We start from the raw sequence: 72,089 nt of genomic DNA, 5'->3' as shown, positions 1-72,089 counted from the left end.
TGGACCGTCACGTAGCTTTAATAAAAGCCATCAAGAAATCTTCTCAAAATACTTGGCGCGTAATAAACGTTAGATGGCAGCTTCGTTAAGCACCATTTCCTGGAAGAAATGTCTAAGTCTTTTTAAAACATAAAAGTAAATAAAAAATAATATATTCAGAAAGCTTTCTACTCGTATCTTGGAGCTTATAAGTGCTTTGAGTTTCACTGAAAGACCATCGACATTATTCAGTGAACATAGACACGAATGTTATCATAGCAGCAAAGAATAGTAAAAATAAAACCGTTATGACTGTACTATCTTCTTTTAGTTCAATAATTATTTTCTTTGTTTCTGCTAATCCTGTTCATTAGGACAATAGCCATCGTCTCAGCTGTCATAACTGCAACGTGAAATCATTACTATCTTCTGTAGGCTTACATCATACAAATAACAAATCTTTAGAATGTTTGGTACCTTACATTGGACATTGCAGCCACTAGCAACGTAAGAGAATAATTTTATTATTGTTTCTTTCTTTCAAAAGACGTCAGGGTCTGTTTCAGGAATGTAAAGTTTAATTAACTATACCTACAGTGTTAAGAAAGATTTTTTTAACTCTAGAACAATTTTTTTATTAATGATTTTTACTTTTACTTTAAATAAAATGCACAAACTATAAGTAGAATGTGAGATGTGTCAATTGAGTCCCATGTGAGAAATCATCTTTAATTAGGCATTGGCTGGAAAACGATTTACATCTTTACGAAGTCACAGAAAAAGCTAGCTTAAAATATATTACAAATATATTTATTTCAACATTTTATGTTGACTTTAGATAGCGGCACTTACACGTTACGCCAGCAAAATCGACTATTTCACTTAGCGCAACAACACACACGTGCCAGTACAGAGTTGAGACTCTTGTATTTAGATACTTTTATGTATAGTTTTACTTTCATAATGCAGATGGCACTTCAAGCTTAACACCAATGTACCTTGTGCAGTTGTAATTAGTGTTATTTTGTTATAAAAATGTTGGAGTCTGATGACCTTCATAATAATTTCTGGGGCAAATATCTAACAACTGCTGAGTTGTATGAAAATTATTAATTAAAAGGAAAATTTACTTACAGCAATTCGTCATGGTGTCATTTATTATAAAAAGATAACGTGAGGGGTTTTCTTAAGTAAGTAGGTTACTGCTCAATGGAGATTTTCTCTCTTGATAGCTTTTGATAAATTGCCATAAATTATTATCTCATTTACATAGCAAGGATTTTTTTAAAATGTTTTCATGTAAGTAGGTAAGTAGGTATACTCGTATGATAATAATATTAATGCTTGTAAGGATACCGCGCTTATAAAGACATATAAATCATATACCTACATACTTATATGTATTGGTAGGCATAATTATTTTTTAATTAATAATTTGCTCCAATAAAACAAGTACCTAATAGAAAAATTCGATTGCAACTACGTATAGTTATAACTTTAAACGTTTTGCTAATACCACTTTTTAATATTTTCCCACATTATTGCAATCTGGTAGCAAAACACCCCATAATAGAAGAGACTGGAAATAATAATAAAAATATTGCTTAGTTCAACAAATTCAATCAAGGTGTTTGTAATAAACAGGGTTGTTTTGTTGTCTTACTAAGAACTCGAATCATCTTAGAAACCAAAATCATTGTATGCTCGAAAACACCTTTTCACGACTATCCAATTTCACAGAGTTAACCAAGTTGGTTAACCAACAGTAGAAAGCAATCAACAAGAATTAAAATTCTACGAACCATCGGTGACAATTACGAATACGTATAGCTAACTTTATCTATACATATATGTATATGTATAAAACTCAAAGGTGACTGACTGACTGACAGACTGACTGAGATAGTGATCTATCAACGCACAGCCCAAACCACTGGACGGATCCGGCTGAAATTTGGCATACATGTCAGATGTTATGACGTAGGCATCGGCTAAGAAAGGATTTTACGAAACTCCACCCCTAAGGGGGTAAAACGGGATCTACGCGTACGAAGTTATAAATCTTTGAATTTACTAAGAAACTTTAGATACTTTAGTGTATTTCATAAATCGATGTTTAAGTGAACAACAGCTTGTCTGAAACAGTAGGAATAAATTCAAAATTACATCTACTAAGACTTACAAAACTGTATTAAGTGAGTAAGTACTAAGTAATGAGCTATGTTTGTCATGTTTTGTTTTCAAATACTTAGCCCTTATTATATTTAGCTATTGGTAGCTAAGTAAGGTACATCTACGGCATTTCCAGCTTTACTTTGTGGCACTACATTGAATAGATTTTTCAGAAAAAAAATCTGCTAAAAAGCTTACTGTGCTGTCGTCTATACCGCCATACTTTAACTAAATTGACATACAGTTGATAGCTTTGCACATTAAAGAAATATGAAAGCAAAATATGACTAACTAGTTCTATGGAACATACAGACAGACAGACAAAAATTTTACTGATTGCATTTTTGGCTTCAGTATCGATCACTAATCACCCCCTGATAGTTATTTTGAAAATATATTTCATGTACAGGATTGACCTCTCTACAGATTTATTATAAGTAAGATTTTGTAAAATTAGGAAGCTAATACCTATACCTATGCCACCACAGATCACAGAAACTAAAGGGGGATGTGACAAGGGGGCGGGGCCAGTGTCGCAGCAATATGCCCAAAAACAGAACACATTGCTCGTGACAGCAATGATGACAGCAGCGACGTCATAATGTAAACAGTTTACATTGCTTGCGAAGTACCTACTAGATTATTCGAACGTTGAGCACTGATACCGCAGTGGATAATGAGCACATATTTTGTTTGATTACTTTGTGTAGATATGTGAATTTCTAATGCGACACTGAGTTTCGAACATCTATCTCTATGGATGCCACAGTGTTTAGCTTGATATGCTGTTGACTATAACTACGTCTTTTTAATTATCAACCTCACGTCAACAAATGCAGGTTTAAATTCTTTCGCGATTTGTACCCTCGAGGTATCCATTTATCCTATTTCCAATAGTAGGTATGTATTTTTATCAATGATCCTTATTGACTCAGCGTAAAAGGATTCTATTTGTTTAGGAACGGGAAGCACCTGGATGCAGGCAGTTGTGGAAATTGTGTGTCCCATAAGTGCCCCAGGATTTTATTGTATCCAGCGACGGACGATACTTTGGTTGAAACGAAGTAGGATTTTTTATAACCAAAATGCAAAAAAAGTGTAAAATAGTTTTGAATAGATGTCATTTTATTGAGCTTTGAGATTTTTAAATCTGAAACCTACTTTTTTGTGCAATGCTTTGTAAAAAAAAAATATTAAAAGAAATTGACAATAAATCCGTCAAGAAAGGATTTTACGAAACTCCACCCCTAAGGGGGTAAAACGGGATCCACGCGTACGAAGACGCGGGTGGCCGCTAGTTGACAATAAATGCGTTCTACAATTTTTGATCGGAAAATAAAGACTGTCTTCACTTCATATACGAAATAACAAAAACGGCCCTGCGAAGCTATTTTAAGATCGTAATGAAGAAAAATCATTAGCATAAAACTATGAGGCATTTTTGTTCCATTATTTACGGATTAAAAATAGCCCGGAGCCAGTCATAATGCATGATACGGATATAATCTGGTCGGAACGAAAGCTATTTTTGATTCAAAAATATTTTTATTGGTTGCAATAACAACCTATTTAATTTTATGATTAACTAGCGGCCGCCCGCGACTTCGTGCGCGTGGATCTCGTTTTACCCCCCCTTCATCTATCTTACGCGGTTCAGATTTTTTCATACAAATGTTTTTTCCCGCTAACTCCCGTTCACGTGAGAATTTTGCAATATCCTGTTGTAACTAAGCTTTAAGTTTACTAAGGTACCTGCATGCCAAATTTCAAGAGTCTATCTTACGCGGTTTAGATTTTTCGTACAAAAGGATTTTCCCGCTAATTCCCGTTCCCGTGGGAATTCCTAAGTATCCTATAACCTGCCCAGGAGTATGAAGAATAATTGTACCAAGTTTCGTTAAAATCCGTCAAGTGGTTTTTGTTTCTATAAGGAACATACAGACAGACAGACAGACAGATAGACAGACAGACAGACAGACAAAAATTTTACTGATTGCATTTTTGGCATCAGTATCGATCACTAATCACCCCCTGATAGTTATTTTGAAAATATATTTCATGTACAGAATTGACCTCTCTACAGATTTATTATAAGTATAGATATGCTAATGGTATCATTTCTTTACTTCTTTAGGGATAGGTACCTACTTGAGATTATTTTTTTTTTATTATAAATCAACTTTAATGAAACTAAATACCAAATTATTAATTTAGATCTCTCAATAAATTAGGTGTATGTTGAGGGATGACTTTCATATTGGGAGAAGCAGATGTAAATTTTCACTCTCGGAATTAAATGAAAACTTTTAATTTCCTCCATGTAAGTAATATTTAGGTACTGCTATTTTTCCGGAACAATTTAATTTGAATTTTGCAAACATTCTTTTAAAAATCACAAAATTAATACTTTATCAGGAAAATAAAAGTTTAAACTAATTTCGGGGACAAAATTAAAAACTATTCTAACAAAGTTTGCGCAGCGCAAAATCCTTTTGAAATATTTCATTATCTTCAATTAAGTTATAGTAAATAATTAATAACATACCGTATCCTCGAATCCCAGTCACCACAACTTTCAACAATTCCTTCCTTATTCACTTAAAACTAAAACTTTTCTCACTGTTTTGTTTCTTCGAAACTGTCACTGAACTTGTTTTTAAGTTAACAATCTCAACTTTGGCGGTAACTTTTTAACCCTTGTTCCTTTTACGCACAGTTTTATCACTTAACCGATAGTTTTTGAAGAAAGTTTATCACTCAAGTGAGTGTAACATCGCGAATTTCCCGTATCGAGTGACTCGCGTGGTTCCGCGCGGCAACTCGAAGGTATTTTGCCTGACTCGCCGCACAGCGTCGCGCGGCAAACGGAGTTAACTCTCACTGGCGCATGCGTGGGTTACCATAGTTATATTCTATACTTTTTGACATAAAACATTGGGAAAATTACTAATTGAATATTGAATTGAGTGAAAACGTCTTGTCGATGATCAAATGTATTGATAGAAAGTCAAGTTTGCCAAACAGTTTTCTGCTTGAAAATTCAGATGCCTAAGGCTGAGTTGCACCATCTTACTTTGACTTTAACAAACGTCAAAAATCTGTCAAACTCCATACAAAATACATCGGTTATCGTTATAGTTACGGTCAAAGTTAGGTGTTCCAACTCAGCCTAAGTATTGTTTTTGTTATATAAAAAGGTTTCGCCAAAAATATTAGTTTTTTTTAGACAAAAACACATACCTGCTTACTTACTCGTACGTAGAGCACACTCAGGGCACTTTTATGGAATTTTTCATCAACGTATTTGGAATTCCCAAACCCAGTAATTTAGGCTGCGTTTTAAATTGACTACTTATTGTCAGTATGTAAGAAAATCATGGCTCTTTCTTAGATCATATCTTTTTGTAGGAATCCCGTTAGCTTTTACAGGTAACTTTAGATTCGACCTCTTTGTAAAATTATCTTCTCTCCTGTTACATTGTTATGTTCAATCTACATAAACAAATGAGGTATCAGCTTGTTTTTGCCAATTATGGGTGAGACTCTAATTCTAGACGTGCAATTAGCGTTCTAGTTCAAATTCAGCCTCATTTTCACAATATTGTGGAACTTGGTGCAGGTAATTTATGCGTCTAGAGAAGATACAGATCCTTCTGGCTCAACCGCAACTTTACACCTAAAGTAATTTATTTAAATAGTCTTTGTTACGTAAAATCTACATAATATACACTTAAAAAACTTTTTTTAACTAATTTTCGAAACGGTTTCGAATAAGGCTTGGCGAAAATAATATAATTATGGATTTAGGATACTCACTGACTATTTAATCCATGCGGATTTATCAAATTATTCATGTAATCCAGAAGATACAGGAAATTTAATAAAGAACGGTAAAGCAATCCGCTATTAGTTATCCTTATCTTATTATACTTCCTAAAAGTTCGAGATTAATATTATGAATGTCATCTTTAGAATATTCTGTCCAAGTATCAATATTTATTATGCTAAAAGTTTTAACAAACTCCAATTTCAACTCAAAGGAATAAAATTCAAAATCCTATGTCACGTTGTGCCACTCAGGAGGTATTGAGACTTCATCAACGTTTTGCAAAAATAATATGGTGCGAGTATGTTCGAGTAGCGACAGATTAAAAATGAATTTATAGTTTTTATTCGATTTTTCTTCCTTCTTGTTCGAATAATCTCCTTTACGTAACAAATTCAGTCGACATTTGTTTTAGGTACGTTAGGTAAGCGTGTTATAAATTTTAAAATGACGATTGTTATTATAATTAATTGTTTCAAACTGACTCTACTATATTCAATAAACTCTAAATATCATATGAATTGTAATTGGAAAAATACTCGCAGCTGGAAATCCATAAATTTTCAGTAAAAACTACTGTAGGCACACCTAAACGCCAAATACGTACATAATTTATTAACGTCGTATATCAAAAGGGACTCCTTTTATCGAGATTCATGAGAATGCTATAAATACTTCCAGTAAAGTCTAGATTACAATAAAAACTATTCTTTTATGATTCCAGGTCCATTTATCTCAGAATTATGGCGTATGTCTGATGGTGATTAAGTACGGATGACAGGAATAATATGTAATTCTTCGACGCTTTTTCTTCTACACTAATATTATTGTTTTTCGTACCTAAAGAGTAGGCTCCAAAAGTAATGGACCTGCATAATTTGAAAAATTCTTCCACCAAAACTCTCAAATGAATTTAAACAAACTAGAAATTGTATTTCATTAGCTTTGTTTTATTTGTCATATAAAATTGTTAGGATTATCATTATCACATTGATTATGATTATGATTGTAACCATTATTAGGTAAGCTTGAAACGATTGGTATACAAGGTGCTAGGTAAATGGGTATATGAGCCGACACTATCCCATGTTAACATCCCAACTAATATTATAAATGCGAAAGTAACTCTGTCTGTCTGTCTGTCTGTCTGTCTGTCTGTCTGTCTGTCTGTTACGCTTTCCCGCTTAAACCTCGCAACCGATTTTGATGAAATTTGGCATAGAGATAGTTTGAGTCCCGGGAAAGAACATAGGATAGTTTTTATCCCGGTTTTTGAAACAGGGACGCGCGCGATAAAGTTTTTCTGTGACAGACAAAATTCCACGCGGGCGAAGCCGCGGGCGGAAAGCTAGTGGTCATATAAATGGTATGGTGAAGTCAGAAAATTGATATCTTCATTTTAATTATTTTAATTTTCATACAAATCGGAATTTATACAATTTATTTTGTATGAATATTAAAAAAAAAATATGATAATGACTTCACCATACCATTAATATGACCATGTTAACATGGGCTAGTGTCGGCTCATATACCCATTTACCTAACACCCTGTATATTTTTAAACTGTGCCGATATTTTAAAGTGAAGTGCAATCAATATTCTTATTTATTTATTTGGAATAACAACAGCCGACACATATAATAGACTTAAATCAAATATTTTTCTTAAACTAATTAGGCCAAAAAGGTTATCCACAGAATTAACTAATTTTGCTTCAACTATTAAGTTAAAAACGCCACCACAGTCATGACAGACACCAAATAAAATAGTTGCTCACTGATTTTTAACCTTACATTAAGGACATTAGGTTCAAAATTTGGTTGTGGATATTCGTGATACCACAGATAATGTGATACGTTAACCCATTTAGACCGATAATTATTTTTGTAAATAAAATTTGATTTTTCATTAAAAACTTTCAAAGGGAAGCATAAAAATCATGAAAAAAATATTAAAAAAATAATCCATAAATAGGGGGCCGTGGGGAGCCCGTACCATATAGGGTACAGTAGGTCTATAAGCATGCAAAACATACTCGTTGTTCAGGCAAGGTTTTTATTTATTTTTGTATGATATAAATTAAAAATAAAATCACATAATCACCAGTATCATACTTGGCATATCTGGTAAGACGTTTTCTGTGATAATAACGAGGTTTGGCTTTTTTTTTCTACCTTCTCCGAAGTTAGTGAGGATAGCTGAAGAAGACCTGGCTTCTTCTGACTTGTTACGTTTAGTGCTATTTATAATCGCATTTAGTTACACGACGATGGAAATTCAGCAAATCCATCGAAGAAAACTCTGAGGGTAATTATTTACATTGACATTATCTTTCTCGCCTGAATCTTCGTCAGTCTGATCATCATTAGCGGTCATCTGACAAGACAAGACAATCAGCAGTAGAAAAGTACCAAGATTGCTTTATGTTTGCTGAAATTATCAAATTTTTCATGAGTTATGGCAATATAGTGAAGCATGAATAGCCTAAAATAAATAAAAATAATAAAAATAAATTATATTTTCTCGCGTGATTTGCTCATGCATATACCTACTGTACCTTATACGGTACACCTATTTTAGACTGGAATAAACCGTATAAAAATAATCTCAATAATATTTTATTTGTAGTCATGATATATATTGTACTCTATTTTTGGAATAAAACTGATAAATAACATAATTTACCATAAATAATAAGAAATATACCTTCTTGAATACATTGTAAATATTTTTTTTGTTTTCTGTCGAGGAATTTCATAAATATTTCCGAAACCAATTGTTAAAACATATTTTTAAATATTTTTATGTAAAATAATTACTTAAAGCTTATTGACACAATCATTTTTTTTAATTAAAAACAGTTTGGTACTTCAAAATATTTTCAAAATGATACTGTACCACATAGGGTACGGTAGGTCTAAATGGGTTAATGTGCAACTAATATTATCCACAACTCAGGCATATTTCACGTTCTTTGAATACCATGTCAGTTGGATAATATGATTAACGGCAAAAATATGAATTATGTAGCGATAATGAGCTATTTTGTAAACATTTTACGAGCATGATTCACGGGATAAGATAAATTCATATAAATAGGTAGTACATAAAATAATGAGGGCTATGGTTTTTATACTTAACAGTTGGCACCCCTGGCGATTGACAGGACCTTACTCTACAGTGGCGCCATCTTGATAAGTGCAAATGCGATAGTCCTCCTACCACTTTAGCGCTCACCAGTTGGTGCCACTGTCTTTGCTACTAGCAAGTGACAGGACCTTACTCTACAGTGGCGCTAACTGGTGAGCGCTAAAACGATAGCCCTCATTGGGTAATTTCAAATAGGTTAAAAGGAGCAGAAAAAGTCAAAAAGTTTACGTCTTAACTCAGCCAGTGCCTGAGACGGTGTTTTTGAAACGTCAAACGTCAGCGAGACTTCAGATGCTTCAGTGGGTCTAGACAAAGTGCAAATTATAATCGCAAACCAGTCGAAAAGTGGTCGAAAAGCCCCTTTTTTGTATGGAGTTTTGACGGATTCGATTTTCGATTCGATCAAAAAGTGCGTTTTGTCTAGGGGGGCAGATTTGTAGGTGCTCTGTCACGTCATAATTCTTATATGAATGTCACGCCTCCCGTGCCGCTCCCATTCCTCAGGTAATGACTGAGTTAAGCGCCTACAGTAGGTATTCTAATGCTGGGTTGCACCATCTTACTTTAACTTTGACAAACGTCAATAATCTGTCAAACTCCATATTACAAAAAGCACCGGTTATTGTCAACGTTATGGTCAAAATAATATGGTGCAACCCACCCTAAGAGATATAGAGAATTAGAGACTTATCATTTCTTAGTTCTGGGAGATATTATTTTATTCGTAACAACTTCGTAAATCGATTGTTTGGCAAGTTGACAATCGAGTTGCGAACTTGTTACGAATATAAAAGAAGCGTTATGCTTCTTTATAAAGTCAACCATCCGTACTTAAATATACATATAAAAATGATATTCAAGCAGATGTCGTCTTGTAAGTTTTTCTCGGTAGAAATATTCTGAATCCAACTTAGTTCAGTCAACGCTGTAGTTAACTTGTGTTGTTAAGGTAATAATATGTAGGTACCTAAACTTTAATTGTTTTGCCACATTTTGATGTGCTGATTCCCTATTGTTTCTTTCTTGTGATGAAAACCCAATTCAGATTTTTTTTAAATGTTACTTTTTTCTGACTACTCAAGTCTCAGGGCTTTTGCCGGTTAATTGGTCTCTAGACCAAGTATTTTTTGTTTTTTTTTCCCAATGAAGGCGCTTGCTAGTAGGTATGACAGGAGCATGAACTACAATGGTGGAGAGAAGATAAGTATGTAGGTATTCAGAATTAATATAATTATGTATTGCAGAGATGGTACTGCATAGCGAAACTCGATCTATACGAATCAAATCATGTTGCAGTGTGGGATCCATAATAACGGCTTTTGTTCGTCCTAACCAAGACCACCAAGACTGTCTCCGATGTAAGGTCCAGTCCTCAAAACAATGCCTCTCACGCTTTTGTATTGTCATATTCGAGAAGGTCAGTAATACAGGAGAAACACCTACGGTGGGTAGGTATTTCTGAAAACGGGCATACAAAACCGGCGCATACTAACGACCACTGAGGACAATGGAGAAGTTTCGTGAAATTGAAAACATTATATTTCACTGAATGGGATAAAAATATAGACCAAAACTAAAAAGACGGTGAAGTTTTTTTTCAAATCCATCAAGAAATGGCTGAGAAATTGAGTATTTCAATTACCTACATAATATTTTTTTTTGCGTGGAATTCAAACAACAAAAACAAAGGCGGTGCCGCCACCTATTCAAGTTTCAAACACAATGCTTACCACCCCTCGACAACTCGAGAATGACACTATAATGTCAAAGTCTTCTTTTCTTTTTTTTTATATGGCCAGGTCTGGGCTATGTTATAAAAAAGGTTACACAATTTTACTAAAAAAGGATATTGAGTGACCCTGGCTGAAAAATTAAAAACTACTAGATTTAAAAAAAAATATCTGTCAACAGCACTGGACCTAGGGGGGCAGGGATAATTCACTGTTTGTTTTCCGAATGAGTGCCGTGACGTCACCGATCAAATGGCGCGAAATATTTGTTATGCGCAACTTTGGGGCCCTGTAACTTCATTATTTGTAGATATATTTTCATGTTTCTTTCACAATTGTTATTAGCTTTGCTTGTATTTTACAATTCAGAAACTTCTCCATTACAAAGCTTTATCAAGAACCAATTCAATGCAAGCCTAGCAAACTGTTTTGTCTAGTTACAACATGGCATTTGTTTCCATTTGTTCGCTTTGAGCCCCCACTAACCAGGCACGTACCAGGCGTTAGTTTCAGAATGCCCATTCTAAAGGGAATAATGATCAAAGGCAATACAATGCACAGATGTGCAACATTGGTTAGGGAACTTAGGGATCATTTCAATAACCTACAAATACTGACCAACTTGAGAGCCGAGGAACGCGAGTTGGAACCTTGCCGCCACGGCTGGACTATATGAATAGTGGTGAACCCATTTGTAAGACAAGCATAATGTATTACCACGAGAGCTAAACAAAATTTCTTTAAAAACAACAATCCTTACTAAAGTTTATTCTTTTGGTAATAAATAGAGTGCTTTTGAAGGGACGAAAATGACTGTGGCCGACCGGAATTCTTGTACACGAAGACGCGATCAAAAGCTTAAATGTCTACACAATTTTAGTTACAATAACTCGAATAGTTTGACTTGCAAAATCGCTAAAGGACCTCTACATACATACTACATAATACATTATAACAAAGATTCCAGAGGGATGAAATGAGCAATCTGAATGAAGGTTTTTTTTAAATTGTAATTTAAGTCCTAAGTTTCATATAAAAGATAGTTAAGTATGAATATAAAACGTCATTATGTCTGTTTATAACTAAGTAAAAGCGCCCATAAAACATTTCACTAAGATTTACTCAATTTAGTTTGTCACAGATCGTCATAAATTATAGCCTATATGTTAATATGTTATATGTTAATCTGGGTTATAAACAATAATACTATAAAGTTTCATCAAAATCTGTTAGTCTGTAAGAGTAAAAAACATCCAGACATCCAAACTTTCGCATTTATAATATTAGTAAGATTGAACCGTGTCTTTCTCTCTTGAATGGAGAAGTATCAACGTTGAGCTTCGTTTTATCCTTACGCTTACGCGCGCTCAAGAGCGTTCCCTGACTAGATAGTACCAACAATGGTTACCTACTATCTAGTACTGAAAGGTCCTAGGAAAAGCTGGATTTTTGGCTATTTGGGTCAGTAGCATTATTTTATACGATCTCTCCAATATGGACGGGAAATGACCCGTGGCCTTTGTTGAGTATTTTTTGTTGTGAAATTGGATCAAAAATACCTATAACAAGGGGGTCCAGTTGAGGGCATGGGTTGAAATGCATTAGGCGTTTTCAATTTATTATGATTTTTAGTAGTAAAACACCATTTCGTAGATACAAGTCAATCGGAAAATTGAGGCAGGATAATGACAATAAGTGTTAGGCATTGATGGCCTACATGCACCATTCCACCCCATCCATAATCACACAAGTTTTGCTCTAAGCATCCAAGCTGATTCCTCAGCGATCAAACTATGAGCAGATCCCAAGTAGGCCAAATTCCGCAAGGAAATCCGGAAATTTCCTGAAGAATCGAGGCAGATGGTAGCCCTAACAACAGGTCAACGCCCGCAACGAGAGCAACAGGGCCATAGACAAAATTCTTGGTGCGCGCCACTATAGACAATTGCGTGTTTCAATTTTGTTTGAGCGTTTGCGATCCTTCATTTCCATTCGTGATGGAGACACGACTGCCGGAGACAATTTGTTAGTGTAAATTCAGCGCAAACCCCCAATTTTGTGTAATTGTAGGTACACAAATTTAGTGTTTCTAGGATCTAGGCAAGTCTAGACGGTATAAAGCCTGGTTTCACCAAAACGGAGGGGACAGATTTTTTTAAAAATAATACAATAGGTACCTATAGTGAAACATCGAGATCTAACTGGAGATGCGTTTGAAACGCATCTCTTCTCCTCGCTTTGATAGAAACCAGACCTTATTCTAGATCTATACTAATATTATAAATGCGAAAGTAACTCTGTCTGTCTGTCTCGCTTTCACGCCTAAACCACTGAACCGATTTTGATGAAATTTGGCATAGATATAGTTTGAGTCCCGGGAAAGAACATATGATAGTTTTTATCCCGTTTTTCTAACAGGGACGCCGCGATAAAGTTTTTCTGTGACAAACAAAAGCCGCGGGCGGAAAGCTAGTTACAAATAAATAAATAATGTCTGCTTAGCTAAAGTGTGAAGCGTCTCCAGACAAGTCGAACTATGCTATAAACCGAAAATGCTAAAAACGTTAGCAGTGTTAGGTTCTTAACCGTCGGTATGTAACCTTTTTTCCAGAAACGCCTATTCGGTCTTAATAGCTCCTTGTTGAGGTTTGAGCCACAATAAAACAAATGACCCAGTTTTAAGAGAACTTGAACCAGTCTTCAACATTTTATTTTGTAGTGCGTTGTAAGAAGCCTGTAAAACTTTGTTCGAAATAAAAACCACTTCAATTGGTTTCGTAAACGTTAATTACGAAAACGATGAAGCCAAAGCCAACAGCAATGAATGAAACGTAAACGAAGCTTACCCAAACAGACACTACTCAAAGGCCTTCATATGAATTTTAATTTAAGAAGGTTATGATATCGTTTCCAAAATGATTCATTATGGCTTCGAACCCTGCTAAGGAAATAATTACGGTTGAGAAAAATATTTTATTACATAGGCTACACCTATCGTAAGTAAGTAAAAAAATATGTGATATCACAGAGAGACCTACAGTATCTACTGTTATAATAACATTTCCGGAGCTTATAAGCACAAATCTATACAGGGTGTAAGCCATTGGCAAAAACTAAGAATTTTCATTTATAAAATAAATAATAAATAAACGTTTATTGTTCCACTTAATTACAATAATGGTAATATAGTATAGATACAAAGGTAGTATAGTACATCAGCAATCAGCCATCCACCATCGAACTAGGAATTAACCTGTATCCCCAGTTCCTAAACGACCAACCTGGAAATCAGCAGTGAACGTCTTATGGCTGGAATAATGATGTAAATCATCAGAATAAATGTTATTTATAATGCTCTTCTGAGTTGAAAACTAGTAGAGCTAAACATTGTAGATTCTTCCCTAACAAATAAGTTCCATCGGCAACACCCCCTTATCAGTAAGTGGTAAAACCGACCCTTAATGTAAATCTAACCAAAAAATTAACACTGCACAAAATCTAACACGTAAATCGACTCTTATTTCAAGACAAAGACATTACACTGGGAAAATTTCCTAATTCTACATGTTTATGTGTCTATCCACCTGTCCAAACACCCTGTATACATCTACTTCTGGCTTGTTTACTTGCGGGTCACATCTTGCGGTGCCTTATATTTATTCATTCACACGCTCCCGTTCTTTCAAAAGCAGCCCGGGTTTCCCTCGGGAATTTTAAACGGTTTACGACAGTGCTAAATATGTCCCCGAAACTGTGACAAAAGAAAGTTACTTTTAAGAAAACAAACCAATAAGGTTGGGTTGCACCATCTTGCTTTTACTTTAACAAATGTCAAATATCTGTCAAAATTAGATGGTGCAACTTAGCCAAAGAATCTTGCTGAAAACTGGTTGCCAGTAGTGTGGCGAATAACATTAACAATATCTATAGGTTTTCACTGACTTTAATGGAAGTTCATGGCTTTTTTTCTTGCATTAAGCTCAAAACAGGCTTTTTTATCATTTTACTTCAGAAAAAATATTGTTCAAATTGAAACTAACTTATTATTATTCTGTGGCTATATTCTGTCCAGCTGTGATTAGATAATTAATGAATCAATTAACTTCAATTTATGATTACATTGCGTTTGATCGTTTTCCTAAATTAACTTTAGATCACAAAGTACAAAATGAAATTAATCTTCCGCTTTGCATACACGTGTCAAACTAATCTCGTATAATGTATAAGAAGAATTTATCAAACTTCAAGGCCCTTTATCAAACACAAGGCGCTTAAAATATTCATATAGGTTCTTTGACACTTCACACAAGAATATTCTAAGGCTGAGTTGCACCACCTAACTTTAACGGTAACTATTACGATAACCGGTGTTTTTTGTATGGTATGACAGATTTTTGACATTTGTCTCATTTAAAGTTAAGATGGTGCAACCCACCCTAAGAATATTTGTCGTCAACGTGCGATTGAACTTGTACTTCTAATTAGAAAAATATCATTAGACAAATAAAATGTTTTTATTCCTGAACGTCATTTAGTTCAAATCAAGTCCGTTTCCTGGATCTGAAATAGGACATATCCCTGAACATAACACACAAGCCGGAAAACAAACTTTCTCAAAGACTAAACGATCGATAATATCTTATAGAGTATTGGGAATCAGGTATTAACTTTTATGACTGGGTATGAAGGCGGTGTAAACGTGTCGATAACTACCTTGCCCATGGAAACACATTTTGCGCCAGTCAACCCGAGTAGGGTTGCCAGACGTCCAAATATAGCCGGACATGGTTTATAGGGATTGCGTGTCCGGACTGTCCGGCTAAAATAAACTGTGTCCGGACTGTTCGACTTTAAGTGAGCGAGCGAGCGCCGTAATGGCACGAGTAGTAATGAAACCAACTTGATTTTACATTACAATTTTTTTATCGTACATTTAATATAGAGACACAAAATCCTCAATAATGTAGGGTGTCCGGCCTTTTCATCCAAATGTCCGCCAAACTGGCTGATCTGTCCGGCTATTAAGTTTGTAGCCACCCTAAACCCATACGAAGTAATATCTCTGGAGCGGCTGATCCAAGTTTGTTAGGAAATAAAAAGGAGGCTAGGCTGTTTCCAGGAGGCGTAGGTTTATTTTATTATCCACGAGTGTGTTGGAATTCGTGGTCATACGTCTCAATGATACCTATTGAGGAATTCTTATGAAATTGGACGTGGACGTGGAATCAAACGTTTTCAAATAATAATAATAATGGGCTTTATGGTGGCAATACAGGACCAAGTTATAAAAACCCGCAACTACTCTAAATATATACTTAAGGAAACAATTGAAACCGATAAATGTAGATTATGCAACCAAACCACAGAAAACATAGACCACATCACAGGAGGATGCAGCGTACTGGCCCACAAAGAATACACCCACCGCCACGACAACGTCGCTAAACATATACACCAACTCCTGGCTCTTAAATACAAACTGCTCGACACACATACTGCCTACTATAAATACAAACCAAGAAATGTCTTAGAAAACGAAACTGCAAAACTTTACTGGAACCGAGACATCATAACCGACCGAACCATACTAAGCAATAGACCGGACATCACGCTTACCCTTAAAGACTCAAAAACTACTTACCTCATAGATATTGCCGTCCCAAACACCCATAACCTGAAACAGAAACACACAGAAAAAATCCAAAAATACCTTCCTCTAGCTGATGAGATAAAACAAATGTGGCACCAAGATATCGTGAGAATTGTTCCCATTGTTATCTCGTCTACCGGCGTAGTCCCAAAAACCCTCAGTGCTGCTCTTAAATTACTTGAACTCCACAAAAACACGTACATATCGCTCCAAAAATCAATAGTTATAGACACGTGCTCAATAGTACGGCGCTTCTTAAACCCATCCACGCTTACACTACAAACCTCGTTGCTTCATGCCAAATTTCAAGATTCTAGGTCGACTGGAAGTACCCTTTAGGTTTTGATTCCCTTGCGAGTACTTGCGAGTTTCAAAATATGCAGCTTAAATTGCTGTTTCTTTTGATTGCGTTGACATAGAAGTTTGATTTTGTTACAGCTTAAAGGTATTATAGACCTGAGTATTTGGTATGAATTTCAATTTAATACCTCTACGCGTTTATGAGGAAATGGGTAGTAAGTTTAAAATTATTAAAAAAAAAATATATTATGTGATGTAACTAAAAATTTATGGTTTTCGTAATTTTTCCTTTATCTATGCTATAAGACGTTGCTTCGTACCAAATTTCAAGATTCTGAGTTCACGGGAAGCACCCTGTAGGTTTTGATTCCCTTGCAAGTGTCGAAAATTTGCGGCATAAACGGCTGTATCTTTTGATTGCGTTGGCTTAGAAGTTTGATTTTTTCACAGCTTCAAGGGACAGTAGACCTGAGTAATTGATATAAATTTCAGCTTCATACCTCCACGCGTTCCTGAGAAAAAGGGTCTTGACAGACGGACGGACGGACAGACGGACAACAAAGTGATCCTATAAGGGTTCCGTTTTTTCCTTTTGAGGTACGGAACCCTAAAAATCACTTTCTTTGGCTACCACGGATTTAATTGTGAATTGTGATTGCTACCTTCCAAGCGGTAAATGGAAAAAATCAAGATTGTCCACGTAGTAATGATGTGGCAAGCATGTGTCCTGAGGATTACACCCAATGTATTACTTTCCTCTATGGGATTGACGTTCTCACACTAATATACTAATTTACCCCCTTCATCTATCTTACGCGGTTTAAATTTTTTCATACAAATGTTTTTTCAATATCCTGTTGTAACTAAGCTCTAAGTTTACTAAGGTATCTGCATGCCAAATTTCAAGCGTCTAACTTAACGTCTAGGTTTAGATTTTTCATACAAAAAAACTTTTCCCGCTAATTCCCGTTCCCTATAATTCGGAATTCCTAAGTATACTATAACCTGCCCAGGAGTATGAAGAATAATTGTACCAAGTTTTGTTAAAATCCGTCGAGTAGTTTTTGTTTCTATAAGGAACATACAGACAGACAGATAGACAGACAGACAGACAGACAGAAATTTTACTGATTGCATTTTTGGCATCAGTATCGATCACTAATCACCCCCTGATAGTTATTTTGTAAATATATTTCATGAACAGAATTGACCTCTCTACAGATTTATTATAAGTATAGATATGGCATATTTCTAAGTTTAATAAACATATTTTTACAACAAGCACAAACTTCACTAAACAAAGAAAAAAATAAAACTTATTGTTTACTCAAAAATAAAAGCGCTGCATTTCCTCGCAGGATAGCAATACCAAGAATATAAGCAAGGAAAGAGCCAGCATTAAAATTTTCCGTATTAGTTACTTAATTTAATGGTCCGAATAAACATCTACTTATAAATATCAGCAATTTATAATGCCCCTTTTGGAATCACTGGGAAGCTTTTATTAATAACGATTGCCAATCACCGAAGGACGAAGCTAATTATTGTATCACCGGCCCTTTAATTATTGTTTTCATTACCACGAGAAGTTATTAGCGAGATATTATTTGGCATAAAATAATTAAACTATACTTACAAACTATGTCAATAACTAACCCCACTTCAATTATCTTGAAAGTCGCAAGTATTTCGTGATATACAGGGTGTTCCAAAAAGTAGTGTCAAGCCGAAGCCGTGAGGTAGAGCATCACTAGGGCTATCCAAATCAACATCACTCGAAAACTATCAAAAATCGCAGAACATCCATGTATGTTCTGCGATTTTTGATAGTTTTCGAGTTATGTTTGATTTAAATTTCTGTGCTTAGGCACTTTTTTGGTCACTGTGGCGCGAATAGTTAAGTTACACTATATGCCTGTTTTTTAATATTATTACATCTATACTATCAAATGTCGCGGTGATTTGGGTAGCCCTAGTGATGCTTTACTTCTGGGCTTCGGCTTGACACTACTTTTTGGGACATCCTGTATTTTCCGATTTGCCGGGAGGAAAACAATCTCTTTTATTAAATCCTATGTTTTTGGAGTCAATCATTCTTCTGTAAGGGGAGAATGATAAATCAGACGATATTATATCGAATAATGGGTAGCGCATTTTCTTACATAACTTTTCAATTCCTATCATTGGAGGTCCGAAAATATTTCTCATACAATTTGATACCATAATGATCATTCTTCATAAAAAATTTAAAACCTACATATTTAAAAACATAATCATTGATATTCATAATATCACTAATCATACACTTAGTTTTTACTAATATTTGTTTTCATATATTTTTCTATACTAATGATCGAAACTCATAATCATTCGAATAAATAACTATAATATTCATAAATGTGATGTATCCTAATATTTGTTTTCATAAATTTATTACTCATAAGTGTATTTATCCATATTATTGAAAATCATGATGTCTATATTCGTATTAAATCGTATTTTAACATTAAATTAATTTGAAATGGTCCAAAACAGGCAATATTTTGTGCCACAAAACTAACGTGACAGAAACGAATCGCTGCAAAACCGACTCCACGTAGTCTTGTCTGCCCTACCCCTAGAGTGTAATTTAAAAGCCGGAGGCGCGGAGGGAGGGCAGCCCTCGCCCGCTGTAACGAGGCTCAGGCGCCCGGGCGAGCTGGAGCGGCTGAGGCTGGTCGCCGAGGCGCCGAAGGCGCCGATGGCGATCCAAAAAGCCGAAGCTGCGGAAGCAAGCGTGGGTGCCTGAGCCTCGTTACGCAAGGGCGGAAGGGCTGCACATCCCGCAGCGCCGGAGACGAGGAGATACCAATGCATGCTGCATGCTCTGCATGCTTATCTACTCTATTAAATTATATATGATTTTTTTAAAGATACGAGTATGTCTGTTATAAAGTAAATTATTCTGAACAACAACATTATGAGTTGAAGTATGTTCTTAGTAACAACATTATTAATTAAAACAATATGATCAATGAATGTTATGAAAAAAAAAGATCTGAAAATAAAAATTATGTATTTTAAATGGTTCTTAGTAGTGACAGTATTGATAAAAAAATTATGATTACTAACTGTTATGAGCTCCGATGGTAGTAATAAAAATGTATGAATAAAAAAAGTATGAAAAATAAAATTATGAAGAGAGATTATTATGAACACAAATCGGTAGTAAGACAAAGAATAGGATTTAGAATTTTATGTGAGCCAATATAGAACCCGAATAATGTCTGTTTGGAAAATAAATTAGGGATAATTTTCCGATGATAAATATAGTAAAGGTTGATAAAGACTTTTATAGTATTGATTTCAGCAAATTAAAGATTTTGTAGAACAGGGCTGACAAAGAGGATTTTGTTGCTTGCCATGATATTACGTTGTGTTCGCTAGCGACTGTGAAATTACATTAATAAATAAATACTTAAGCTTCAACCACACCTACGCGTGCAGATCATCGCCGGCGCGATCATAGGCCAATGACAGGTCGCGCGAACTGTCATGGGTCGCGCGACCTGTCATTGGCCATTAGGCGTGAACGGCTGGACCGATTTCTATAAGAAAAGAAAATTAAAGAAATAACGATCATTTTCAACTTTTCTTAAGACAGGAAAACGTCTGTCGGGACAGCCATCGTAATAGAATCCAATCGTTTCGTTACACGTTCCCAAAATCTTTAAGCCGGTCACGGAAATATCGGATTACCCGTAAAATCGTTTAACCCTTAATACGTCAATTTAGTTCCCGTCCCTTTAGTAGTATCCCTTCTTACACACCCCTAGTGGGCTTTTCTTGGCTTTTGGGCTAGTCTTGCGTTGTACTGGCTCTTATAAAACTCCAAAAAATTGTTATTTCATAAAAAGCATACGTAATTTCCCTGCGTAATCGAATCAGAAATGAGGAGATCCGCAGGAGAACCAAAGTAGCCGACATAGCTCGCAGAATTGCTTAAATCAAGTGGCAGTGGGCGGGGCACATAGCTCGTAGGAACGATGGCCGTTGGGGCAGGAAAGTTCTCGAGTGGCGACCTCGGGCTGGAACACGTAGCGTGGGCAGGCCTCCTACTAGGTCTCTGGTAGCTAGGTCTAGGGATTTGGTAAAGGTCGCAGGAAGAGCCTGAATGCGGGCAGCGCAGGACCGTTCATTGTGGAAAACCTTGGGGGAGGCCTTTGTCCAGCAGTGGACGTCATTTGGCTGAAACGAACGATAATTATTAGACACAGATTCTCATACACAACCAATGCGAGTGAACAATGGCGAGAGACATGATATCTTAATGTAACTTAACCATCCCCTGCTTTGTTCAAACAGAAAACGCTGTAATTTTACCCAATAACTGACTGGTACGAAGGTCTTATGAAACACAAAACGAAGAAATTTCCATTCACCGTAAATTCTAAGGTATTTTTTAATTTGCCTCACAACGCTTAATAATGGTTTTTGGAGGTTGTTACTCATTTTATTTCGATTTTCCTAGTCTAAATAAAGCTAAATTCGAAACGGTGAAGTCGACAAACTAGGTAGGTACCTACTTAATGTATAGAATTGCTCAAAAGATAAATTAAAATTGAAAACAGATAGCAATAATAAGTAAGTATAAAGTACTAGCAATGCCCACTTTCACTTTTTTTTCATTCACTTTTATCAGCGTTTATTAAAAGAAAATAAGTTTTGTAAATAAGTGCGTATAAAACGTACAGTACCATTTTTGATACTCGTATGTTCGTTCGTTCGTTCGTTTCAGCCGAAAGACGTCCACTGCTGGACAAAGGCCTCCCCCAAGGATTTCCACAAAGACCGGTCCTGCGCCGCTTGCATCCAGGTACTTCCCGCGACCTTTACCAGATCGTCGGTCCACCTAGTGGGAGGCCTGCCCACGCTACGTCTTCCAGCTCGTGGTCGCCACTCAAGAACTTTCCTGCCCCAGCGGCCATCAGCTCTTCGAGCTATGTGCCCCGCCCACTGCCACTTGATTTTAGCGATTCTGCGGGCTATGTCAGTCACTCTGGTTCTCCTACGGATCTCCTCATTTCTGATTCGATCACGCAGGGAAACTCCGAGCATAGCACGCTCCATCGCTCTTTGGGTGACCTTGAGCCTTCTTATGAGGCCCATAGTAAGCGACCACGTCTCAGAGCCATACACCATCACTGGCAACACACACTGGTCAAATACTTTTGTCTTGAGACACTGCGGTATTTCGGACGTGAGAATTTCGCGAAGCTTCCCGAACGCTGCCCAGCCGAGTTGGATTCGACGATTAACCTCTTTCTCGAAGTTGGACCTACCTAACTGGACTGTTTGTCCCAGGTATACATAATTGTCAACAACTGTTTTGACCGAGTTGATCACAGAGACATCATTGAATATATGCTTCTTCGTCGACAAGATGAAGTCGATCTCATTTTTTATAGCGCCATTGGGATGCAGCCATGTCCACTTTCGCTGTTTTGGCTTCCTGAAGAAGGAGTTCATCATAAAGAGGCCCTCCCTCTCCATAAAGCCAGCCAGCAGTTGGCCACGTGCGTTCCTCTCTCCATACCCAAATTGCCCCACTTTCAGCTCATTATCGCTTCGTCTACCCAGCTTCGCGTTGAAGTCCCCCATCACAACGGTAAAATGGGACCGGGAGCTATGTATGGCTCTGGAAATATCCTCATACATAGTCTCCACTTCGTCGTCGGGGTGTTCCGTGGTCGGTGCGTATACCTGTATGACCTTCAGCGAATACCGTTTGGTGATTCTGAGTATAAGGTACGCTACCCTCGCCGAAACACTCTCGATCTGGACCACGTTGTTGACAAGGGACTTGTGGACGATAAACCCGACACCACCCTGGGACTGCTGGTCGCCCTCCCGGAAATAGAGCAGGTTTCCGGATTTCAGGATTATGGTGTCCTCCCCCTCTCTTCGGACTTCGCATAATCCTACGATATCCCACCGCAACCTGCTCAGTTCTTCCTCGAGTTCGGCGAGCCTCACGTCAGTCCGCAGCGTGCGAGTGTTAAATGTTGCCAGGGCCAGAGGTCGTCGGGGTTGGTAGCCTGTCGGTACCCGGTGATTCTTAGCACCCCTCGCCCCACCGTTACCGTGACCGCTACCGTGGCCCGGGATAGTGGGGCCGCCGGGGACTAGGGGCCGTGTTTTTTTGTTCCTCTCCATGGGGGGGATTTGCCTTAATCGCCACGCTTGAAAGGCGGGTTGGCGATCGCAGTTTTTTATAAGGTTTCGCACGCAGACGCTGCTGCCCGTCCGGTGCTGCAGGGATTTTGTCGCCTCTTACGACACGCCTCCTGTTGGCGGTGGGGAAGAGTATTCTTTATGGCCGTCCCCACACGGCACACTCGTACACTCGTATGTAATGCAATCTTATTTCAAGTATTCAACAGCCTTTGTACAAATTTTCGCAAAGATTTCTTGGAGTGTAAAGTTTTAAAAGTATGAACATTTTATGGAAATTAAAGACCCGTTTTAGTTCCTTTAATAAAAAAATGCTGTATCTATTGACTGAAATCATCAGTCATGGTGTTAAATAGGTCATTTAGAAAAATAAGTGCATGAGAACTGAATGTTCAAAAAAAAATGTAGATACTTAAAAATGTCAAGAAAAACCTGGAAGCTGTCTGAACCTAAAATAGATACCATAATTATGTCAAATTGCTTTCGATCGGGGGCTTTAAGCCCATTTTCTTAGTGAGTATACTAGTATAAGAAAAAACATTTTACGTGTTACAAAAAGTTAATCTAATACTCAATTGAAATAACTCTCCTTAACGTGAAATTGGAATTTCGTAACAAATAAAACGTTTCATGGCCAAGCTAAGTACACAAATACGTGATAAAACCTCTGGACCCTTATGAAAGATATCAATTTGATTGGCAAATACAAAGAGAATCACTTGTACGAGACCGAACGACATTCGTAACATTAATAAAAACTCTGATGTCATATTTTCCGTCGGCAGTAAATGGCTGTCTGGCAAAAAAAGTTATTTCAATAAAAGCTTAAGGACAGCTTTCATAAAAGCATAATAATGTTACATCGCAGTCAAAAAGGAGAGCTTACGATATTTATTTTCATTAGAATAAACGCCTGCCAACCATACAGGTCTAGATACAATGCTTTTATCCAGAAAACTCGACTTTATGGTATTTTCTGATTCTATACAGTCACCAGCACATTATACTTGCTTGTCGAAAATAGTACTTAATACAACGGTATAAGATGGTACAGTATTTAATTAGATGTGTTGTCGTTCGTACGTTTAAAGCGCAATGCTGGGGTGTACACGTAAATGTTAATTTGCTCCAATGATACTAACTTTTACTCTAAATGTTGGAATTTTTCATTAAGCGTGAAACACACTGAGCTGAAGCCCTAGCTACTAAGCATAATAATAAATCTAAATCTTATTTTATTCTTCCTTAAGATACCTACATTAGAATCTTAATTGAATATTATATTAATACAATTAGGTACTTTATTATTTGCGTGAGTAGTACTTACTCGTAGAATTAGTGAAGAGCAAAAAAAATAATTTTCTTTGATCTTTTCTGAGATTTGTAGTACATTTAATTAGGCCTAATAAAAGTGGCCTATTACCTAAAAGTAGTTGAATAAGAGGTAACTTCATTCACCTTAGCCATTTTCTTTCAAAACAAATGGCCTACTTTAGGGGACTTTACCTAATTAAAAGATTATTATTAGATTATTGTCAGTTTAGCCTTCTGATATTTCAGATTTAAAAGTATAATTATGTACTTTTGTACATTTATTTTTAAAATTATATTGTAAAAAATTATTTTCTCAAAGAAGCAATAAAAATGTGAATTATTGGTCAGTAAGCATGAATCTGGTTTGTGAATATAAATTGAAAGGCTATATTATACAGTAATAATAATACCTACTACTAGTTAGCTCAACCAGTAGGTATACTCGTAGTAGCGTCCAGGAGAACCTCATACGGTAGGTATATGCCATGGTGATATGTTTCTTACTTCATCTTGTTTCATATTCATAGAATTTGTATTTCCATTCACGCCCACAAGTTCCATAAATCACAAAACAAATCTCCAGGCTGTCTAGGCACCACTCAAATAACTAATGCCCGTATTCACAAACATTACAGAAGGTCTCACAGTGCGCGTGGACGCAAAATCTCACACACCAACCAATCACCGAGCTCTGTTCAACGCTGTGCGGTCGATTAACTGTTTTACTTAAGCAAGCATCGTTTGTGAATACGGGTGTAATATTGCCGGGGTATTTCATCAACATACCAAACTAACTTAGCAGAAATATTTTGTAACTTTTTCTCGTAAATCGATTTTGTTTATCGATGAAAATGCCTTTTCGATTTTAGCGCTTCACTTGAGAGAAATTCTATTAGGTACAGGCTTCTTTATAATTTATTCATAAAAAGTAAAACAGACTGTAAGTGCCTTTTTCGGAAAAAGGCCCTAAGGACTACCGTTTTACTTATCTATATTGTTTTACTGAGTTGAGAGTGCCAATAAAATCTTGAAGATGCTTATCACGCCGGTTTGTCGGTTCCTGGCACTTTGTCAGTTTTGTAATAAATCACTCTGGCTTACTTATCAAACTCTAACTTCGGATGTATACCTACCTTGATCGATTGGATTCACTAGGCAATCGGTGTTTCACACTTGACCTACATCAATATCTTTTGAAATAAGTTTTTTGCTTATATCCTGTAACTTACCTCTTTATTGAGTTAAACTGTAGGTAAGTTAACGACTGTCGCTGACTTTATTTTAGTTTTAAATATTTTCAATGTAAAGGGTTATCGAACAAAAAAAAATTGGAAATCGGTTCATAATTGACGGAGTTCGCCGGTAACATACACATACAAAAAAAACATACACCTCCTCATTTTTTGAAGTCGGTTAAAAATATTGGCTGTTTCTCTGAAATGGAAGTTTAATAACATAAAAAAGCGATTTAACGAAATCGACATCAAAGTTTTACTTTTTTTCAACGATTTGAAGTTCAACGGCCGATTGTTCTCTTGCACAATGTCAAGTTATTGTTCTGTTCACAACTTCCTCCACATATTAAGTAAATGGGCGACAACTGTGCAAGTTCATAGCTGAAGTTTGCTTTTATGTTTCCGTGAATTAACAGGGACAACTCCGTGTAAGGAACGCTTGTACTGAATTGTATAAACCGCGTACGGAAACAGGGCCGTTCCTCGGGCGAATGGGAAATGCTAATTAAATTAACATTATTCCAGCTTATGAATAAATAGTAATTTATAAATTAATATCTTGGACATTTTACGATGCGCAATCTAGTCCCAAACTAAACAAAGGTTGAACTATGGGTAGGCAGACAACGGATACAACATACTTAAATACTTTACTACGTAGGTACTTTGACTACTTATGATAGTGCACTGCTGGACAAATGCATACAAATAGCGCCACAAATCACTATGTCCTGATATCTTTACCCAGTCACTTCCAGCTATCTTCTCGAAGTCATCGGTCCGTTGAATGGGAGATGTCTTATACTACGCTCGTTGAAACGTGTTCTTCATTTAAGAACTCGTTTTCTACCATTCGTCGATTTGGGACAGATATGGCCGACCCTTTGCGACTTAAGCTTAGCTCTACATTTGAGGACTATCTTTCCATTACTTTGGTTATGACAAAACATTGCTTATTTTCCTTGGAAAAATAGAATAATACTTAATTTGCCTGGCCTTATCTTAGTACACCTAGGCACTCGGTATGTTGTTTGATAGAAATCATCAATCTTAGTCAGTCTTTGTCGACTTATCAATCCATCTTTTCTTCTGTAGTTCGCATCTCCTAAATAATCGAGAAAGTATGTGGTCTACCTAATCTTATTTTGAGTCAGTTTATCAAAACTTTTTGCATTAGGTCGTATAAGTAATAAGTATAGTTAAACATAGTAGACAGGCGCTGGATGCAGGCCGCTATCAACCGGCCAATATGGGAGGCCTGTGTTCAACAGTGGACGTCCTATGACTGAAATGATAAAAAGAAAACACTGCGATTATGTTTTTACGTCTTTAATATTAATCTAACCATTTTATAAGGTGGCGTTTTTAATACGAAATATTAATAGAAGAGTTTTTATAATATTCAACCAATCAAAAAGTCAATCTGTGCCTAAAATTGAGTCTAGTTTTGAGCTTTGATTACGGGCGTGAGATATCTCATTTTCAGTAAGGCCCTGGCCCATTTTCCTTTGACAGCGTATGCTCGGTAAGTCCATGGGGATCAAAGGGGTAGCTCGAATATGGCCGCGTCTACGATTGTTTCAATTAGGCATGTGCACTTACTGTTTGTAGTATTCCGGTAAGGGTAAACAGGAGGTAGGGCAAACTTAAACTAAAATTAATTTAGGTCCTCATTATGGAACGCGCTCGAGAATAATTCAAGCCTGTGATTGGTTTCAATTCATTTAACATTCATCAATTAGGTTTATTCATAAATATAGATTCATACTTTTGTCTCATTGGTTCTTTTCGAAATGATTCCAATGAGTGGGTCCAAATCCATTTTAATGTTAATTCAATTATTATTCGATGGCAAATGGCGAATGTCGAGGGATGGGCATTATGGGCAATAAATCATTCCGTGGTCAACCAATGTCCACATGACGAGCTGTGGGAAACTGCCATGTTGATTGGTTGTTGACGTTGAATTTGATGTAATAAACCTTTTTAAATTACGAAATGGCATGCATTTAAAAACAGGGCCCATATCGAATTCCATTTCAATTCTATCAATCTTTCTTAGAATATAAATGTATTTCGTACAGGATATTATTATAAACAAGGATAGATTCAATCCTGTAATTTATTGAACGTGATAAAAACGCTGACATAACTGCAAAGAAAATCGATAACGACTTTTATTATGAGTGTAACCTCGAAATGGTGACATAAACATGTTGCTCTGTATTTATCAAAATGAGTAGACTTTTTTTATGAAACAGGAAAATTGTAGCGACTTCGTCGACTCCTTTTCTTGGAACTTGTTCTTTTTATTTATCTGGAATCAAAGCAAAATAGGCCGATCTGTTGAGTTACTTCAGTCAAGTGAGATTTAAAGACGTCGCACATTTATTGAATTGCCAAAGTTGCCAAGGCCTTGGAGTGGAGACCTCGTTAACACCCGTGGCAGAGGAAGAGCGCCTAAAATATGAACAGATGACATCCGGCAACAAGCTGGAATAAACTGGATGCAAGTGGCCAGGGACAGAAGTCGGTGGAAGGTTGAAGAAGCGACCTATGTTCGAAGTCAAACCCCAAAGGCATAGATAGATAGATAACTTCCCAAGTAAATCTTGGCTATAAATATATCCGTAGTAACGAAAGTAACAAGATTTATGGGTTAATCATTTAAAAAATATGTGATTAGGGACTTGGCACTCGTTCAATTCTACGGAAAACGCTCTACTTTATGTCGACGACTTTTGTTCCAAACTTGGCTTGTTTTTTGTACCTCTTTTTTACTGGCTTCCCATAAATTGTAAGTATTAGTAAAAAAAACAGTTAATCAGCCTAAATTTTACCTTTGTTATCGAGTCATTAAAGTCATAAAAGTGCCTACTTAAGTTTAATAACCGTCAGAACGTCTTTGAAGTTATTAAGGACAAATTGTAAGTACTTGTTGATGCTAAAATTACGAGAGCTTTCCAATTCCTATCGACAAGTAAGTGTCTTTCAGCAGGTCGGCAGAAGATTACGCTTAATTATTTGACTTACGTTTTATGAGGCCGTTTCTCGCCAGACAAAGAATGTTAATGGCACATAAAATAGCTAGTATCCCTACAAAATTGATATTTATGGTGATGTTATCATGTCCACGGGCAATGGGCATGGCTGGTGTTTTTCCTTTGCAGGTAATACGATCCATTTAATTTATTTGGGCATTAAGCTGGGATTTGTTTTAGTTTTATCGACTTCTAAAAGAAACCTAACAAGAACGTTTTAAATGTGTGATGAATGAAAATTGTCATTTAACGTGTGAATGATCACTACCAAACGGGTCTCCCGGGACAAACTTGACCTTCACTGTTTGGGTTTTTATTAGCAGATTGACCAGCTGTAGATCCTGGCTACACAGGAGTTGCGGTGCGCGGTGGGAACGAGAGGCGGGAATAGTCCCGTACCGTACAGGTTTGTTCCTCTAGAATCTAGAAAATTCAACATTTTTACAGCAATTCATTTTATCAAATATACCACTCTGTAAAAAGTACTTTCGTTAGCTACTACGTACCAATATCTCTCAGCGGTCAGAGCATTCACCCGACAAGGAAAGGTCGCGCTTTGCACCAAGAACAAAATATTTTTCAAGTGAAAAATCACATCGCAGGAACAATATTTTGAACTGTAAAACATTTCGTAAGTAGACTTTATGATTCTTCTTCTTTTCGTGTCGACAACAAACCTACACAGTGTCAGCCCAATACTCCGCCACAAGAGTGGCGTTGTCAGCAGCACTCATCAAATCCTCCTGAGTGCAGTTGCTTGGCCACTCAGGGCACAACATCAGGTGCTTCATCAATGATTTCAACTTTATGATTGCTTTACTGCTTTGGATAAATTTCGAGTAAAAACTGTAACTAGTAATATAATGTTTGTGTACTTAATCGAATGGAAATCATTAGCGGATGTTACATAAACTAAAGTCTCATAATGTGTACCTACTCTACAATCAGAGACTCAATAAACGTAACATACTTAGGTAAAAGATTTCATTCCTAGATACAACATAATTATACCTAAATGGCCAAATTTTTCTCAAATCAAATCTCGAACAGATTTTTCTACTTTATACCTTTCCAGAACTTATTTCTTTCCGATTTTATATTTCTATCAGCTATGGTTTGATTTACTCTTCAAGTGGTTTATATTAGTCATTCCAGCTAGATAATATTATTGAAGTCTAATTGGACGGTGAGGAAATTTTCAAATTAAAGTGGAGCTAGCCAAAGTTATTTAATAAGACCGCAGAGAACCAATTCTGACAGCCAAATTGATTTCATGTAGATTTACTTTATTAACATGTTTGAGTACACTCCTAAAACACCTTTTTGGTAGGATCCTTTTACAATGTAGAGCGGAGGAGGAAAAAATACGCTGGTTCTACCCCATCATCCATTCAATATGCTTTCATGTTACCCCATAAATATTCAAATTCTTTAATAAAAAATAAGCCCATTTCAGTTTACTCATAGGTTTCAACACTCAAATCAGCATCAGCATTATCACATCACAAACAATAGTTTGTAGGAAAAATGAAGTATGTGATTTGTACAACTGCGACTGGTTTATTGAGCCTTTGAGCTATGTTACAAATCTTCTCCCAGAGCACGACCAGATGTAGTATGTTATTATGAGCCACTGTCATGATCTCAGTCAGTATGATGGCATGTATTCGTAAGGTGCACCTGGGCAGTTATCGGGTCACAGGCTCGACGGTTCACACTTTAGAAAGATCACTTAACTTTGAATGCCCCTTTTTTATTCACCTTCACTTAAGTGTTTATCAGTAAAGCCATAAGGGCGATTACGGCCTCATCCGAGAAATGTCGCAAGTGGCATGGCATATAAGTATTCATATAAATGAGCGATTACACACTGATCCTTTCGAATTTCCCTTGCACTCGAATTTCCAAAAACTTGCTCTAATAATAATACCTAATTTGAGCGTAATCTTCCTAAATAGCCCTTTGGCGTGATTCCTTCGTTACATTGAACCTAAGGCGCGGTCGTAGATAGAGCTTTAGGGAGGGTCATATTAATAGCCGGGTCACATTAGTAAAGTAAGTAAATATGGAAGCTCAGATAGTCTGAAAATAATGTTTAGAGCTTTGTTTACTTTTTGCTTACACGAAAAGAGACTTAAGAACTGTTACTTACCTACTTAAGATGAAATAGGCAATAAATATTTACAAATAGCTTTCCAGTTTTTGCGTCGTTCACAAAAACTGAATTCAGTCCACGCTTTACAGTGCAGCAATGGATTACTCTACTCCACCGTGGACCCATTTAGGTATGTCTAATAGATTTGTATAGATAGATAGAATAGGTAGAAAATCTTTATTGACATAACGAGAATAAAAAATAAATAAAAACAAAGAACAATTACTAAGCCACTGCATCAATAGTCTCCCAGCTCAGCATTTATCTTGACATACCCTTACGAGAATGTTAAGAAGCTGGTCTTCCACGTCCGCCCTTGCTTACATCCCCCTGAGGATACACTGACTCGAGTTCGCTACCCCTCAGAAGAAATACCGTGTATGACGTTTGCATGTCCACCTAATGGTTGGTTTTGGAGACCATAGACGTGTATTTTAGGGCCAAAAGTTTTATGGTTATCCATCAATCCGATTAGGTTACGGAAGGTCACGTGAGAGATAAATATTTATGCTCCAAGGATATATTTCGGCAATCTTGTAAGTAAATTGCAGATCTACTGAAATATATTTAGGTGCTTTTAAAATATCTGGCAAACGGGAATATCAACTTTATTGACAGGAAAACTACGATAGTAAAGAAATGCAGAAAAACAAAATACCAATTCAAGAACCCAAATTCCACTTCTTCATTGTCTTTCCTCATTAGTTACACACTCTTGTTACGTCGTTAATATGAAGACTGTTAAAATTTTGTACTGTAAAAATACTTTTAGACGGAATATCCAGAATCTACCGACAAAAAATGAAGATGAATTAAATTAGACATTTTTCGTTTAACTTACAATTTTCTTATTTCACTTAGCGTTTTACTTTTTAATAAAATTTTCTTATTTTAGTCAATATTCCGTACCACGTAGACATAGTCTGTACTTTGACGAATTGGGATGAGTACGCAGATTTGCAAATCATGCTAAAAAATGTTAACGGATACAACGATTGAATATTAAATACAAACTTACGTTCGTATTTACGTACTGTTGGAGACTGAATAATTCTTATTCTAATGCCTTAAAATTAGTGGGTGTATTTATAAGGCGAACTTATCTAAACTTTATTACGCTTTATTACATGACATATCACATATTAAAAACATAGGTACTTTATCATACCTATTTTAAATAATCTAATCTACACTATTTCTCTACGGTGCCGGTGGCGCCACCAGTGCCTCTACCATGAGTTTACCTACCGAGCATCTCGCTATCGAGGGCGTAAAAAAATGTATGGCAAATTGTACAGCGCCTCTAGCGGTTAGTAGCTGAACCACAGCAAAACTAAAAACACTACCATGAGTTCATCTCAAATCGTTAGGTAAAAAACCTATCTAAACGAATACGATAGCGACTAAAGTTTTTATTTAGTTTCATACAAATAACTTACCATGAGTTGCAATTTTCAAAGATGTCATCGACAAATACCTTAGCTGTCACAGTAACGTAACTCACTGGCTTATTGACGTGTGAAAAGCAAAATAAAATTGTGGTTTTAGGTCATTTTAGGTGTTTTCTTTATTAAATTATGTCGGAAAGAAGTTTATTACGATGGAACATGTTATCAGCATGTGGGCAGACCTCCCACTAGGTGGACCGACGATCTGGTGAAGGTCGCGGGAAGAACCTGGATGCGGGCACATTGTGGAGATCCTTGGGGGAGGGAGAGGATGCTGCGTTTCCCAGAGATATGCGAGGGAATTGTGTCGTGCGAAGATGTCTAGCTGTGCTGTGAAAATGTGTGCGGGTTTCCACCAAAGCTGTGCGAGGAAAATGTATCGTACGAGGATGTGTAGCAGAGATTTGAAAATGCTCATTAGTGTTGTACAGCCTGAGCCTTTTCTACCAGAGATGTGCTGACCGAGGCGAGGTAAATGAAGCGATTCTATTGGTTCTTTACAAACACATCCTTCGCTACGCATCCTCGCACATCTCTGGTGGAAACGCAGCCTTACGAGATCATGATAGAAAGCTAATCCGACAATGAATATGTATTTTCATAAGTTGAAATTTACTTTTGTTTTTAATCAGTCTGTGTATTATGTATTAGGTTTTGTGAAATAAATAGTCAATAAAAATTAATCATTTTATTTTCAACTAGCTTTTGCCCGCGGCTTCGTCCGCGTGAAATTTAGTTTGTCACAGATCGTCATAATTATAGCCTATATGTTAATCTGGGTTATAAACAATAATACTGTAAAGTTTCATCAAAATCCGTTCAGTAGTTTTTGCGTGAAAGAGTAACAAACATCCAGACATCCAAACTTTCGCATTTTTAATATTAAGTAGGATATTAGTAGGATATGTATTTACTTAATTATTATTACTGACGAGATTGCTACCATGTATGTTTAGTGACCATGAAAGATTAAAACAATATAATGTATTTAATTAATTATAATATCTTAAGTTTTACAATAATAAGGTAGGTATATCCATCCAGTTACCCTAGGTCTTTATTATGGATTTAATTTACAAGTAGTTATTTACAAGCACTCTGCTCTAAATCCTTTGGCTTCAGGGAAGAACCTGGACCGCCACCAGTCCAGTGTTCCCTTGGCAGCTCTGTGTATGCGAGTTGCCTTCTTCTTGCTGTTTAAAGTCACTCCACACCTTAACAAATAAACATTACAAATAATAATGACGAAATAAGATAAAAGCAATCAAAATGAATAAAGTAGTAGGTATTTATACACACTTTTCTCAATTTCTCAGTAGTTTTCGTGTCGCCGGTGGCATCAGCATTTCACGTTCGCGTGTCCGTTAGTTCCACCCACCGTTGACTATTGTTGGCTCTTTCTTGGGGCCCTTCAGTGGGCATACTCAGATCGCCATATCTATAGAAAAACAACTTTATTGTATCTAGAAAATATAAATCTAGCACTCATATTACTGAATTTTAGCTAGGCACGTGGAAGTTATGCTGGAAAGGTTGTATTTCTCCAAAAAAACCAGCTCAAAATTATTCGTTTAATTTCGAAATTCCTCCACTACATAGTATGTTTATTTTTACTTAACTTACCTTTCCATAAATTCTACAATCGGTTTAAACGGATAGGCGCAGGTTCTCATTTTCCTATCGTGGTTAAAATCCAATTTTTTGTGGAAAATTATTCATCAATAATCTTTCAACAAAACATGTTTTGTTATCTGTTGTCATGACAACAGCTGCGTCAAAGTCGCGATGACAAGAAATAAACAATACAAATTTAAAATCATCATGTTAATTCAGCTTTAAGCACTGTTCTAGGACACTTAAATTTTGCAGTGTTATTTTTGACATTTTTGTTATTTCCTACTCTATCTTTTCTATATAGTTAGAAAGGAGCGGCATTCGTTCTTTCATTCATCCATTCATAGAGTGTGATGTTGGATACGTTAACATGCTCACCAACATTACATCACAAAACCATCGAATTATCGCTGGCGAGTAAAGTATACGGTAATTGAACTCATGGTATGGTTTTAATGCAAACTTCATCGATCCACGTTTAAACTCTATCGACTGTAGTATACGAATACAAGTTTTCGATGGCAACTCATGGTAGAGGCACAGTTGCATAAAACTACCAGTTGCGCCAGTCATAGTTTTCAGTGAAATACAATATAGCCTTCCAATAAAAGGAAAACGTAAGAAAAGAATGCTTGTATCGAGCAAATGTTATCGTTATCTTCTAGCTATCATTTTCTGTTCTAGCCGTTGTTATTCATGGTACAGTCGAGTTCATAAATATATGTGCAGTGCCCAATGTTCAAAATATTGTAGCGCAGTAGCGCAAAATGTTAATGAACAGTTTATATGATTACATTCTATTGATGTTTGAGTTTGAATTGAAAAATGTGATCTTAAAATCGCTAACAATATTTTGAAACATGGTACTACTTACTGACAATATATTATGAACTCGACTGTAGGTACTTATCGTATCCTTATTTTTATACGAAAGCTTGCACGAGTATAATATTCCTCGCTTCACTAGAGAGAAAAATAGTAGTAAACCCTTATTTTGCTACGTAAATTCATTTTCTGTACACTTGGTTATGCAGTACTCATACACGTCCCAATACTCCAAGCGCTCCAGTAGGTACATTCGATTAAATACAGGGTGTGTACGAAACTTGTTGGCAATTCCGATCACTATCACGAACTCGGATGTCATTAGTCTTTTTCCCCGGAAAACGAAGTCAACCGTGTTTGGGATTCCGTGCTAGTGATATGAAATGGAACTCTTAGAAATGTGATTTGGTGGCTAAAAATGGACGGAAACAATTGCGATGATGTGCTTTGTGTTGTATAATGAACTAATTTATTATTCCTCGATAACTATTCATGGATTTCATCATACTCGTTTTACTTAGACCCTTGGCAATCCGTCCCGAAGATAGCTTCTCGTAACGAGCATCACAAAGCTCGATTTTCCACTTTTTGTAAACCACGAAGTTGTTATTGAAACAAGGTCAGTTCACCCTGTATTCAAACAGGGCTTTCGCAAAGAAATATGTCTCGCTCGCAGCCTGGAAATTACACATAACTTATACAGGGTGCAACGCTCTTTTAAGCAGGGTCTTACTAGTCGCAGAACCGCGAACTTGTTGAGTATTGTTATGGAAGGCGTGTCGCGTCTATAAGCGGTCTTTACAACCGCATTTGTTTGGAATATCTTTACGCTAGACTTATTTCGAGTTTCTTATTCTTTTTTCGTTGAAAAATAACCTCCTTGTCTGGAAACATTGCGAACATTACTCAACAGGTGACAGTGTTTTGTTTCCTTTATGATATTGTTGCTATTGGTGTCTGTTTTTGTTCACGTACTTTTATTGCATAACGTTGTTGGGATTTATTATTTAGGTAAGTATACGTATCCAATAATTAAAATCAGTGAATTGATTTATTTGATTTAGGTAAATTTGATTTCTACGATACTAAGAACCTGTCAAGGTTGTAGGCTTTAGGAGCCGTAATATAAAATAAGATGTTAGATATAGGATTAGACAAAAGATAATGGAACTTACAGTAAGTACGCTAGTAGTAAAGGTAAGGTCTTATAAACAATATGAAAATGTAAAAACATCGAAATCCTACCTAAATATCTACATAATATTTCAACCAACAACATATTGAAATTTGACGGATTTGGATTAGGATTGAATATAGAAAACCAGCATTAGAAGTCCCCTGTTGAACACAGGCCTCAGCCACAGAACACTGGATATAAAAATTTTGCAAAACGATACATCGGATGGATGCTACCTACACGCTGCATTTTCCAGCTATGTTTCTTTCATCAATAGTTGTCCGCTCTTTTGTATCCAAATTATGTGACCTAATAAGTAATTTTGTCAGATCGCATGCTATGTAACCAATTTCCTCCGACCCTTTTGTTTTGAACAGAAATTAGTCGATTAAAAGTTCTGATTTAGGGCGCACTTTATTCAAGAAAGAAAAACTGAGATTGGAAATTGTTTTGCCAAGTTAAGATTGAAGTTGAAAGTCAGGAGAACTACTTACTAAATCAGGTTATATTGCAGTAAACGATGGAGTAAAGTAAAGTAAGTAAGTGTTTTTAATATTTGATTTTTAGATAAAAAAGTTATTTTCTTTTCCATTATTCATTACACTTAAAAGTGCTTTTACCCAATAGACATAAAGTAGGTAAGTTAATAATTGAAAACTAACAAAATCAGTTTTATAAAATATGTAACACTAGCTTTTGCCCGCGGCTTCACCCGCGTGAAATTTAGTGACACAGATCGGCATAAATTATAGCCTATATGTTAATCTGGGTTACAAACAATAATACTGTAAAGTTTCAACAAAATCCATTCAGTAGTTTTTGCGTGAAAGAGCAACAAACATCCAGACATCCAAACTTTCGCATTTATAATATTATAGTAGCAAGTAGGATGTAGTACATTGTACCTATTTACTGTTTTATAATGACTTTTAATGACTTTGTACCTAATGATGAGAAAATAAATACTTATACAGCAGTAGACTCGCTATTCTTTTCTCCCTATATGAAACACCATTTCTCCAGTTCTTTTGTGCATAGATATAAATAAAACATCTACGATTTAAATGAAAAAACTTTCCCTTCTCTCGCTTTTATTTCAACTCAAAGGAAAAAGCGTAGGCCTGCACTAATACGGTATGCACTGTGCTACAATAATGTATAGTTTAACTGAACAACCTATTCCATCAAATTACCTACATACTAGCAGTAACGTTAATTAATGCCGTGGAAGTATAATTACGTTACATAATATGCGGCCATTTACCGTCTACGTAAAGGACAAAGCGTTGTTGTTTAATAAGGCTACATCAGCTTGACCTTCATTGGTTGGGTTTTTGTGGCGGTCAAGCTGTAGATCCTGGCTACACAGGAGTTGCAGTGGTGGGAACGAGAGGTGGGAATAGTCCTGACACCAGACACCCTCAAAAAACAAACGGAGAGACTGGAGCAGCGAATTCAAATTTCTAAAAGTCAAAATCGTTCAAACGTGGAGGTGAGGGTGTGCGGAACCCCACATCCATAATAATTAAAGGTTGATGTTAATGATATTAACGCCCCTAAACCATTACCGAGTTAAAACATTGGTGCCATAAAAAATGCGAAATGTAAATGAATGTGTTGTGCAAAGGAAAAGGCGTGATCATGAAAAATATTTGTGTCCGGTCCGGTGGGCTTATTATCTTACTCAAATATCTATCACAATAACTTTCAAGAGTGCTTGTGGTAGCGTCTTTTAATTGATATTACCAATATCCATTAAAAACGGTGGAAAGAAATGCATGTTTAATTTGAAACATCCCAATAGCTTTGAAAAATTGATTAAGGTTAATACCGAATTCCACAATTGAATGTTCCCAGGAACGCGATAAAATATTAATTGTTCAATACTTTTAAAACCTGTTCCCCATTAATTTCATAAGAGCTTGAAGAAGGCAGAACCAAATATGATTTTTTTATGTATCATTTCGAAAATAAACTGAAACTTTTTAACGGCGAAGTCGTCACCTTCGAGAACTTATTTTATCAACTGCAAATGACAGCGTATTTTAAAAAAAACATCGACAGTTGAATCGTTTAGTAATGGTAAAAGTTCCAAATGAATGCACATGATTATTGGAAACAGACTCAAGAATTTATAAGCTGAACTACGAAGCTCAGTCTAGGTTTTTTCTAAGAAATGGAGGTAGCTTTGAACTTATATTTCTGAGAATATGTATTTTGTATATGTATTGTATTGAATATGTATTGTATTTTGTATGAAAAATTAAACAGCGCCCCCTATATTATAGCCGCCCTAGGGGGCGCTGTTTAATTTTGCATACAAAATTTTTCGATGACACTTTGAATACGCAACGAAACGAACTCGAAAGTTTTTCCTACTAGAGGTACTGGATTGCAAACCTGGGTGTAAGCTTTAAAAAAATTTAATACATGCGCGTTTGCTACTAATCATGTCGATCTTGACTGGGCTGTTAACTTTTAAGTTAAGTTTTATTTTATTACAATTTTTATTCTAAATGATCCAAAATCTAGCTAGACTTTAGCCTGAAGAAAACGCAATCATAAAGGGCATCAGAATTGCCAAAGTAATTTTGTTCCCTTCTAGATATTGGTAATTATTTTATGTTTCCTAGAAATCCGTGGATCTGATCGGCAAAACTTCGGCCAATCAACTTCTATATTTATTTTTGCTGACCCATAAACGCTAATTCTCCTATGAAATATGATCGAAAGTTTTATATCGAATTATTAATCCCAGACAGGAAACTAATTTTGTATGAGAAATAGGTTTATAATGTTAGAAAGAGGCCACCATGACAATTTGGTGACTAGACTACTGGTGATATATGTAAAGCTGTGGTTACAGGTTCGAATTACCATGGAGACAAATGTTATCTAGTCCCTAAGCTTACATAATGTTTGTCATGCTGCCTTTAAAATGATGATCTTAGGCTGAGTTCCACCACCTCATTTTAACCGTAACAATAACAATAACCGGTGATTTGTATGGAGTATGACAGATTTTTGAGTCTTTGATTTGTTAGTCAAAGTTAAAGTGAGATGGTGCAACTCAGCCTTAATATTTTTAACAAGATAGGATTATATTATCGTTTATTTTTGTCATCATCATTTCATTTCGGTTAGGTAAATACTTTTGGGGACTTGATTTGATCTTTAATCTTGTATAGGTACTTTAGAAGTGTAATTCCCCAGTTTTTGGTAACATTATTATAATCATGTTTTAGTATCCACTCATGGATGGTAAACAGCATACGAGTAATAATCGACTGGATCGATTGATGTTTTTGTATGATATATAAATGAGTTGTAACTTGCCTATCAATTTACCATTTCGGGTCACGATAATAGGTCACAATTTTACTGAGTAATAAACCAATCTGTAACCTAATATTTTAATGTGTTATCTATACCCTGAAATAAGTAAATTTTGATGTCATGTCACGCTCCAAATTCTCCCAATTTGTGTCTGGGGCATGATACTAATACCTACTAATATTATAAATGCGAGAGTAACTCTGTCTATGTCGCTTTCACGCCTAAACCACTGAACCGATTTTGATGAAATTTGGCATAGATAGAGTTTGAGTCCCGGGAAAGGACATATGATATTTTTTATCCCGGTTTTTGAAACAGGGACGCGCGCGATAAAGTTTTTCTGTGACAAACAAAATTTCATGTGGGCGAAGACGCGGGCGGCGGAAAGCTAGTCGTTAATATACTACTCTATTATAGAACCAAAACATGTTTGCTGTAACCCGATACTAGGAGTATCGTCTTACGGGTGCCCGTTCTCGATACAAAATATCTTAAGAGGATAATAATATTAAGAGGACAGCTAGTAGTGGTTGAATGGAAAAAGCGAGAGAATGTGCTTTATTTCGTTTAGTAAATGTTTTTAATGGCATCAGCGAGGTTTAGGAAATGTGATTTACTACGATGGAAAAAGTATATTCTTTCATGATAGAAAGCTTTTATAAAAGTGTACAAAAATGTAATATCTTTCAAGAACCCTATTTTTAAGCCAATTTCATATTATTTTTAGGCTGTAATTTTGCGTCTTTTTGTTCAATTTAGGCATATGTTCCTAAAGTTCTTCAATGTTAGCTGAAGACAAGCACTTCAGAAGTCTGTTTAAAAAGTCTTTGTAAACTTTGCTTCATATTATGAAAAATAAAATAGAGCTTCATTAAAATCACCAGCTATTTTAAGACCCATCTGTTATGTAATTAATCACTTAAAATTAAGATAATAAAGTTACCTACTTAATATGTGTAAATCAGCCTTAAGAACCGAATGAAAATCAATCAAGTACAATCGGTCTTTCTCCCATCAGATTAGGAGTAAAATCTCGTTAAGATCTCAATAAATGTCAACTCAATTTCTTAACCCGATGTCAAATAGAATCTAATCGTATCAATTAGGTGTTTTCAATCGTGTGTCACATTCTAAAATTGCAATTACGGTCTTTCTTTGCATATTCTCTGTGTTACAAGTGTTTTACTTTTTTGGCTAAAAAGCTCCCATAAAATCTAAGAACTTTTATGCACTATTTTTAACCCTCCTTTAGGGTCTTGTGACAAACTGTCTTTATTCAAAATCCATTCATCTTCTTCTTGTCGTGTCGACAACAAACAAACACAACCCAAAATCACAACCAAAACTCTGCTACAAGAGTAGCGTTATCAACAGCAATTTGTTACACCCAAAGTGGCCAAAAAGTTGACAACACAACCTTATTCCAACGTAATAAAGACGTGTTGCGAACTTTTTGGCCACTTTGGGTGTCACGAACTATTTGACGCTGACTGTACCAAATTCATAAAAAAATATTCAACGGTTCAAACAACAAAATGTAACTAACAGACAGAAACCATAATAATATGTTATTTATAGTATGTACCTTAGTTGGTTAAACTAGGAATTTCAGACCTAAAACTTGTAGGTAAATAGAGCTAGTTTGTATTTGCCTCGTTGTTCGCCTATTGACTCTAGTATGAGGATAATCAAAAGTTCCATTTAGAAACCTTTTGACGGCTGTAAAATTCCTCTAATTATTCGCCCCAGAAAACAATGGGTATTGAGTGAATCAAATTAATTAATACACTCGTTAGATCCTCTTTGATTCTATCTGAGTGGTTTTTATTAAAAAGTTGTTCATGATGTTTTGTGTATTGTATTTGTAATGCGAAATCATTATTTGTACATTTTGAAAGTATATCATTATTATGATTTTTATTTGAATTTTCAAGTGACATGTGATTTTGAATGGTTTAAATTATGTTATTAAAAACTAATTTTATTTTATTAAGTACCTAAGCACTTTTTTGTAAATTGTAACCGTTTCTTGTTAAAATATTTAATAAAATGTTAACTTGATAAATTATTATGGAACTCGTGATACTACATCAGTGAATATGACAAATACCAACCCGGTTGGCAGAAAGCAAAGTCTAGGAACGTTATGTTCGTTAGTCATACATGTTATTGTCTTACCTCGCTTTCATTCACGGAGATACCCGTTCAAAGGGATCGCAAACACGTCCAAAGTCTTTAACTATGTTTACTTTTCCACCAAACTTCAGCATCAAGGGTCCTCTGATATCAATATCTCTTGTCTATATTGATTCTCGTCTGGGTGCACTGGCAGTCCTGAAAATAAAGTCTTCATCCATATTGTGACACAAGGACCTGTTCCCACTTAGACAGACCGTCTGCTTTCTCAGTCTGTCTAAGAGACAGAGCAGTACAATTTATATTATTGTTCACATTTAGACCGATCAGTGTAAATGGGCCATAATGGAGAGACGACAGAACGTTAAGCTAAATAGGTAGTGCAACATCTTAGGTAGTAGAGATAGGGGTTTATTTAAAAAAAAGTTTAGTTTACTTCAAACTTACTACTGCACTATTTGTTTGATATTGTTGGTCTTATATGCCCCTCAATATATCAATTTCTCTCGAAATAAATTCGATGGGTGCCGGGAATAAAGCCACAATCGACAAAACACAATTTTACAGGAGAAGAGATTTAGTGTCAATTTTGAATAATTCTAAACTACGAGGCGTATCAAAACGGTTTGTATATCAAACGATGCGTTATTTTTTCTGGAGTAACATTTAATGTGCATAAGGTTATAGTGCTTAGAATATACTTTAAAAAAGGTAGAAATACATATTGCCGCTTCATACATTGAAAATCGGTTCCGTAAGAGTCCATTGTGGTTTTATTCCGGTAAAAAGTGTGCAATTAATCAAACAGCAATAGTGTATTGCAGCCTCGGGCGCTGATCTGAAGGATACAGTAATAGCCGTTTGCTTGTGGAAGATTTAAAGAAAAGTTTTAACATTGTATATGGCACGATTATTCCGGTCAACAAATTTTAAATGATGTATGGGAATAACGATTCAATATCCATAGTGCTTTTGGTAAATCAGGCAGTATCAAAGATAAAATTCTGAAAAAAAATCACAAGGTGTATAGGGACCCGCAGTTTACTAAAATCACTTAATCGGAAAACTGCTGCTATGGCTATTGCGGCTTTATTCCAGGCACCCATCGATTTGTGTTTAGTTAAGTTATTGATAAAATTAAATTGATTTAAACTTAATGACTTTTTATTTTCTTAAAACATAATTTAGGTTTAGGTAAATGAGACAGTTTATTTTAATAAACACATTTATTCATCATTTTAAATAATCATAATACAGTAATTAGCTTTTATTAATTTACACAATAATTAAAATAACACTACACTAAATAATACAATAAATTCATATTGCAAAATTTCTTACAACACACCATTTCTTTATACATATAACATTTTTTAATGCACAAATATTNTAAAAAAGGTAGAAATACATATTGCCACTTCATACATTGAAAGTCGGTTCCGTAAGAGTCCATTGTGGTTTTATTCCGGTAAAAAGTGTGCAATTAATCAAACAGCAATAGTGTATTGCAGCCTCGGGCGCTGATCTGAAGGATACAGTAATAGCCGTTTGCTTGTAGAAGATTTAAATAAAAGTTTTAACATTGTATATGGCACGATTATTCCGGTCAACAAATTTTAAATGATGAATGGGAATAACGATTCAATATCCATAGTGCTTTTGGTAAATCAGGCAGTTTCAAAGATAAAATTCTCAAAAAATTTCAAAAGATGTATAGGGTCCCTATACACCTTTTGAATTTTTTGCAGTTTACTAAAATCACTTAATCGGAAAACTGCTGCTATGGCTATTGCGGCTTTATTCCAGGCACCCATCGAATTGATCGACATAGGCAATTATGAGAATTAAATATACCCGTTATTTGATTTTGACCGCTCAGTTTCGAACTGTTCAAACTAACTGGAACACTTAAATTCATATTCATTAAAAAATATTTCGCTGAAACCTGAATTAAATTCCATCCTTGTACCTGCGTTAAACGTTACCTTGTATGTGGACCGTGCCATATCGCCGCAACTTTGTTGACTTTTATCGACCGTAGTGACACGTGTCACTTTTGTTTCGGCTATTTATTGAAATAACGGAAAAATTACGTCAAATTATCCATGAACGTGGAATCCGAATTTTTCTGTGAAATAAGCGAGATAAAATAATTATTTAGCTTGTGATATGAAGGTGCCTGCCTATGTATATCTACTTGTATCATTTTGTAGCCCGAAATATTACATTTCACTGGAATTGTAATTCTTAGCAAAATAAGTAGAGTACCTATATTTATTATATTAATTTAGAACGATAAATGTTGATCAATATTTAATTTACACTTACAGTTAAACAGTTCAAAACGGGGTTATTTATTAATTAATCTACTCTTTATTAAGCTATCGCAACCTTTTCTTAGGAACTAGTTAGCGATTCCTTAATAAAATTAAACTAGAAATACTTACCTAACTGCAGAGTGTTTCTAACTTCTAGCTGGTTAGCAGATCTATAATAATAATTTAATTAGAAATACGTTACTTTATAAGTTCTTGCTGACTTTTTCATACTGAATTTAAGTTTCTTGTACAAGTTTTGATTAGCGGTCCTCGATAATTAAATAAGTTGCTGAGTTCCGCAGTTAGTTAGCAACTTATTCAACAGTTGCAATCGCAGTTCCGTTTTATTGTATTTTGCTTCAAATAAAGTGGCTATGCTAAATCCGCCCTTCTTGTAAGTATGTACAGTATAGCACATCAGAATAAACAGTTTCATTGCAAAATAGCATCTAATACAACTGCATAAATCAGTATTAAGCTTCCCCTGGACTTCATCCAGCTTTACACTAAACACTAAAAATATTTACTGACCGCACTCATTTTGTACAGCCAGCGTCAAATACAGGGTGGCCCAGAAGAAAGTTCACTTTTGAAAATTCAAGGAAACCTAAACTGTACATTTTTATAGAACTTTAACTATTGCAATTTAAAGGAAATTTAATGCAATTTATTTTTAAATTTACTCTTATTAAATTACATCGCCCAGGAGATTTCCTTGACGCTTACAACATTCGATCAACATACATCAAAATCTTGAAATGCGTTCGTTAGAATTACCTCGAAACCTATTTTCAATTTTTTGCCGAATGCTCAGCTTCAGTTGCTGCATGGTTGTTGGATTATAAAAGTATACTCTATTCTTAATGTAACACCACAAAAAAAGAATATTCTGGAGTGAGATCAGGGCTTCCTGGTGGCCAGGAGATGTCACCCCTGCCTAAAATTATTTTTTTGTGAGAACATGTCTCTTACCATCTAAATGCTCTTATTTGAAGTGTGACACGTAGCCCCATCTTGATGAAACCAAGTGCTCCGGTCATAGCCTTGCGAATCTTGCAGCTTTGAAATCAAAAAGCTTTTCAGCCTACCAGTATAGCGCTTTCAAAAATTAATCATCCTTTCAATGCAACAAATCAATTAAGCAGGGGTGAAATCTCACTGCCTCTAAGAAGCGCTAATCTCATTCCAGCAGACTTCTTTTTGTGGGGTTACCTTATGAGCAGAGTATACTCTCATAATCCAAAAACTCTGCAGCATTCATTCATCCTGAATCCATTTCGAGTTAACTCTAACGAAAATTTTCCAAAATTTTGATGTATGTTGACCGAATGTTGTAAACGTCAAGGGAATCACAAGTACGATAAAATTTATAAAATAAAGTATAGCCTGACCAGGAACATAAAAACCCTCGCCATGTTGCGGTAAACTAATGGTACTAATTTCTTTTAATGGCAACAGTAACTGAAAACTTCATTGATATGTCACCTTGCATGTCAGTCTATTGCTGTCAAAGTGTAAACAAACTTTATTTTAAATGTGCGCAATTGATTTTGTGAATTAAATTGCTAAAATCTTTTTATAGTCGTGAAAGAAAAGTGGTTCACAATGTGTTAAAGTATTTGTCGAAGAGAAATACTAAGGGTTCGGACAATATTTTCATTGAATAATGTTTCCGACAAAGGTTGTCAAATTGACTGACATGTTTATCGTATAGTACAGTCCACTATGAAAATTAGCTGTGGTTTGTTTCAACTACCTATTTTAAAGATTTTTGTCACTTTCTAAGTGTTGAATTTTATGGAATTGGGAAAGAATTACCGAGTTTGAAGCGTTCATGAGCAGAAATTGCAGTGGAATATTCAAGTTCTGAATTTGATCATTGATGAATAATAAAATAAATCCTACTAGCTCGATTGATGGTTTCATTTAATTTATTTAAACCAGGTTACCTATACAATCTTTATTCGTTAATTTATGAAAATATCAAATTAGGTCGTAATCCTGAATCCTGATACATAAAGTTAGGCTATTAATTTAACACAGGTACGACTGTACTCAGTGTTGCACTATCAAATGCAATTGACGCGCCTCTATGCCAGGGTTTTTATGTTCCTGGTCAGGCTTCTAAAAAAAATTGCACTAAATTTCCTTTAAATTGCAATAGTTAAAGTTTTAAAAAAATGTACAGTTTTCGTTTCCTTGAATTTTCAAAAGTGAATTTACTTCTGGGCCACCCTGTAGTTCGTGACACCCAAAGTGGTCAAAAAGTCGACAACACAACCTTAAAAGACGTTTTTGAACTTTTTGGCAAGTTTGGGTGTCACGGACTATTTGACGCTGACTGCACCAGTACCTATCTATACTACCTATACGACCTATTTATTATTGCTTGCTGATTAAATTAAACTAAGGATAACCTTATTGATCCCTCGAGATCTAAACAAGAACTTTGAGGGCACGTATGGGCGCTGTAGATAAGGCTCTACCATTGTCCTCCTACCCTCAATAGCAACGTTACCAGGAAGCAATCAATTGAATGGGAACGCAAGCGTGTAATTAGTGCTTCGTACGAAGAATATTGTTACACAATATTGGCACAAAATATTGTTTATGCTCAGATACAGGGTGTCCCAAACACAACGGATAATCCTGTAACTATTGATAGGCCACACATCATAGTCTCTCTATTATTTTTTGACCTTTATAAAAATGACACGATTTAAAAGATTTTTATGTTTTGTATTTTTTGAAAATCGACACCTGTGATGCAAAACATCGAATCAAATTTTCACTTTTTTTTCTAAAATTTTCAATAATTTTGAACTAGTTTTTTGAATTTTAATCTTTTCTTTTAATGAGCTTTCAACTATCCCTTGTTAAAAAAATCCTTAAATGTAAAAATATAAATGGCATTAAAAACCTAACACAGGTGGATTCTATAAAAAAATAAAAATCTTGAAAAACTTGATATTGTGAGGCCTATCGATAGTAACATGGTTATCTATTGTTTTTGGGTCATCCTGTTTATTGAATTCTGAATACAGTTATTGTTATTACTTAGATGCTACATAGAAGCCGCTAGTTAAACAATACCTAGATTAATTGTAAGCTACGTCATCATACCATCAACAACGTATACATAACACAATTTGATGACGGATTATCTAGAACAATTTTCAGGACCAATTCGTAACTAAGACAGGATAGTGAAAACTGAAAATGCTTTATTACCTTTACTTACTTTACCCACAGCACAAAAAAATAATGGACTTAGGTAGCTGGATTAAGCCTTGTCATGCCCTGCTTAAGTGCACAACCACTTAAGTTGATTCTCAAAGTTTTACTAGTTTCTTAATCCTTTATTTCCTTCTTAACCTTTTCTACTGGAAAGTTATACTTGTAGCACCTCCTACTTAGGCAGATGGTCTCGCAACAGCGGTGTACTGGCAGCTTTAGCGTTATTTGATTCTGGCCGCTCAGTTTCGAACTGTTCAAACCTGGAACACTAAATTCATTTTAAAATTCTAAATTCAAACTATGTTGCAACTAGTAATAAAATTCCAAACGGAAAAGTAATAAGACGCGCGATTACAGTCGCCGGCACATCAAACTTTTATTTTTTGTTCCAAAATAGAACTTAATAGAACGATGTTAGAGGCCATAATTCACCTCGATATACAGTCGTCCGTTTAAATAAACATGTCGGTTTCAATTCGCGACCTGTTCAAATGCGATGTCTTGTTTTAAATCACGCGAAGGCATTCAACAATCAACAAATCCAAGCGTCTGTCTTCGACCAATGTTTATTCGTTGCGTTGTTTTTCGTAGTACTGCTTCCTTTATAATGCTATTTACCGCGTGTGTACTATCATAAACAATTCCGCTTCAGTTCAAAGGCAAAACATGATTTGGATGTTGTTTGGTTTTTGTCTATGATTCAATCAAACTAAACAAGTGAAGGGCGAGTGCTTTCAGGATAAATAACCTAGATCAAATTGTTCCTCTCGAATTTCTACTAACTGAAGCTTTTAGCGATAAATTAATAAATTAAGAACAAGCTAGGTAATACGATTTCTATTGTAAAAAAAAAAGAATTTAAAACCTGCCAGCAAAAGGCTTAAAGAAAAATCTTTCTTACTAGATGTGGTAGTCTTAAAACGTGTCGCTAAACGGACCTTAGTGAGCCTGGATGGGGGACCACAAAGCACCGATGTACTTACAGTTTACCCTCCATTTTGTCTTGATTTTTAGGCTGATATTTTCCCTTTTGCCTTGATTTTTTCGGTGTAAAAAGCGGGACTGACCTCAACCTCAAATGTGCCTCAACTTACGGGAAATTTTACAACAGCAGACAGAAAATCATTTTGGCTTGTTTATATTAGAAAAATATCAATAAAATTTAAACCGAAAACGGTACTAAGTACTTTTAATTGTGAAATAAACTTTTAACTGGTTTTCAGGGAATGATACTCGTACTTATTGATACTTTTTTTAGGCGAATGTATGGAATACTACTTACTTAGTAGTTACTGTAATAATATCAGTTTATCTAACCAACTCTACGAGTACTTTTAATAACTAAAGTTGTCCTAAAAGTTATAAAATTATTATATGTAATTGCCTTTTATTAATAATTATTCCAGAAAAATCGGTAAGTAATCGCCTCACAGACTACTATTACGAAGAATCTAAATTGAATTCTTTAATTTTCGAGTTGAGTAGGCATTGTACTTGGAAATTGTTGTGCACATGTGGAGTACCTACCTTTTTCGATTATTTATTCTATGATGTTTTAAGGGCATTGTAATTTTATAAGTAGATAATCATTATTTCTTGTTGTAAGCTTGTCAAACTCGTTTACCAAATTTTCTTGTAAAACAATAAGTGCCCATTACCCACGTAAACCAAAAAGTTTCCAGAAATTTCCGTGAATTTCCAGCATTTTATCAAATGAAATAAACCAGTTTCATTTTACATTTGTTTAATCAAATCAGTCTTAATTCACGTAAACGTTGAAATATAATACAAATATACAACTTAAATTAGTTAGGTACGTAGCTTATAAGTTTTATTTGGATACATTAGATGTCGTTCTTAATTTAGTAAGAGAATTATGATAAAATTGATACATTTGTATACCTTACGGACTAGTTTCACATATATTTTATCATATAACAACTTATTAGATCCATTTAATAAGCTAAGATTTTACCCGAATCTACAGTTATATTATTTTTAAAATTCATTTTGTCTTTATCAACTTTAAAGTTAACAAACAGACAATAGTACATAGATTTTTTGTTTTCAGAGTAATAACTATTACTGTATAAGTGGATCATTACATTCTCTTATTCATACAATATTTTCACATGAAAAAATATTTACACCTTAAAACCCCTGTCAAACAACGAGCGGTTACCGACATAGCCCTCAATACAATGAGCGTGGTGTAAGTAAGGAAAATAGCATAATACAATAGCATTCAGATCACACCACGCGCTATTCCATGCCTTGCTCACTGTTTCTCAGGAGCTTATTCATAAAAACTTTAAAGTAAGCAAAGCTTGCGCTATGCGGAAATGATGAAGGATTAACATGTATAAGATTTTAAACTTTCGCGTTCCATTTCAACTAAAATAGTAAGGCTGGGTTGCACCGTCTTACTTTAACTTTGACAAACGTCAAAAATCTGTGAAACTCCATACAAAAAGCACCGGTTATCGTCATAGTTACCGTTAAAGTTAGGTGGTGCAACTCAGCCTAAGACACGGGTCTTAAGGCGACGTTTATTAATGAGTTACATTATGTACTCACGGCTTGACGTTACCACAAACGTTACGACTGCGATGTTGCAGCCGTATTTGAAGCCCGCCCGAACGGACGACGCCGCGAGCCGCCAGTCTGCTAGTGACCACGGCTGCAGCATCGCAGCCGAAACGTCAAGCCGTGAGTACATAATGTAACTCATTAATAAACGTCGCGTTAAGACCCGTGTCTTACTATTTTAGTTGGATTAACATGTACTTAAATACATTAATAAAGCGTCCATGACTCAAGAACCTTTTTAAACATACTCGTACACACATTGTCTCGTCCATAGCAGTATTTGAACCCTCGACTATGTTAAGCAAACCACAAGAGCAGTGACTAGTCACTTACAATCGTTGTTGAGTTCAAATCGCTAAAATCGCTTACATCTAAGGTTTTATAAAATGAACATAGAAAATAATGCTTTATGAATTACGCCCGTATTCACATACATTACTATAAGGTCTCACAATACGCGTGGACGCACAGGGTGACACACGAACCAAGCTGCAAGTGCTGCGTCACTTAAGCAAGCATCGTTTGTGAATACGAGTGTTCGAGTCTGTCACGACTGTTACATTGTAAAAAAATATTGTCTTATTAGGGGCTTACGTATTGACAAAATTTGAGTAGTTGGAACCACTGCACTAAATCTTACTCGCAAGTGGCGACAACTGGTGAGCGCAAGACGCAACCCTCGTAATGTAGGTTTAGCGCCATCTACACGTAAAAAATATAACCCCCATCTTTGGCGCCCAACTTGTGGTTGAAACAAGAAGTATTTGGAAGTTATCATTAACATTATTAGAACGTGTAATAGCTTTGTAACAATTAATATGATTCCGTGATATAAGTAAGTTACACAACATTTTCGTGTCAAGAAATGTAGGTAACTGTAAACACAATTTGTAGGTATTGGGCCTGTGAAAACTTAAAACTTACTAAATACAATTATTCTATAATACAATCATCAGTAAATACCTACTTAGAACATAAATAATAACAATGTTACTTAGTTGGAAGTAAATATACAAGATGACTAGTGAAATGAGACTTAATAAAATATTAGGCTAATACATAAATAAATACGAGATAAATGCTAGTATTTTATATACCTAATTAAAAAAAATAATGCTTTGAAGAAGATCGAGCTGTATCAATATAATTATGAATTAAAATAAAAAAATAGGGTATTTTGGTTTAGTTCAGTATTTCGTGCTCCTTGTAATTCACACCCAACAAATAAAATCCAACCATCTATTAAATACAACATCATGGAAACATTAGAAGTAGTGGAATATTTTTAACGGTTCATAAATAACGGTACTTAGCAAGGTTTATTACTTTCCATGTCATTACGTCTAGGCCTGGAAAACTAATATTCGTTTACGAAAACGATTTCTGGAATTGTTCAGGAAAAATAACAAATGTGAAAATGTCTATAGCCTTTGCGAAGCTTCCAACTTATCTTTTTTTCTTCTATTTGATATCGCTATCTAAGATTTGACGGCAGAACTGGAAACCAGCGAATTCCATTTCCAAGTAGGCATGTATCGCATACGATTCTTAAAAATGCTATTCTCTAAGAAATTATTCTGCGAATTTTATAACTACTGGAGCCAATCGTAGGAAGTCAAGAATAATGTCAACAAAGGATGGATATGACAGAAAATCGATGACTTATTGAACGAAAAGTTCGACGAAATTGTTTTGCCTATTGGATACCAATTTTAATTACTCGTATAAATGAAGTGCCAAAAAAAACCTGCCACAATAACGTAGAATTTATGACAAGTTTAAAGTTTATGGTTCAGCTCAGTTACATAATTTTATGTAAAAACTATAAGTAATCCGAGGTAATCCGAAATCCGAAACTAGTCCGAGGTATGGGAGCGGCATGCACGAGAGGGTGCTAGCGTCAGCGAGGCTTCAAATCTCCTTCAGGGCTGTCACGTCATAATTTGTCAATGTCACCCTTCCCGTGTCACTGTCATACCTCAGTCACTGACTTAAGCGCTACACCTAATAGGTAACTGAGTATAGTTCTTGCAACTCGCGAAGGCGAGTGAGCTTTACTTGTGTGTGTACGTGTACACGCACATAACGATAGTGTAATGTCTATCAAAACTTTTGAAAAACGAACAGTAGCGAGCCACCACACATCTATAGCTCACTCGCCTTCGTGAATAGAGACAACTAAAATGTTTAATTTAATGGCCTGACGTTAGTCTATACTGCTTATAGTCTAGTCTTAGTTGAAGTGCGTGCGCACAGACAGCGCGCGCACGGGCACGTTCGGCGTGCGCGTGAGTGTCGTGCCTTGCACGCGCCGGAACGACGCGCACGATGAGCACGTGGGAGCACGCTGCAGCCTGCTAACGCCGCTGCTGCTGGTAGCGCGCCGCGTGATACCGTTCACTCCCACCATCTCTGTTGGAAAGAAAATTTATATCTATTATTTTCAAGTTATTTAGTAAATTGTAACCAAGTCTGGACATTTAGCCTAGGCGCAGACCACCGACTTTAAGTTGGCCGATAGTTGAGTCGGGCTGTTAATCAGTGTGGAGATGTATGAAAGTGCGCACATTACACCGATTTGGTTTCGGCCGATTCTTCATACTAATTAGAATCGGGCCCAACTATCGGCCAACTAAAAGTCGAAGGTCTGCGCCTAGGCTTAGGCTTAGGCACACTATTCTTCTTTAGGTCTTCACAGACAGACAAAGTAATTGCACGACTCTCCTTAGTTTTGATTTTGGATAATAAAGTCAGAGTATCTCGAATGCAGTCACTCCCCGCAAAAAGTAATTTGGACAATTACTAAAAATTAAATGTTCAATTCGAAAGTACAAAACTAAATTTCTTTTACACTAGCGGCCGCCCGCGACTTCGTACGCGTGGATCCCGTTTTACCCCCTTCATCTATCTTACGCGATTTAGATTTTTTCATTCAAATGTTTTTTCTCGCTAACTCCCGTTTCCGTGGGAATTTTGCAATATCCTGTGGTAACTAAGCTTTAAGTTTACTAAGGTACCTGCATGCCAAATTTCAAGCGTCTAACTTAAGCGGTGTAGATTTTTCATACAAAAGGATTTTCCCGCTAATTCCCGTTCCCGTGAGAATTCCTAGGTATACTATAACCTGCCCAGGAGTATGAAGAATAATTGTACCAAGTTTCGTTAAAATCCGTCTAGTAGTTTTTGTTTCTACAGGGTGTTAGGTAAATGGGTATATGAGCCGACACTAGCCCCTGTTAACATGGGCATATAAATGGTATGGTGAAGTCAGTTTGATATTATCATTTTATTTTTTTTAATTTTCATACAAAATATTTTTTTATAAAATCCGATTTGTATGAAAATTAAAATAATTAAAATTAAGATATCAATTTTCTGACTTCACCATACCATTTATATGACCACTAGCTTTCCGCCCGCGGCTTCGCCCGCGTGGAATTTTGTCTGTCACAGAAAAACTTTATCGCGCGCGTCCCTGTTTCAAAAACCGGGATAAAAACTATCCTATGTTCTTTCCCGGGACTCAAACTATCTCTATGCCAAATTTCATCAAAATCGGTTGCGAGGTTTAAGCGGGAAAGCGTAACAGACAGACAGAGTTACTTTCGCATTTATAATATTAGTTGGGATTGGGATGGGATAGTTGGGATGGGATGTTAACATGGGCTAGTGTCGGCTCATATACCCATTTACCTAACACCCTGTATAAGGAACATACAGACAGACAGACAGACAGACAGACAGACAAAAATTTTACTGATTGCATTTTTGGCATCAGTATCGATCACTAATCACCCCCTGATAGTTATTTTGAAAATATATTTCATGTACAGAATTGACCTCTCTACAGATTTATTATAAGTAGATATAGATTAGAATCCAATAAAGCCAGAGCACTTACCTACATCAAAAACTACCCACTACGACAGCTACTTAACTAAATTGTAGGAAATCTCAGACTAATGCTTGGATTCTAGGAAGAAAGCAAAAAACTTTTTGCAATAAGGTAAGTACATATTTCTTAGTACCTAGGAGGTACAAGTTATTTCTGGTCGATGATAATAAAAATAAAACTCATAAAACTCATTTATTTTTGCAAATAGGCTTTTATAAAGCACTTTAACTTGCTTTTAAAAACTAAGTAGATAAGTAGGTAAATGAAATTGTTTTATTTAAAATTGATTGAAATTGATAATTGAATTGGATTGGGCGGGGGTCGTAGTCAAGAACTTTTATTTATTACAATGGACTGCTCGTTAAACAACAACAAAATAGTGTTTATTCAATACTGAACATTCCATAACAAAACTTCTAATATCACGTAACTTTAGCACATAAAATAGGGTTGAGTTTTCCATAGTTTTCCACGCCATCTATGTGAAAAAGCGTTTTGCATCAAGATTTTATCAACGCGGAAAAGCTGTTATTTATTCCTGAAAAGTTTCCTATTAATGAAGTTTAATTTTCGCCCTATTGGTTATTGAAAATCGGCGATGATGGATCTTTTGATCTTTTCGATGATTGCTTACATTCAATTTTAATCGGCGTTCAATTAACAACTCTGAAAGTTTTATATAAAGCTTTTTTGCTGTAAAAAGGTTTTTCTTTTACAGTGCATAATAAATTTTCAGCAATATGAGTATACATTTTTGTTCCAAAATTGAATCTATGATAACTATGCATATGACGTCACAGCATCTCTCATTATTTTTTACGACACGCTTGCGTCACTCGCTTGCGGGATGGTGGTCTCGTTTAACAGATTCCTAGATTTACAGACGACGGCACATCAAGCTAGGCACTCTGGGGTCTTATGAATATTATAATAAGAGCGATATTGCAACAAAAATGTACAATTTGACGTGCTGTCGTATGTACCTACAAAAATATAGAGACTGTGATATGCAAGAGTTAGTTTGCATAAATATGATTTTTGCTTTAAAGCTTTAGACCTTATTTAAATTTAATTCTATGTGCAGTCGACAGATATTTTTTTGCTAACTTGCTCAACGAAAAAAATAAAAATATGATACCTTGTCTTACATACCACCAATTGATTTTATTTATCCTAAATTTCTTTTCATCTGTAATCTACTCTACTATTAAAAAAAAAAAAAAAAAAAAAATCTACTCAATGAAATCTATTTTATTGAGTATCATACCCTGAAGGATCCTTCAGGGTAAGTACCTAAACATCTTTAGGCAAGCACACTTCACAAGCTTATGGCCAAAACAAGTAGGTACATTCAATATTTAAGAAAACACAAACATCTTTTGTGCATCTGCGGCACTGAAGATACATTATTTATGCATAATTTTAAACAATAACTGTCAGTTGTTTAAACATAAATTCGTTAGGAATGAGTTGGAGTAAATAACTGACAGAGATGTTAGAAAATCCGATGTTTATGAACACACTATTTACAACACGCGTCGTAGTTTACTCATAAACCAAGCTATCTTGGGCTTTTCATGGTGTGTTATGTTGCAGTCAAAACTCATAATCGGTCAAAACCACCTTTGACTGCAAAAATCAGTCAAAAGTGTTTTCGCCTGATTTGTTTTGACTAACAAATACCCTTGGTCAAAACCACTTTTGACTGGAAAAATAAGTCAAAAGTGATATTGACCAACAACTTTTGACTGATTTTTGCAATCAAAAATGATTTTGACCGATGAGTTTTGACTGTAACATATAATTCGATGGGTGCCTGGAATAAAGCCGCAATAGCCATAGCAGCACTTTCCGATTAAGTGATTTTAGTAAACTGCTTGTACAATACACCTTTTGAATTTTTTTCAGAATTTTATCTTTGAAACTGCCTGATTTACCAAAAGCACTGGATATTGAATCGTTATTCCCATTCATCATTTAAAATTTGTTGACCGGAATAATCGTGCCATATACAATGTTAAAACTTTTATTTAAATCTTCTACAAGCAAACGGCTATTACTGTATCCTTCAGATCAGCGCCCGAGGCTGCAATACACTATTGCTGTTTGATTAATTGCACACTTTTTACCGGAATAAAACCACAATGGAATCTTACAGAACCGACTTTCAATGTATGAAGCGGCAATATGTATTTCTATCTTTTTTAAAGTATATTCTAAGCACTATAACTTTATGCACATTAAATGTTACTCCAGAAAAAATAACGCATCGTTTGATATACAAACTGTTTTGATACGCCTCGTAGTTTAGAATTATTCAAAATTGACACTAAATCTCTTCTCCTGTAAAATTGTGTTTTGTCGATTGTGGCTTTATTCCCGGCACCCATCGAATTATATTTCTTGTTTTGCTGGCATCTGATACTTATGTATTAAAACGAGTGTATATGCCCGACGCCCGTGAATTTTTTATAATTGACTCCTCACATTTTTTACTATCTCCGTTTATAATAAAAGCACTTAAATTTTTGATAGGTACTAATTTTCATGAAATATACGCAAGGGATACGCAAAACAAGTTGCACAATGTAAACAAATATTCTCACAGGGAATTTACAGGGTCGTATCGTAAAGTAATTATGGGGCCCAGAGCTTTGTTCCTTTAATGTAATCATAATAATTTAACAATGCCTTTACCCTGAATTAATCATTCAGACACCATAGGTCGGTATTTTGGTACTCTCGTAAATACATTACGGCTGGGCGACCCATCCGCAAGTGACCGCCCGAATTATTCTAAATACTTATTCATGAAATATTTTCCCTTAAAAGCTTTTTTTGTAATTTTTTTATACCTAAATACCTTTTTAGACAAACTTTAAAAGTGAATAACAAGGAAAATAATACTAAACCGTATTATATTTCAAGTTATTCACTTTTCAAGACCGTGGTTTTATAAGGTGTTTTCTCGATTATTTATCATGAATATTTGCAATATTTTGGGCGGTCACATGCGGCTGGGAGACCTTGTATAGCTCCAAAAATGTAATTCTCTGGCCATTTTAAGTAAGATTGTAAGATAATAATTTAGGAGAATTTTAAGAACCTTCGACTTTTCTAAGAGCAGTTTTTTAGTAGGTACATAATTATACTTGTCAGTTCCCTACAATCCTGCTCCCTAGACTCTCCTAATGAGACGCTGAATACGCTACGTGAGTATTATACATTTGTATAACTTTTAATATAATGTACTTTTAAGCACAAGAACTACATTGTTTGGGAATTCTGCAACTATTAATCATTTTCATAGTCTTAGTGTCCTCTTAATTAATGAACTTTCTCAGACGCAGTACTTACCTAATAAATTAAAGCAATACATGTAGGTGCAAATGGCAATATTATACTTACGTACTACATTCCCGAGGGGTGTGTAATGTATGATATAACTACATATCATATAATACTTAGAGGATATAACATCAAATTATATAAAATCGTTTAATATAATAATTATTTACTATAATAAACGAATAATATAATTTTAAAACGAATAATTTTAAGACAAATAACTATTAACTGATATAAAATGGTTTGATATAATGAATATTTTCTATAAAACTTACAATGTATACTATTTAAAACAAATAACATTCAAATCATATAAAAATAAAATGTCGAACAATCAAATAAGATAAAATTCTTTTCCTATAAAACTTAAATCATATAACAATAATAATTTTATATACAGTTCATTTGTTATAATAAGCATTGCATGCAGCAAGCGAGCAAGCAAGCAAGCTAGCAAGCAAACTAGCATGCAGGCAAGCAAGCAAGCAAGCTAGCAAGCAGGCAAGCAAGCAGGCAAGCAAGCAAGCAAGCAAGCAGGCAAGCAAGCAAGCAGGCAAGCAGGCAAGCAGCGCCTCGCTTCCAACCACCTGCTCCTCAGCCCGCGGGCCGCCTCGCCCCTCCGTGCCTACGCGCTTCTAAATTACACTCTAGGGGTAGGGCAGACAAGACTACGTGGAGTCGGTTTTACGGCGATTCGTTTTTGTCACTAAAGTCATTTATAAGTCAAGCTAAAGAAGAACATACTTAAAGTTATATCTATCAGAAATTATATCAATTAAAGAGTATAACAAATAATATTTATTACAAGTAATGGTTATGTGAAATAATATTTATATTAAACAAAATTACATCAAATGAGTCTTAGATTAAGTAAGGTTTATATCAAATGTCTTTATGCGTTGTGATTGGTATCTGAAATGATATTATTAGAAATGATTTCTTATATGAAGTAAACATTATATGTTAAAAAATTATATCAAGTGTTATTATAACATACGTTTATTATACAATATGAACGTTATTGAAATGAATTTATATCATATAAACTTATATAAACTGTCACGCACCCATTCCCGAGTACCACAATATTATGCTCTTGCCCGCGGCTTTGTCGACGTGGAATTAGATCAAAGCAAGTGTGCCATTCTGATGTAGTACCTATAACATTTTAAAGTTTCATCAAAATATGTATAGTAATATTTGTGTGAAGAATAACGAGGGCATTTTCCTTCATAACATTTGCAACTTATTTTTCGGACGCTTTAACATTTCTATTAAGTAAAAGTCCATAGCTGAGATGCACCGGCTACCTAAGGAATTATTTTACGTCTTTGTCTGTGTAGTGTAGTGTCGAAGTAAAGTCATGTCGATATTCAGCATTGTCGGAGTAACGTAATGTCGAAATAACGTTGTCGGAGTTTATTTAGGTAGCCAGTTGCACCACTTTATTTTAACCGTGACTATAACCATAACCGGTGTTTTTTGTATGGAGTTTGACAGACTTTTGACGTTTGTTAAAGTTAAAGTAAGAAGCAACCTAGCCTTAACCTTTAGTAAGGACTAACGGCCGCCCGCGACTTTGTACGCGTGGATCCCGTTTTACCCCCTTCATCTATCTTACAAATGTTTTTTCCCGCTAACTCCCGTGGGAAAATATCCTATTGTCACTAAGCTTTAAGTTTACTAAGGTACTCGTACTTGCATGCCAAATTTCAAGCATCTAATTTAAGCGGTTTAGATTTTTCATACAAAAGGATTTTCACGCTAATTCCCGTTCCCGTGGGAATTCCTAAGTTTACTATAACCTGCCCAGGAGTATGAAGAATAATTGTAGGTACCAAGTTTCGTTAAAATCCGTCGAGTAGTTTTTGTTTCTATAAGGAACATACAGACAGACAGACAGACAGACAAAAGTTTTACTGATTGCATTTTTGGCATCAGTATCGATCACTTATCACCCCCTGATAGTTATTTTGAAAATATATTTCATGTACAGAATTGACCTCTCTACAGATTTATTATAAGTAAGTATAGATAAAATGGCAAAGTGATTTGCAAAAGTGTAGGTATGTCCTATTGCTCTCCGTGACCTTTCTTTTGAACCCGTTTTATTAGGGTCTCTCATTGTTAGACACAGAGCAAAATTCCGACACACAAAAGATAAAATATATACATGAAAACCTACCAAAAATATGGCCCAGTCATTGACACGAAGCGAATACCTACCAAAGATAATTTATAATCTATTGTTTACGTAAAGATTTCTCAATCATTGACCTTTCATTATATTTCGCTTTGTGAAGTTATTTCAATTTATGTAGGAGTTCTTTGGCAAAAACTACTAAACGTTTATAGTCGTACCAAGGCATTAAATTAAATTTTAAGCAATATCATAAAAAAACCGGCCAAGTGCGAGTCGGACTCGCTCACCGAGGGTTCCGTACAAACCTGCAAGGTTTACAAAGTTCGTTCATTACGACAATCGAGTCATAACTATGGTATTTTTATTGCAAAATGAAATTCATAAGTTTATATTTATTAAAAAATATATATTTTGTAATGTAACTAAAAATTTAAGGTTTTCGGAATTTTTCCTTCGTGTGTGCTATAAAACGTTGCTTCATGCCAAATTTCAAGATTCTAGGTCGACTGGAAGTACCCTTTAGGTTTTGATTCCCTTGCGAGTACTTGCGAGTTTCAAAATATGCAGCTTAAATTGCTGTTTCTTTTGATTGCGTTGACATAGAAGTTTGATTTTGTTACAACTTAAAGGTATTATAGACCTGAGTATTTGGTATGAATTTCAATTTAATACCTCTACGCGTTTATGAGGAAATGGGTAGTAAGTTTAAAATTATTTAAAAAAAAAATATTATGTGATGTAACTAAAAATTTATGGTTTTCGTAATTTTTCCTTTATCTATGCTATAAGACGTTGCTTCGTACCAAATTTCAAGATTCTGAGTTCACGGGAAGCACCCTGTAGGTTTTGATTCCCTTGCAAGTGTCGAAAATTTGCGGCATAAACGGCTGTATCTTTTGATTGCGTTGGCTTAGAAGTTTGATTTTTTCACAGCTTCAAGGGACAGTAGACTTGAGTAATTGATATAAATTTCAGCTTCATACCTCCACGCGTTCCTGAGAAAAAGGGTCTTGACAGACGGACGGACGGACAACAAAGTGATCCTATAAGGGTTCCGTTTTTTCCTTTTGAGGTACGGAACCCTAAAAATAAATTTTAAATCGACTTAAACGATCCACCCAATTCCAACCTTTTACCAAAATTATTCGTTTTCAATTAAACTCAAGAACATAATAATTAAAACTTTATCTTGTTTAAAATCCATTTAACTATCGAAATTAAGGGATATTTAGTACAACCTATACTAATTTGCTTAAGGGTTAATCCGGCACTGGACGTGGCCATTGACGTGCCCTGCTAGTTTGCTTGGCTGAGCATTTCAAATATACTCGTAGTACAGATGACGCAGATCAAGCTAAGCATTGAGGTATCTTATGTCGTTGTAATAGGCTCTGTTTTACAACAAAAATGAATAATCTGATAAGCTACAGTTCCACAATCGGGGCCTGGCTAACATTGATAGTGGGCACGCAAACGAAAAGAAACAAAGTATAGAAACATGTTTGTGTGTGGATCATACGCGGGGGCGTTTACAGGGCGTACATGGGGTGATGGGGCATTCGCGGGGCTTGCGCGGGTCTTTCAAAATTCCTCGGCTCAGCACAAAACAATTTGAATATAAGTACCTACTCGTAATTATAAACATTTTTTTGAACAGTAAACAGGAAATTAATTAATGAAATTTAGTTTGTTTATTCAAAACTTTATTTGACAGTTTACTGAATAAAATATTAAGCGTGTTAGGTACACCTAAAATAGGTTGAATATAAATTTTTAGTCAGCCCACATTACAAAATCAAACCACAAATAATTAACAATTTAATTAATTAAAACCAACCCTAGGGATAGATTCTGATAACGATTTAACCACTTTATGGAAACTGGTGGCCATTATTAAGGAAAAGATAAAAATTACTGAAATGGGAAAACAATAACATAACTCAAGTGAAAGATAATTTGATAAGGTAGTTTTATAATAAGGCAGTTAAGTACCAGGTACTCAATAATAAGGGGAAGTAGTTTGATGTAAGAGTGGAATTCCTCGATTCAAAAACGGTAAATTATGGTGAAAGATAGAGACAACCAATATCTTGAAACACTGGGCAGAAAAAAGTATGCCGATTCAAATAACGTCGTTATAGACTTGGCTTGGTTCATTAAACAGTTTTTCTCTTTCTAAATATGCTGAAAGGCAGTTGATAGACTTTTAAACTTCTTACGGTAGCCGTTAGCGAACCAATTACTAGGACTTTACAATTGGTTCAATAAAAAAAACAAATTGAAATAACTTATAGAGTTTATTTTGTAATTTTGATTTACAATTAAATAGGATGTGCAAAATGTGCATAAGCACATAGAAAAATGGCAGAAGAGACATGACGTAAGTCTAACTATTACGGTAGCTTTTTCTGTATATTCAATAGACTGTAATTCTACTAACGTGCGTGCGCGACCTGTCATTGGCCTATAATCGCGCCGATGACCATCTGCACGCGTTGTTGGTGTGGTTGAAGCCTAACTGCTTACCTGACATAGGCATTCCGTCGCACATGCTGTAACGGTGGCAGGACTGCGAGGGCGGGTCCACTCGAACGCGGAACACCCAGCCTATGGCCTGGAAATAAAGCACATTTTAGTGTATTATATCAATAGTTGTAAGTTCCGAATGTTCACAAAGTAAAAATTGTAATATTACATTTTATTATATGAATTCATGTTTGATGACTTTTTTATTTTTATAAATAATCCAAACGATCAAAGGCAGAATACTATCCAAAGGATACCATTGTTAATTTAGAAACATAAATGTTAGCCTAAAGGCTGAGTAACTAAGCACCAACTAACTTTAAAGATAACCATCATTTTTATGGAGTTTCACAGATTTTTGACGTTTGTCAAAGTTAAAGTAAGATGGTGCAACTCAGCCTTTAATGTTGACTCTGTATATATTCAATTTGTTCTATGTTATTTTAACATGGCAGCAAAATAAATGTATTCTATTCTATTAGTTTTAAATGGCTTAATGGTTTTGTGTCCCCAACCAGTCTGGCCAGCCTGGGAAGTGTAGGAAAATCTTTCAAAGAGGATGGTGTTCTGGCAGTGGAAATGACATGACGTCATGTTGCTGACGATGATGAAAATATATTTTATTACAGGCAAAAATTTAAAAATAGAACAGAATAATAAGCGAAGCATTTTCATTCAAAAAGTTTATTAAAGTCGCTTTTATTAAACGTTGCCGCTGTGTCGCAGTTGTTGCATAATCTGTTTAAGTTAGCCGAGCATTTTAAAAACCAATTCATTTTATAGGAAAAAGTTGAGATTTTTAATACATCATGTCCCACATCATAGGGAGGGCCGATTTCGTGTATTTATGTGAAGGTTACTTACAGACATCGTGCAACAATGAGCAAAATTGCTAAATATAAAACGTATTTTCTTTTCATGTGTTTGACAGAACACTCTAGGAGAGTAAGTATAAGAATTTGAAGCTAGCTGAAGATGTAGTAAGAAAAGATCACTAACTCTATCTTCCTATACAGATGCAGTTATTCTTTTCAATTCTCAAAGAGGTCTGCGCCCATGCATCATTCATCACTTACGCCCGTATTCACAAACGTTACTATGAGGTCTCACAGTGCGCGTGGACGCACAGGGTGACACACTAACCAATCACAGAGCTCTATTCAACGCTGTGCGTTCGATTTGTTGCTTCACTTAAGCAAGCATCGTTTGTGAATACGGGCGTTAGTGATTCAATGGCTCCAAGAATAGCACATATTTCACTTTTAAACAATGCTATTCCGCATTTCGATGGCACTCAATTAGACCATTTTATAAGAATTATGTAATATTTCTACTCAAATTTTATAAATACGATAGTTAAATTGCTATTTCTCTAAAATGCCATTCCAACTACTCACTGGTGCATTTAAAATAAACTCTTAAAAGCATTTAATTGAAGAAAATAAGCACGCCCCAATGACTTTCAGCAATTTTCTTCAATGTACCAAAGCTTTGACTGTTATTGAAGCAAAAATGAAATCTTAGTTTTATTTAGGTAAAAGTTTCATGATTTGGTTAAGAGGTCTAGTTGTAGAAAATTAGGATTGCCGGAAACTTATTTCAAATCTTGTATCAATAAGAAAATAGGTAGGTATATTTCAAAATCCATGGGTGAAATTAAAAAAAAAATTGTGGTGGATTGACCTGCTAGCAAGTCTACATAGTATTTCTATAAATTCCAATAGTTTATTTATATGATAAAAGTAAGTAACTACCTTACTTAAATATTATTTGAGAACAATGATTTTCTTATTAAGATACGTAGTACTACGATAAGACGAACTAGTAATACGATAAGTCCTATAATTTATGAACAAAAATAAAACAATAACTCCTAATTCAAGTGTATTTAAATGAAGACGTACCTAAGTAGTGAAACAACAAAACATCAAACTTAAAAATAACTTCAAGTTCCGTTTAAATGCATTTTAACTAATAAGACTCACTTGCAATGTCTGCGTTTCGGTCGATCCCTAATGAAATATCCCAGTGATTTGAGAGGATGCCTTATTTAAGTCACGGGTACGACTTTAATGAAAATAGTATTGTTTTGTCTGAAATGCTCTCATTTACTAAACAAATCTCCCTCCAGAGAGGAGTTCCTTTTTTTAAATATATTTTAATTAGAGGTGTAACTCGCGCCACAGCTCGCGCTTCCATGTTCCAAATTACACTCTTGGGACGCCGAACGGCGCGTGCTTTTCATTTTTAAAATTAACACATTCCACAAGGATGTGATGAACATCGTTTATCTTATTTTATAAACTTCAGCGGGAAAAAATGCCACTTTAAAAAATAAATAAACCAAACTTGTGTGGAAAATGCAATATTTTTAGATATCTGCCTCTCTAGAAACTATCCTCGGGCACAATAAAAAGGACAGAATAGTTTTGAAAAATCCTCGCACGCAGTTACTAGTGCCGTCTAGTTTGTGAACTGCAAATTTTAATCGAATTTTCAAATAAATCGGTGCTACCGTGACACTACCATATCTACTAGCAGTAAATTATTGAGTATTGATCTGAGACTAATAATTTTAGTTGAACCAAAAACTTCTGACTCGAGAGTCTTGGAGGCTTTGACCACAGAGGTTTTTTTATACATCAAGCAGTATTGCTCTCAAAAAGCTCTTAATTTGTACCTGTTTAAAACCTCTTCTGTAGCGCGTGTTCATGTAGCAGTAAATGATGGGGTTGTAGCAGGAGTGCGACATGGCCAACCAGTGGCTCGCAAACCACACGTACGGCATGCCCGGCCACGACGCCCAGCTGATCTCGTCGCTGTGCACCGACCATAGGATCTGCAGGCAAAAGAGACACTTATTATGCAATCTATAGAGCCTAAATCGGTGAAGCTGATGTTGATGCTATGATGGTACTATCTCAATTAATTTCGGCTAATCAGGAAATATCTTTTGATGCTCATAAAGCAAAAAAAAGAAAGCGCAACACATAAAGAACTTCATAATAATACTAGTGCCAGGCCCACTTCTACAAGAGATTTTGATTATGAGGCATTTTTTATTTTAATTCTTTATTTATTTAAATTAGACATGCAGTCAGACTACATTCAATTAAATTAGGTAAGTAATCATAAAGAAATATACTATAACAAATAAAATGAAGAAAGACATCAAGTAATCCGAAAATAGCATGCACAACATAATCCACTACAATCACAAACACGCATCTCAAATACGTATTAAGACGCCAACGATTCCTTAACAATAGTTTGAACCTAATAATTCAATTAGATTAATACGCGTCTTGTTTCCATCAGCTGCGACCGCATTCAATTTAACACAGACTTTCGTAACAAAGTATTTTTACCAAAAATAGCAGGTAATTTATTTATCAAATGAGATGAAAGAGAGCCTCTCTTCTAAATGAATTGGACTCGGTTAGAGTTTACCAACAGACAGTGTAATTACAGTCAATTTGTCATTGACAGCGCCAGATGGTCACTGAAAAAAAGAATATTTTCATATTATTAACTGTTTGTAGCGAAAACGATTATTTCTGTTTGCAGTCTGTTAGAAAATTGGATTTTGCGAACAGTTTCTATACATAAAAGATCGTCGTGATTGCTACGCTACTTCCACAGGTGAGGTATGTACTCGTAGGTATTGACCTGAATTATTTATAGGACTACATCGAATCAATTTCGGAAGCAATTAATGCTACACATACAGTTTGTGTAATACTCGTTTTAGTTTGTCATAATTTAAATTAATGGATCGTTGATTATGATTTCCGCTTAATTAATAGTGACGTTGGTCGATCAGAGCAAATATAGCGATAATAAAAAAAATTAAGATGCACAAAAAACAGTTTGTTTGTTTATTTTCAATATTACAACACCATTATTTACATTATGTTTATTGCACGATTATAATTTCATATGTTATATAACATTGAACATCACCCATAAAAGAGTTTTAAAGTTACTCGAATCGTTTCTGGATGGATTCCAGCAGCGTTTCACTTCCGTTTCACAATGTGTGACTACGAAGGTCGCCGAATAAAGGTATATTCACATAAAATCATGTTAAACGACGTTCCATGACCTTGGAGTCTATGGACCATAGATTTGTCCATAGGAATCCATAACAGAGTTTCTTCAATGCTTTATGTGTTTGTCTACAATTTAGTGAGATTAGATATCTTACATCATTGAAAGTTTTGTGTCACTAACGCCCATTTTCACCATGAAAACAAAATTTCTGATAAGTGTTACCATGGGACACTTAAAAATTAGGGATTGATGGTGAAAACGGGCATAAGGCTGAGTTGCACTACCTAACTTTAACCGTAACTAACGACAATCGGTGTATTTTCTTTGGAGTTTGACAGATTTTTGACGTTTGTCAAAGTTAAAGTAAGATGGTGCAACTCAGCCTAAGTATAAAAAGATTCTACTGACTGAAAAAGCAGGAATGTATAAAAAGAAATAAAAAGAAGATAATCTCTTTTGGAAATGTAAAGTTTAAATGGTGGAATACCTACTGATGTGTTGTGTACCTAGCTATTAAAGCAATAAAATCTTTCGAAGGAATTAAATCCGATTTGACTATTTTTTGTATTTTATTTTACTAGCCTATACCTAAGTGCACTCGAGCGCAAGGAGTGACACAATCTCTCCGCCCCCATAGCATTATGAATATACCCTTAAAACTATTGGCAATCGAAAAAGTCTATAAACATCCCAGGGCAATCACTTCTGCGTTGATGGATAGCTTGTTACTATCCTGATAAATAGGTATGTAATCTCACAGATCTGTACCAGAGTGGTCTATTTTGGTCACTCGTGCGTGAGTAATAACTCAAATGCTGACTCACAATTCAAGTTTTATTTATATTTTAGCGTGTATCGGTATTTAATGCGAAGCAAGACGGGTTAGAGTATTAATTATGTTCTTCTTCTCGTTATCGTGTCGACAACGAGCCTACACAGTGTCAGCCCAAAACTCCGCTACAAGAGTGGTGTTCTCAGCAGTATTCATTAAATCCTCCTGCATGCAGTTGCTCGGGCACTCAGGGCACGCAACTGATTAATACTCAAATTATCATCATCATCATTTCAGCCGTAGGACGTCCACTGCTGAACATAGCCTCCCCCAATGCTTTCCATGTTGATCGATTGGTAGCGGCCTGCGTCCAGCGCTCAAATTATACTCGTTAGCAACATTTACATTAATACTCGTGATCATGTTGACGATTAGTTAGCAGCATGAAAGGTAAGCTAATACTGATGATGACAATGAATTTTATATATTTTATTTACTTATTTATCACATTTATTTTTTTTAACCGTTACATCATTTATCTTTGATTAATTTAATAGTGTCTTAAATCCTTTTGAGCCTCCAGACACTATTGTTCTCTATATTAATAGAATAAACGTTTTAGTGAAACTTTATTGAGAGGTAAGATTTTTAAGAAAATTACTATTTAAATATTAATACTTAATCAAGCCTTAGCCTCTAAATTGGAATTTGTTAGTGTAGGTGTTAAACTAAAATCACAGTATTATTGTAAAAAATCTTCCATTACCTAAAAATATATTCTATATTCTGTTAGATCCCGAAAGGCTCATATTCCAGGAAATACTAAATGTGTTGGTTTACGTCACCCACTCAATTTCTACTCAATTTTTTGTATTAAATCCGTGTGCTAATAGCTTTTTACTAAAATGCTATCTAGCGTTAAAGGTTCGCCCGCTCTTAATTTTCTCTCAAGACAAATATGTTTTCTTTTCATTAGCCAGACAAGATAGACCAAAAAATATAATGAAGTAATTAAAGCTTCAACCACAACGCGTGCAGATCGCCATTGCCAGCGCGATCATAGGAAAATGACAGGTCGCGTGAACTGTCATGGGTCGCGCGACCTGTCATTGGCCTATGATCGCGTCGGCGATGGCGATCTTCACGCGCTGGTGTGGTTGAAACTTAATTAAAGCTTCAACCGCCAGCGCAGTCATAGGCCAATGATAGGTCGCGCGACCTATGATAGTCCGCGCGACCTATGATAGTCCGCGCGACCTATGATAGTCCGCGCGACCTGTCATTGGCCTATGATCGCGCCGGCGATGGCGATCTGCACGCGCTGGTGTGGTTGAAACTTAATTAAAGCTTCAACCGCCAGCGCAGTCATAGACCAATGATAGGTCGCGCGACCTATGATAGTCCGCGCGACCTATGATAGTCCGCGCGACCTGTCATTGGCCTATGATCGCGCCGGCGATGGCGATCTGCACGCGCTGGTGTGGTTGAAACTTAATTAAAGCTTCAACCGCCAGCGCAGTCATAGACCAATGATAGGTCGCGCGACCTATGATAGTCCGCGCGACCTGTCATTGGCTAATGATCGTGTCGGCGATGGCGATCTTCACGCGCTGGTGTGGTTGAAACTTAATTAAAGCTTCAACCGTCAGCGCAGTCATAGGCCAATGATAGGTCGCGCGACCTATGATAGTCCGCGCGACCTGTCATTGGTCTTTGATCGCGCCGGCGATGGCAATCTGCACGCGCTGGTGTGGTTGAAGCTTAAGTAATTAAAACATGCAACATTGACACAATGAGTACTTGCAATAAACACGTTGAGGGGCAGCCAGCAGATCGTGAACACGGCAACCACGGTCACCATCATCTTGATCATCTGGAATACAATCAAGGCTTATTTACCTTTTGGAATAAAATCTATAAACTATTGAACAAAATAAAACTGTTGTTCATCATTATCATCATCTTCTTCATCATCCTCATTATCATCACCGCCATCATTTCAGCCTATAAAAGTCTATTGCTGGAGGACGCTTTTCCAAGGAGCGCCGCATAAAGCACCTAGGTAGGTAGGTATAGATGACCCACGCTGAACTGTCCCGCCAAACTCAATGACAGGGGGGCGCTACCATCGTTCAACTATATGGTTTCCAACATGGCAAAAATCTGAACCAGCGATCCGGTATTGACGGTGGCGCCCCACTGTCAATGTCATCGATAGGACAGTCCAGTATTTTGGAACTATATTAAAGCGATATCCGAAGCCTAAATCTGAAGTCTCGCTGACGTTTGACGTCAATGACAACACCCTCCTGAGTCGCTCCCATACCTCAGGCATTGGCTGAGTTATGCACTGGACCATAATACCTAGATAGAACCATAGATTTAAGGAAGGATTACTCAGAACCCTTATATACAAACGGTCCTATATGACGACCGACCGACCGAACGGTCCGATGTGACGGGAAAATTTTACTTAAATTAAATATCAATGTTTACTATACCTACCAAGTTTTCAAAACCTAATTAATTATCTTTCAATGAGTAATAAAAAATTCATTACTCTCAAATGAGCAAGCACATGCAGTTTGATCAAAGGCAATAAAATGGTTCAAAATGTGCATTTATTACTGAGCCAGATATTGAAGTTCAATCTAGCCAGTATTTAAAAACTGTTTGAAATTATTTTTGGTTCGGTATCACTTTTGAAGCTCGTTCTAATAATATTTGATGTACGCCTTGAATGATTCATTTTATATTTACTTTAAAACAATTTTAGTGCCGAAACAACTTATAATAATAATAGAAAATAGCACACTAAAGACATTAACATATCATTCAAATGGGTTATAATGTCCATTATACCTAATTAATTATACCAAAAAGCATTTCTCAGATATTTAATACCCACACACAAATAATATTGAATTTATTAAAATGTTTCCCTTGAATTTTTTCGGATCCCACTCCTACTCTCGTATGCTCCAATAACTCATATAATTTTTATAAAACAGCGGCTGAAACAAAACTTTGAGAGTGTTTTAAAATGTAAAAAAAATCCGTGTGCTTTCTCCACACTCATGTGGCATTAGAATGCTCAGTGAACTAGCAGTGACAACTTTAACGACAAAAAATTATGTAGTTGATTGTCGCCCGTAGGTATATTCACAAACGATGCTTGCTTATGTAAAGCAGCAAATCGAACGCACAGCGTTGAATTGTGCTCTGTGATTGGTTCGTGTGTCACCCTGTACGTCCACACGCACTGTGAGACGTCATAGTAATGTTTGTGAATACGGGCGTGTGTGAAGTTTGCGTGTTGGATCAAATCCATGGCCTACTTTTTACTCGTCAAATCGGTAAATCTTGGTGCTTACTCACTTCACATAATAACTCGTGTAAACTTCATTTGTGGACACGCACACAAACGCTTAACAATAGCGCCAGCAGCTAAATTAAATTTAATAGACATTACATGATATGACTTTCGCAAATTATCTCGAAGAAAATGTTTGCTTTTCATTAAGACTGTTTCATGAGAAGTGCCGATGTGAAGAGAGAAAGATCTGTTCGCAAGGAAATGTGTTAAAAATATTGTTTTTGTAAAATTGTTTCTTCATTATTACACTCGTTTGTTTCTTGTGTATTCAAAGATGCCTAAGTACCACCTTGCCTTGCATTTTAAATAAATCCGACGATCAGATCAATTATTTTGGATAGTTCATTGACTGCGCTATCCAAACTCATTGCAATAGCGCGCTCAGCGAATATCACACCAATAGGGATGTTTCCTGGGTAAAAAGAAAGAGTTTGAATTAGTCCGTCAATTAACTTATCAAAACATAGTCGACACAATTTTTTTTTAAATTGAAAGAGATAAAGCGCACCAAATTTCAAAAGAAGAGGCCCGTGACGTCAATGCATGCTTAAAGTTTAGCACTTTGTGACGTCACGCGGAACTTCAACGTTACTTAACCTCGTAAATACTTGTTTGATTGAACAATAAAAATATACCTGTCCAACATTTTTTGATAATGTAATTGACGGACTGAAAGTTTTGTTTAGGAAACTAGCCTATTATGACGTAACTTACTTTTCTTTTAGACCGCTGCATACGCGAGTCCCTTGCCGACTGCGCCTCCCCAGGCGGGCGGCCGCCCCACACGACGTGCGCTATTCGCGCGTACGTGCACACTAGCGCGCTCAGCGGCAGCATAAACTGTAGCGCCAATAGCGCGCACGTGTAATGCTCGCTCTGCTCGGGACGATCCCACTGTTCGAGGCAAATATCCCTGTGAACATTTTGCGGCTTATGTTATGGCTATTGTCTTTTGCTGTTGCTAATGATGGCTTTAAGATCTGGGACAGTTCACTATAGATCTGACGTACATCTCTACTAAAGAATAAGACTCATTATGCGAATTAAAAATTATAGTTACCCAGAACCTGTCTTAAGACAACGTGACGTAACGTGAAAATGAATGTTCAGATAGACCTGTAAATGGCTGAGGACAAATAAGGAAAAGTTCAGAACTCTTTAGCACTGGTGCTTGAAACTTTTTTCTGGATAAAAATACCTAAGTTTATGCTAATACTTACGTTTCGCATATCCGATGCCATTCCGTTGGCCTCTGCACCTGCGACACGATGGGGATCGGGGCCGCGGTGGCTAGGGCTCCGCCCCACACCGCAGCCACCACCAGCTTGGCCGCGGTCTTGCCCAACCGCGGCCGTAACGGGTGCATGATCACCATGTACCGGTCGATAGAGATCGCCAGTAAAGTATACGCACTCACCAACACAGACACAGCTTGTGAGAAGTTTACCACTTTACACATTACGGCCCCAAACGGCCAATACCGAAGCACCAACATCGACACAAAAGAGAACGGCACGCAAAACAACGTCATCAGAATATCACCCACAGCTAAATTCACTATAAAATAATTCGTCACAGTCTTCATACGCGGGGACGTTTGCACTACGAAACACACCAACCCGTTCCCTAGAAGGGCTATCACAAACACTATGCTGTACATGAAGTAAACACACGACTGGAATAGGGGCGATGATAGGAAATCGTCCGAGGACTCCGTGGTGCAGACAGCGGTGTAATCTGGCCATGTTGAGTTCGTAGGAGCAGTTGTGTTCGTAAACTCGTCATTTGCAGTGATGGTGGTGAGCTCAGCGTACGCCGTGCTCGTGTCATAGCCGTCTAAATCGTATTCATTGACGTCGAACATCATGCATCTTTACTTCTTTACATATCGGCACGCGCGGCGCTCCTCGACCAGAGAATGTGTTCACCTGAAACAACACAATCACTTTATAGCATCGTTGCATTTAACGGTCTATAAATTTCTTCATGATCCATCAAAAATCCATCGGATAAATTAATGACTGTTATTGAAATTAGTGAGTTGATGTTGACGTCGTAAATTACTTGTTACTTTGACTTTGGCGCTCCCAAAAGATTATTATTTATTATTAGATTATGTATGATAGCAGAGTACACAAAGTACTAATAAGGTCGTGGATATGATTAACTAATTAAATCTTGAAAGTTCTGTACAAAGCTTTGTGTGTTTCTTTAGCGGCCTAATCTTAAAAGTTACGCTGAAGCCTGGCTTTTAAAAATGTAAATAGAAAGTAGTATAGGAATCAAAGTTTATACTAAGCACTTAAAAGCTCATGTCGTTAACCATTAAAAATGAAAAGAAAATGTTTGATGAAATTTTCTAGTGAATTTAACTGCTCAATTTACACTCACTACGATTCTAATTTACCCTCATTATTCAGGAATATTTTCGTAACAAGCACGGTCTTCTTAGCCTATTTCTTTTGAGACACTATTTATATGGATAGTAAAAAGCTCGGGGTAAAATATAAAATATTCATTTCGTTTAG

The 72,089-nt window shown here is 35.8% G+C and overlaps 2 protein-coding genes across 2 annotated transcripts; both read right to left on the bottom strand.

The window, feature by feature from the left end:
• Positions 1-21,583: 21,583 nt before the first annotated feature.
• LOC114364024 (uncharacterized) lies at positions 21,584-23,113 on the bottom strand. The gene has a single exon (XM_028320003.1). It carries the CDS (start codon positions 23,003-23,005, stop codon positions 21,584-21,586), a length of 1,422 nt encoding a protein of 473 aa, XP_028175804.1. The 5' UTR covers positions 23,006-23,113.
• A 28,539-nt stretch (positions 23,114-51,652) lies between these two features.
• LOC114364026 (RYamide receptor-like) lies at positions 51,653-71,472 on the bottom strand. Its single transcript, XM_028320006.1, has 6 exons — positions 70,782-71,472; positions 70,276-70,474; positions 67,990-68,058; positions 64,041-64,199; positions 61,361-61,448; positions 51,653-51,860 (listed from the first exon to the last, which is right to left on the bottom strand). Exons 1-6 carry the CDS (start codon positions 71,426-71,428, stop codon positions 51,682-51,684), a joined length of 1,341 nt encoding a protein of 446 aa, XP_028175807.1. The 5' UTR covers positions 71,429-71,472; the 3' UTR covers positions 51,653-51,681.
• Positions 71,473-72,089: the final 617 nt, after the last annotated feature.

Source organism: Ostrinia furnacalis, unplaced genomic scaffold, assembly GCF_004193835.3.
Source record: "Ostrinia furnacalis isolate ACB-3 unplaced genomic scaffold, ASM419383v2 OfSCF7340, whole genome shotgun sequence".
NCBI lineage: Eukaryota > Metazoa > Arthropoda > Insecta > Lepidoptera > Crambidae > Ostrinia > Ostrinia furnacalis.
The sequence above is the reverse complement of the archived record's forward strand: the minus strand, read 5'-3'. Positions and strand labels throughout refer to the sequence as shown.

Bases quoted from the DNA above. Each gene is read 5' to 3' on its own strand.
- LOC114364024 (XM_028320003.1), bottom strand. From the start codon at position 23,005: ATGGAGAGGAACAAAAAAACACGGCCCCTAGTCCCCGGCGGCCCCACT.
- LOC114364026 (XM_028320006.1), bottom strand. From the start codon at position 71,428: ATGATGTTCGACGTCAATGAATACGATTTAGACGGCTATGACACGAGC. The intron at 70,475-70,781 runs GTAAGTATTAGC...AAATGTTCACAG, and splicing joins TGGCATCGGATATGCGAAAC to GGATATTTGCCTCGAACAGT. The intron at 51,861-61,360 runs GTAAGCAGTTAG...TCTTTCCAACAG, and splicing joins CGACGGAATGCCTATGTCAG to AGATGGTGGGAGTGAACGGT.